The sequence below is a fragment of the Mytilus edulis genome, chromosome 4 (assembly GCF_963676685.1).
Source record: "Mytilus edulis chromosome 4, xbMytEdul2.2, whole genome shotgun sequence".
In the NCBI taxonomy this organism is placed as follows: domain Eukaryota; kingdom Metazoa; phylum Mollusca; class Bivalvia; order Mytilida; family Mytilidae; genus Mytilus; species Mytilus edulis.
In genome coordinates, this window is record NC_092347.1 from 1,915,708 (window position 1) to 1,987,796 (window position 72,089).

The following is a 72,089-nucleotide window of genomic DNA, read 5'->3' on the forward strand; positions in this document are numbered from 1 at the left end:
ATAATGTCATTATTATTGTGTTGTAACTTATTGTGATACAATGTTGTTTTGTACACACATTTGTAAAGTCTATGAGCTGTATTGCATACACATAATGTCATTATTATTGTGTTGTAACTTATTGTGATACAATGTTGTTTTGTACACACATTTGTAAAGTCTATGAGCTGTATTGCATACACATAATGTCATTATTATTGTGTTGTAACTTATTGTGATACAATGTTGTTTTGTACACACATTTGTAAAGTCTATGAGCTGTATTGCATACACATAATGTCATTATTATTGTGTTGTAACTTATTGTGATACAATGTTGTTTTGTACACACATTTGTAAAGTCTATGAGCTGTATTGCATACACATAATGTCATTATTATTGTGTTGTAACTTATTGTGATAAGACTACTAGTAGTTTTTCCTAGTTGTGCTTTTACTAGTGTTCAGAAGAATTTCTCATGGTGTTCAAAATTGAACCAATTCTTCAACTTACAGCATTTTAAAGTCCTGTGCCATTCCAAATTTTTGAAATTCCTTGCTTATCTACCTGCTGCAAAACTCATTGCATAAATAACACATAGCTGAGAGGGTGATAGCCCCTTTTTTTTGGCCGATCAATGCATTTGAATGGGGACCTGAAGTTGGAACCCCCCCTTTGTCCTGGGCTAGGAACCCCCCCTTTTTTAAATGGCATTTTAAGGTGAAGTATAATAATTTAATTTATTGTTTATTTGTTTGATTTCTGAATATGTATAAAAATTAGCAAATGGGAATTTAAATCAAAAATCTTATAATATTGAGGAAATAAGAACACCTACAGAAAACCCAGTGAACTTAAATGAGTGACATTACATTAATAATAATTTGATAGGATAACCATCACCATATCAGTAAAGAACAATAAAAAATTAAAACCCTTTAAAATAAGTAGATGTTTATCAGCTTTCAATTAATAACCACCTACCATTACATTGTTGTTTTTTGTTTTTCAACAGATAACATTCTTTTGCTAATCATTTCAAAGTTATTAAATTATTTTCCAAATATCTATCTTTATAAGTTTTAAGAAAATGTTGTTTATTTTCCAGTATTAATTAAGTAAATACCAAGTAAGATAACTGTTGTATAGAGTAGATAATATTGATTAATAGGATATTATGCATTTGTCAAACATCAATGGGGCAAAGTCCTTCTGAATCATATAATAATGTAGTGACTATTGTACTTGTCATACACACAACTTCTACTTATAGGATGCAAGAAAATTGTGAAATCACCGATCATAGATTATTTCTGTAAATCCATTTTCATTTTAGCCAAATTATAAGTAATATTTATACTAAGTGTAAACAATATAAAATTGAAAGATGCATTGGCGGATCCAGAGGAGGGGGGTTGGAACCCCTTGTTTTTGGCCGCTCAATGCATTTGAATGGGGACATATAGTTGGAACCCCCCCCCCCCCCAACTTTGGACAGCCACAGAATTATAGGCTCCTAACTTTGGACTGGCACATAAAGAAAATAAAGGTTTTTTTTAACAAAAGTGGTAAATAAACAAATAGGTTTCTTCTGTTATAAATGAAATAATGAAAAAAAAGTTTTGATCTATTTACTTACTAAATTTTAAAAGCATTTTCTCCACTATGATAGCAATCCTCCTTTAAATTACATGGAAAATTTAAAAAAATTTTTTTATTGATTATTGTTAGCCTCGTGTAGCAATTATATATCATGCATATTCATGATAAGATTTAAAAAAACAAAATAAATAAAAAGTTAAATGAGAAACAATGGTGTAATGAAAAGAACTGAAATAAATATGAAGTTACCTTTTGAAATGGGAAAATTCAATGAAATTGTTGACAAATTTTGTTGAAAGGGTCAAATGACATATATATAAACTATACACAGTATTTGACCTATATAATCACATATAATATTTATCATGACAGGCAGGCCGCATGTGGACATTACAATGGATTGACAGATCAAATAAAGTTTATCTGGTATGTACTACTCTGACTGACCTTACCCTCAAAACTCAACTAAAAATAATTTATATATGAGAATGAGGTCACAGTCATTTTTTGGAAGTTGTACTTTGGCATAATGATACAACATGAAACCTTGTCCTCATCAATAGCAACTAGAAACTTTGGCCTTTTGAATCAAGTAGAATATGTTTATCTACATTTTTAAAAAATAATTCAAAGAAGATTCATATATTTAATTTTGATTCCTGACAGAGTCATAAGCTAGCATGAATGTTCCATATTCTTACTAATAAGAATAACACTGATCAAAATATCTGAGAAATTGAAAATTGCAATAAACTTCTTTTTAAAAATCTCAATATAGATTCCATGTACTAGAAACCAAACGACACAGAAATAAACAACTGTAGAATATTAAAGGGCCTTCAACAATAAGCAAAGCCCATACCACATAGTCAGCTATAAAGCACCCAAAATGACAAAAGTAGAACAAATGAAACAAGAAATCTAACTGCCTAATTAATGTACAAAATAATGAAGAAAAACAAATATGTAACAAACAAACACACAACAACCACTGAATTACAGGCTCACAACTTTGGACAGGCACATACAGAATGTGGCAAGGTTAAACTAGGATGAAGGCGCCAACCCTTCTCCTAACTTGGGAAACTTGTGTAACAGTACAGCATAAGAAGAAACTATAAATAGCAGATGAAAAAAGGCTTAACTCATCAGATGGATACAAATAGAAATATATATTAAAAAAGCACAGAGTGGACCTGGATGGGTACTTATATGTTTTTTTAATATTTGTTAAATATCTTTTTTTTGGGGGTGGGGTATTCTTATATCAGAAACAATTATTTTTTGATATTCCATTTGTTTCCTTTTTGAACACATTTTTAAAAAATGTTGACCGTTTGCATTTCATACTTGAGTGTCTTTGTTAAAGCTGTTAGATTAAGTCAATTTCTATGAAAGTTTAGATAATTTAAACAGAAAAGATCTTGTCTTACGGATCATGATTAATAAAGATAGCAGTTTTTTATCTATCTTATGTGCATACCTCGATAAAGGCCTGCAATTTCATGGAAATCGGGCAATATTTGTACATATGAGAGTGCTTAATAGACTGGACAGACAGACAATGAAAGGAAAGGACAGACAGACAGACAGACTGATGAACAGACAGACTCTCATTTTTATGTCTTCTGCAACATGTTGTGCCTCCAACATCGTTAATCCCCTCAGGTAAAAATTGAAGAAAGAAAAAAATAACAAATAGATTGTAACAATTTATTCCATGTAAAATATAACAACAAAATATATATATAACAACCTGTATAAAAGAAACAAGAGGCTCCTAGAAGCATGTATCACTCACTACAGACATAAACAACTTTTGTTATTTCAAATATTTTTTTGAAAATTGGGTAAAAAAATTACAGCATGATCTAATTATTTACTAATAATAGCTTCATACCAAAGATGAAAAGGTATTGTTGAAAATACTGAAATATTATAATGAATGATGTTATCCATGTATAATTATCTATCAATTTGATAATTGTTATTGATGTAAGGAACACCAATGGATGCCAAGCATCTGCAGCTGCCTATTTTGTTTTTCAACCAAAAATCCAATTCTACAACAGCCCATTTGGCCTTTCCACCAAAAATCTATTTCTACTGGTTTTAAAATATAAACATATAAATACTAATATGTTGATAAAGTAAAACTTCCTGTTTATGACTATAATGAAACTACTGATTATTAGATTATCACCAAAAGTTGGATAACTTATGGAGTGTCTTTATGCAAACTAAACCTCCAGGATATTGAGTGTAAATAATTTACTTGAGTGCTTAAAGACAACAGTTGTCTTACATATATAGTGTTGCCAAAGTAAATCAAACTTATAATGATAGACCATTTTTTATGAAAATAAACACATTGTATCTATTGATAATTGGTATAATCTTATGGAGACACCTTACTACACAATGTATCAAACTAGTTTTCCTATGTTACATTTAGGACAGTTATCCAAATTTTGATTTACTGCATTTTACTGCAAGTTAACTTTACCAAATAATAAAAGAAATGATGACTGAAAAATATGTTAAACTTGGGCTATTTCAGGGCTAGGTGTCCCAACTCCTATGTCATAATTATAACAAACAGGAAAAACATTTTTACTAACTGTACAAAAGTTTGCATATCAATTACTACAGTAAACTGCACATTCTGATTTTAAAATGGAAAGATGAAATTTTTTTAATTTACAACCTTAAAATTATTTGTTGAAGCTGAGAAAAATACACAAACACATATTGGATATATCATTGCATTATGACACTGAACAATGTTTTCACTTAAGATGAGTCAATACTATATATGCTATCCTTCTATTTACTAAAATTATATTCTCAGACTAATACAGTTTTTATCAATAAATGTAAGCATTATACAGACAGTGCTAGCAAATCTCAACATTGAGGACACAAAAAAATGTCTTCCTTATTGAAAAGCTATGTGTGAATAATATATTTAGTCTTTCATTTTAAAATATATTAACAACACGTGCATCTTGTCATTAAGAAAGAGACCAACAATATTTGACATATACAACCTTTGTAAAAATAATAATCAGAACTGAATGTGAATCACTTTATATTATTTTGTGAATACTGAAGGCAGGTATATAAAACTATTTATATTATTTTGTGAATACTGAAGGCAGGTATATAAAACTTTTTATATTATTTATTTTGGTAGAATGATAAAAACAGATAAGACTGCTGCACTTACATATACCATACAATAAACACAGGAGAACTTGGGTTAAACTGTTGAAAAACTGTCATTATCAACAAGCAATAGAGATTTCTCTTTAAAAGAAATATGACATATAGTCAATAATGGCCGGCATGTCCCTACATAATCTATCTGCTACTTAAAATATGGATCCTTTTACCTTCTAAGATATAAAGCTGGTATAAACTGTTAATAAGCAGAAATACCTATGTCTTGCATTTAACAACAGTCTTCACATTCAACAAAACAGCAGGTTCAAAGCCCAATAAATACTCGTTACACCTTCCAAATAACTTCTTTGAGACATGCACTAATCTAACTAATACATACATGTCCCCGGATGTATTTCCTACATAAATACTAGAAAAAATATATATATCTTGTTTACTCAATGCTGATTAAGACTGGTATCAGAATATATAATGTATATGTTTTTCAATGCTATTGTTTGTTCACATCTATTTTTTTTTCACAATATGAGTATCTAGTTTCCAGTGTTAGCATACATACTCTTTAAAGTATTCTGCATAGTATTCAAATTCTTATAAGTGAACTAAGCTACTATCATGAAATGTTACTTGTATTTTGCAACAATTCTTTACAGACTTTACACTGATTCAACAAATTGCACTAAAATAAAACATCTGTCATTTGCAGAGAAAACAAAAGTCAATAGCATCATGCAGCTTCAGTTTAATCTTATATCAAATTGTCTTTTTATTCTTTTTTTTATTCTAAAGACAAAAAGGGTGCAGAAATGTGACTTTTTGATTTGTACCTATTAAACACTTTTTTACAGTAATAAAGTTGAAAATTTTAAAGATTTCAAAAGACAAATTCTTGATAAAATTTTTGTCTATTTCAAATTTTATATTATAGAAAATCATGTTTTCCCAAGATCTTTTTTTTAACATCTTTTTCCATTAAGAGGTATTAAACTTAATTGAGTAAAGCAAAATATAACAAATACCCTTGTTCTAAATTTTCTATCATCTCTAAAGAGTATCAAAACTCATTATTTCTAAAACAAATCACCAAAGTAAAAAAATTCAATTTGCTTATAACAGTCAATACTATTACAGTGGTAAGGGGTGTTTAAAGATCATGATAACCCACAAAGGTCTCACTAAATATGTGTATGGTCAATGATTTGTGGAAGTTTTCTTATAATTCGATAAAACAGGTACTACAATCAACATTTTGAAAATTAAAGATGAATGGACAGAAAAAGACAGATCTCTACATAACCATCAGATGTTAGATGCTGATTAAGATATGACACATTGTTTAAGACAGGTTCTAATGCATGATTGTGAAATTATTGCATCACAGATTCCAAGAAAGACAACTCTTGGCACTTATCAGTTATCTCCACTTGGGCCATGCTGCCTCCCATAATTTTGATATCTCCTGTTTTGGTTTCTCTGAAGAATTGTGACGGGATTCTGTCTGGGTGGTGACATCATATATCCAGGGTATGTAGGAAAGGTATTCATACTGCCATACAATCTAGCTGCATTGAACATTTCAGCATTGCCAGAAGCGCCCTCTGGAGGATAGTATTGATTTCCACTTTGATATTGATTAAACGGTTGATATCTTTGTTCATTAGAGTCATAGTGTTGATATGACTGATTGTCTCTCCAGCCTCTCTCTAAAGGTTCCTTTCTGTCCCATAGTTTGGTTAATGCTTCTCCAACAGATGGTTCTACCTCCTATAAAGAAACGGGTTTTGACATGTTATCTCTGCCCTTGTATTAACTTTCTGTGATGTATTTTGTGATACACTTTAACATGACAGGAAATATTTGTGTCTGATAAAAATGAAAAAACAAGTTAGTCAACAAGTTTTCGCTTTTTTTTTATTCAGGTAGCAATATGCAGTTAGGAAATAAAATGAAAATTGACCCTAAAAAGTTGTAACTATTTTTTTTTTTTTTACTTTCTGATAAATGAAGCTTGTGTTAATTTAATTGTATGTTATCAGTATCTACCACTGATTTGATTTCCAATGTTTAATATACTGAAATAAAGCATCTTTATGCGTATCCTTTGCAACATTCCACATCTATATTGCAAAAAGCCACATAAAAAGTTAAAAAGTTTCTAAAATTTGATTTTATACTGCAACTAGTTGTGTTTATTTCCTAAATATAGTAACACAGCTATATTTTGTGCAATGTCAATTTCATCATGGAACACTTTTTCCACAGTCAGGGGTTCATTGAGAGATGAAAATAGGGTTGAAATTTGTGTTACGATTTAAATAGCTATGAATTTTTTTATTTAAGTTGCAATAAAACAATATTAGGTCCATGTCAGAAAAATATCAACTTTTTTGTACTCGGCAACAAACTTGGGAAGGGCTTGGTAGAATCTCGCCCTTCCCCAGTTTCTCAGCCTCATAAAACAAGAGGCTCTCAAGAGCCTGAATCGCTCACCTGAATTTTTTTGGTTTAATCTCTCATCAATGATTATTTTGGCTTTTCAATTTATTTAAATGTTCTTTGAATCGTCCTATTTTCTTCAAAAGCAAAAAAAAATCATTTTCTCCTATGTTCTATTTTAGCCATAGGAGCTATGTTTCTTGACATACAAGGAAATGAAATATAAAATTTATACTAGATACTCTGAAACTCTGAAACTCATTTAGCCTAAGTTTGGCTGAAATTGATACAGCAGTTTCATAAGAGAAGATTTTTTAAAGTAAGTCAACATGATGAAGAAATTGTGAAAAAAAGTCTTTAAAGGGCAATAACTCCTAAAGAGGTCAATTGACAATTTTGGTCAAATTGACTTATTTGTAGATCTTACTTTGCTGATCATATTTGCTGTTTACAGTTTATCTTTATCTATAATAATATTCAAGATAATGATCAAAAACTGCAAAATTTCCTTAAAATTACCAATTAAGTGGCAGCAACCCAACAATTGGATGTTTGATTCATCTGAAAATTTCAGGGCTGATAGATATTGACCTAATGAACATTTTTACTCCATGTCAGATTTGCTCTTAATGCTTTCGTTTTTGAGATATAAGCCAAAAACTGCATTTGACCCCTATGTTCTATTTTAAGTAACGGCGGCCATGTTTTTTGCTGGATCAAAAATCAAAGCACACACTTTGTGCAGGATAATCTAAGGAACAACCATGCTAATTTTTAACCAAATCCATTCAGTAGTTTCAGAGGAGAAGATTTTTTAAAGTTAGCAAATATGATGAACAAATTGTGAAAAATTGTCATTAAAGGACAATAACCCCTTAAGGGGTCAATTGACAATTTTGGTCATATTAACTTATTTGTAGATCTTACTTTGCTGATCTTTTTTGCTGTTTACAGTTTATCTTTATCTATAATAATATTCAAGATAATGACCAAAAACTGCAAAATTTCCTTAAAATTACCAATTAAGTGGCAGCAACCCAACAATGGTTTGTTTGATTCATCTGAAAATTTCAGGGCTGATAGATCTTGACCTAATGAACATTTTTACTCCATGTCAGATTTGCTCTAAATGCTTTCGTTTTTGAGATATAAGCCAAAAACTGCATTTGACCCCTATGTTCTATTTTAAGTAATGGCGGCCATGTTTTTTGACGGATCAAAAATCAAAGCACACACTTTGTGCAGGATAATCTAAGGAACAATCATGCTAAGTTTTAACCAAATCCATTCAGTAGTTTCAGAGGAGAAGATTTTTTAAAGTTAGCAAATATGATGAACAAATTGTGAAAAATTGTCATTAAAGGACAATAACCCCTTAAGGGGTCAATTGACAATTTTGGTCATATTAACTTATTTGTAGATCTTACTTTGCTGATCTTTTTTGCTGTTTACAGTTTATCTTTATCTATAATAATATTCAAGATAATGACAAAAAACTGCAAAATTTCCTTAAAATTACCAATTAAGTGGCAGCAACCCAACAATGGTTTGTTTGATTCATCTGAAAATTTCAGGGCTGATAGATCTTGACCTAATGAACATTTTTACCCCGTGTCAGATTTGCTCTAAATGCTTTCGTTTTTGAGATATAAGCCAAAAACTGCATTTGACCCCTATGTTCTATTTTAAGTAACGGCGGCCATGTTTTTTGACGGATCAAAAATCGAAGCGCACATTTTGTGCAGGATATACTAAGGAACAATCATGTTAAGTTTCATTAAAATCCATTCAGTAGTTTCAGAGGAGAAGATGTTTGAAAAATTGTTAACGACGACAGACGACGACGACGACGACGACGACGACGACGACGGACGCCAAGTGATGAGAAAAGCTCACATGGCCTTTTAGGCCAGGTGAGCTAAAAAAGGTTGATATTTTTCTGACATTGACCCCCTGTATATGTATGCAGATTTCATTTTTTTTTTATTGAAATCTTTTCCTAAACATTGACATTTATTTTGCCACTGGTTATAGACTATTTCTATCTTGATAATAAATTATATCTCTTTAAGAAGATATAACTTAGGAAGGTTAAAGGGACAAAAGAGGTTAATATAAAAAAGAAGATGTGGTATGATTGCCAATGAGACAACTATCCACAAAAGACCAAAATGACACAGACATTAACAACTATAGGTCACCGTACGGCCTTCAACAATGAGCAAAGCCCATACCGCATAGTCAGCTATAAAAGGCCCCGATAAGACAATGTAAAACAATTCAATTGAGAAAACTAACGGCCTTATTTATGTAAAAAAAAGAGAAAGAAAAACAAATATGTAACACATGAACAAACGACAACCACTTAATTACAGGCTCCTGACTTGGGACAGGCACATACATAAATTATGTGGCGGGGTTAAACATGTTAGCGGGATCCCAACCCTCCCCTTAACCTGGGACAGTGGTATAACAGTACAACATAAGAATGAACTATAAAAATCAGTTGAAAAAGGCTTAACTCATCAAATCTGACTAGATGATTGAACAAGAGTTTAAAACCATGCAAAAACATAGACATATACATACCTGTCCATCCCTACTAATTTGTACTCTCTTGTTCTCATTCAGTGGATTAAGCAGATGATGAGTCAATTGAAATGGAAGATTATTTCTGAAAAAAAAACCGAAAGAAATGCTATGATAATATCATTTATAATTTATATAAAATATTAATTCTTTAAAAAAATAAATTATAAGACTTATAATAAAAAGTTCGGAATATATATATATATATTTCTAGCGGGACGGCTACGGTGCAGGCGATTTGGTGTTACGATATCTCAGTAGCATGGGTTTCGAATCCCGGTGAGGGAAGAACAAAAAATTTGCGAAAGCAAATTTACAGATCTAACATTGTTGGGTTGATGTTTAGACGAGTTGTTTATATATATATATATAATTTTCAGGTTACATCAAATTAAAATCAATAAATGTTTAAAAATAAATCCTTCATCCCATATTTTTGTATAAAAACCCATTAAACTATACCTTTTTATCCATTCTATAGAGCATATATAATTGAAGTTAGAATTCTGTACACCTGACATTTTATCTTTTGCAGCTAAGGAAGTCATCTTGGCGTATCCTTGGAAATGTCCACTGGCATTGATAGAAAATACCATCAACACAGTTTTACCATCCTAAAAGGATAATAAAATTCAGAACTGATTAATAACATTAAATATATATATATATATGAAGAGACTATCTTTCCTTTCTTACAAAATGTTTGTCTAAAACATCTGGCTAAACTGTGAACATTTAAGTTGAAGGAATTCTGTGTCTATTTTTATTCCAAAGAGATTACCATAATTTTTAAAGATATAAAAACAAATTCTGATCCCAGTATACCTCTTTTTTTACCACATTGGCAATACTAAATATCAAATGACCAGCATTCAAAACTTGTTGAATCAATGGATTTTAAACTGAGTTAATTAATGATCGAGTTACATTCTCAATAAAAAAAACAAAAAACATGAATGTGTCCATAGTACAAGGATGCCCCAATCGCACTATCACTTCTATGTTCAGTGGACTGTGAAACAGTGGTTTAAACTCTAATTTGGCATTAAAGTTATTAAGATCACATCATAAGGAACATGTGTACTAAGTTTCAACTTCATCAAAAACTACTTTGACCAAAAAAAATTGAACCAAAATCTTTAACCTGAAGTGGGATGGAAGGACAAACGAAGGAATGGACAAATGGAAGAACGAATGGATGCAGTCCAGAAAAAAACATAATGCCCATAAATAGGGCATAAAAATGGGGTATAAAAAAACCCAATAAATACTCAACAATTACATTGGCTATAAAAGTTATTTACGCACCTGGAAAGCTTTATTGATTTTCTTTGCACTAGTAGCTGTGACAAACCAGGTTCCGTTACTGACTGACGTGTCTAATGTCTTCTGATGTGTACACTTCATCACATAATACCTACATGGATGACCTTGACCTTGTTTAGGTTGAGGACTACCTGATGGAGTACTGGCTTCACTACCTCTTGGACTGTTAGAGGAGGAGGTATTACTACTGAAAGATTCTCTATCTCCTTTGGGTGTCCCTGTAGATAAAACAAGTCAAATTATTACTATATAGCTGACATACATTTATCAAGTTTTATATATGCACTTTTCTTGATCGAATGGAAGTAACTAGAGAACATGATAATCTCAGGTTAAACTGATCAATGTCTGGTCACGCTTTAGGACATCTGTGATAAGTCTGGTATCCTACTAATAAACTGATCAATGTCTGGTCACGCTATAGGACATATGTGATAAGTCTGGTATCCTACTAATAAACTGATCAATGTCTGGTCACGCTTTAGGACATCTGTGATAAGTCTGGTATCCTACTAATAAACTGATCAATGTCTGGTCACGCTATAGGACATATGTGATAAGTCTGGTATCCTACTAATAAACTGATCAATGTCTGGTCACGCTTTAGGACATCTGTGATAAGTCTGGTATCCTACTAATAAACTGATCAATGTCTGGTCACGCTTTAGGACATCTGTGATAAGTCTGGTATCCTACTAATAAACTGATCAATGTCTGGTCACGCTATAGGACATATGTGATAAGTCTGGTATCCTACTAATAAACTGATCAATGTCTGGTCACGCTATAGGACATATGTGATAAGTCTGGTATCCTACTAATAAACTGATCAATGTCTGGTCACGCTTTAGGACATATGTGATAAGTCTGGTATCCTACTAATAAACTGATCAATGTCTGGTCACGCTTTAGGACATATGTGATAAGTCTGGTATTCTACTAATAAACTGATCAATGTCTGGTCACGCTTTAGGACATCTGTGATAAGTCTGGTATCCTACTAATAAACTGATCAATGTCTGGTCATGCTTTAGGACATATGTGATAAGTCTGGTATCCTACTAATAAACTGATCAATGTCTGGTCCCGCTTTAGGACATATGTGATAAGTCTGGTATCCTACTAATAAACTGATCAATGTCTGGTCACGCTTTAGGACATCTGTGATAAGTCTGGTATCCTACTAATAAACTGATCAATGTCTGGTCACGCTTTAGGACATCTGTCATAAGTCTGGTATCCTACTAATAAACTGATCAATGTCTGGTCACGCTTTAGGACATATGTGATAAGTAGGTATCCTACTAATAAACTTTTTTGAATTTGCTGAACATGAACTGATAGAAATCTAAAGTTGTTTTCAGTATGTCACAGTAGAAATAAAACTTTTTATTGAGTATCTAATTATAATGTGGTTACAAAATCATTGGAAGGATACCAATTTTTGTGGATTTTATGGTTACAAAGTTTGTATAAGAATGTATACAGACCTTGGCATAATCAAGACTGATATATCCAGGAAAATGCAAGTTTTTCTCAATGAATGAAAATTGGTACACATGAAAATAATAAAATCCACAGTATTGTTTTTATATCTCTTTTTCCACTCTTTCAAAAAGATTTCCTCATCACTGGCCCAAATTTAGTCAGTAGTTTACATAAAGTTGTTTGTCAAAAGATGGTTAGAGCGGTTTTAGTCCCAATGGAATAAACATAAATAGAACATAGAAAATAATTTTTGAAACATGAACAATTTAAAATTTAAAATTAATAAAATTAACACTGTTATATCATCAGATTTGTTTTCTCTTTATACAAAATCCAAATATATAACCATAAAATATTTGTAAGCCTGATATTTACTTGACAGAAGCTGAATCTGTTTGGCTGGTGGTGTTGTTAGACCCTTTCTCACATTCCTACCATTGCCATATTCTTCATTTTCATTACCAGAGTAGCTACCTGACATCAAAGATTCTGAGGCTGTAATTCAAATATTAACACATTCATATTGTTGGTATTTAAAGCAATTAAAAGTCATACACTAAACATTTGATTCCCTTATATTCTTGTTAAGGATAAGGAACTAATCTTAAGGACCATTGTTGAAACAATAAGTTTTATGTATAGTTGTGATATAAAGCATACTCCAAAAATTGAAAGTATCAGAAAACAGGAAATAGGTGTCTGACAGATTCAAAAAGTATTTTCACGTAACCAGTCATCCCTGTCAAGCAGCAGGCAAGATATGAAGTGATTCTGCATAGAAGTACTGAGGAAAGTTGTGATGAAAATAATAAATTCATTTTACATATTTGAAAAATTCAAAGTAACCACAAATAGGTTCTGCTCTCATATTACAACTCATCACTGTCAAATATATATTTTGAACCTTATTTGGCTACAGGTAATAGGAATCTGAGAATTCAGATGAGAAAATGCAGAATTAGTAATCATGATCAAGAAATAGAGAGAGGTAGATACAGGGGACTTCAGGCAATGGATAGAATTTGTAATATTTGTAAAAAAGAAGTGGAAGATGAACTCCATTTTTTACTTAAATGTTCATCTTTGGAAAGTGAGAGAGTTTCCATTATTTCCAACATAGTTCAAAGTTACAAAAACTTTCACAATTTAGATTATCAATCACAATTTATTTGGCTAATGTCCAATGAAGATAGTCACATTTTTAATCGAGCGAGCAATTTAATTAATAATTTAAATGTTGTGCAAAAACAACTATTAGGAACTTAGTAAATTTATATATTTTACTGTCAAAAAGACAGAGGCATAATTAAGATATTTGTAACTTTAGCTTCTTATTGTATGATCCTAAAAGCACCAGGGGAAAAACCAGGATATTTAAATTCAGTTTCCTATATTTTTTAGGATCACCGTATTTGTCAAAGTTAAACATGATACATTGTTTTATAAATATACATTAGTGTGTCTTTCTTTTCTCTTCATTGTAATCTTTGATTTAATTGTATTCAAATAATTGTAATCATTTTGTAATCATTTGCACCAAATTTAACTTGTGATTATTCTGCCTGTAATGGGCGTCTTTAATTGTCAGACAATAAAATATATTGGATTTTGATTTTATATCAAACTTAAATAGTTAGGTAATGGTACAGTAGTGCTTACTTATAATATAGGTAATGGTACAGTAGTGCTTACTTGTAATTTAGGTAATGGTACAGTAGTGCTTACTTGTAATATAGGTAATGGTACAGTAGTGCTTAATACTTGTAATATAGGTAATGGTACAGTAGTGCTTACTTGTAATATAGGTAATGGTACAGTAGTGCTTACTTGTAATATAGGTAATGGTACAGTAGTGCTTACATGTAATATAGGTAACGGTACAGTAGTGCTTACATGTAATATAGGTAATGGTACAGTAGTGCTTGCATGTAATATAGGTAATGGTACAGTAGTGCTTACTTGTAATATAGGTAATGGTACAGTAGTGCTTACATGTAATATAGGTAATGGTACAGTAGTGCTTACTTGTAATATAGGTAACGGTACAGTAGTGCTTACATGTAAGGCCACAATTAAAAATATTTCAGTTTGCCCAAACCCGACCCATGATGACTGGGTGTGGGTAGGTAGGTAGGCAAATTCTTTTTTTTTTTTTTTTTTTTTTATCCGAATTTGCATGAAAATATTAAAAGATCTTAAAACAGTATATCTTTTTTTTTCTCTGTCAAACCTTTGTAGAGACAACCAAAAGCCATGAATTTAAAACCCCTATAAATAAATTAGTCTACTATATGATTTGTATCCTCAGATGTTTATAACCCTGACAATTGCTAACTGTGTGAAAGGGCTGTTGGATTTGTGAAGTGATTTTCAACAGTTCCATCAACACGATGTTTGTGTAAAAAAAATATCAGCTGATTATGTTATGATTAAATTTGTTTGCAGTTTTTAAATCCTATTTCTATTAAAATAGATTAAATGTCCTAAAATATTTATATGAATTATTATCTACCATCCTTAGTTTGTGTCTTTTTCAAGTTTTGAAAACAAATTTATATTTTACATTATCACACAGGTAAACTAATTTGGCTATAAATAGATCAAAGCATGTTCTGTAGAATCTCCAAACTAAAAACGTATTTGTTATAATTTTATTTCTTTAAATAATCAAGTTTAAATTTTTGAAAATAATCATTATTGATAAAATATAATTGCATAAAGTTAACGTTTTCTGAAGACTTTTTTTTTAGGTCATGGTTCTAGAGGCTTCCTCACAAATTATATAAAAATCCAATATGGCATCCATAACATGTTTTTACTTTTGCACATGTGAAAAAATATTTCTGAAAAAAGTCAGATTCTCTTGCCAAAAGGGATTTATATTTATATTGCAATAAATTATTCAGAAGGAGTTACATTCAGTTAAGATTATATTTCTGATTCTTTGAGCAATTATAGTTTTATCAAATTCTCCCAAACAGCAACGTATTGACTGTCTAATGAGACTTGTAAATTTGAACTATTTGAATAAAAGGGCATCTAATTTACATGATAAAGGAAGATTATAATTAAAAACAACAATTTATCAAGAAATAATTCCTTTTTATTCAGTAAAAACAAAATCTTCTTGCAAGATTGTAAATTCGCAACTTCCGGATCCATTTCCTGTCAGAATAACATTGAAAATATTCGATTGCACATGGTTTTTGAACAAATCTACCTGAATATTCTTATCAGATATTCGATAACACGATGAAATTAACATTGAGCATATAGGTAAGGGTTTGGTAGTACAAACAACTACAGCGTAAAAAAACTGTGCCACTTCACATGTTTTACTTCTTTACGTTCGTTAAATCAGAAGATAAAAACAGAGAACATCGAATATCGATTAACTGCGTCTCTCATACGCTTTCTTTTAATCTTATTCACAGTTACTTTCAAACGCAAAGACGACAAACATTAAGTTTTATACGATGACGGAGCGGACCCAAAATAAATCCGAAAAAAAAAAATTCTTCCAAAAAACGTCAAAAAAAGAATTTGAGTCGGCGGGTTTATTTTGGGTCGGTCGCGTTTGGGCAAACATACAATCTTTTTATTTTGGCCTAATATAGGTAACAGTACAGTAGTGCTTACATGTAATATAGGTAATGGTACAGTAGTGCTTACTTGTAATATAGGTAATGGTACAGTAGTGCTTACTTGTAATACGGAATAGTTTTATAAATGCATTACATTGCTTTAAAGATCAACATATTGTTTATTACTTTTGATAACATATAATGAGTCAATAAGGACCTTACCCATACATACTTCATTGAATTTAAAGCTCAACAGTTTTATCTAATATTTTATAATACTAACTCATGGGTCTTGGTCTTTGTCCTATCCCAGCTGGCTGCTGTAGTCCTAAAGCTTGTTCTTCATTGGTTAAAACATTAATAACTGCTCTAATCACTGCCTGAAGAACAGAATATTCAAGGTTTGAAAATGTTATGGTATTATCCAGAAACAAGATTCAAATATTCTTTAATCTATACAGATACTGATGGCTGGTTCAAGCATTTAACATACTCCACATAAAGTAAAGACGTAAAAAATAACTTGTGTTAAGAATCTATAGATATCTAAGAATATTATAAGTTTTTTATATAAGCTTTTCCATAGACATAAAATCAACAATATATGGAAAGCACCAGTGTGTTACTTAATGAAATGAATGGACATAAAAATCCTCAAAACAACATATGGCCATTATTGGATTAATATACATTGTGGGTTGTTGGTCATGATTGAATGCTGTATGGTGAACAGAAGTTGTTATGGTGGATAGTTATCTCATTGACATTCATACTATGTCTCCTTAATATTTGTATAAAAACTAGATATATTTCTTCCTTTTTAACTGCAAAAGCTATAATGTGTTGTTTGTTTCTGAACTCTGACCTATGATGTATTTACTCCTGAGTTTACCTCATCCACTTGAGACCAAGGTTTTGATGGATTTCTCATCCTCCTCAAGAAAAGACTGTGCCATTTAGTCCTTAATTGCATAATACAGGTTGCTGTCTACAACATAAATAAACAAACAAATTAAATAGTGATAAATTAAAAGTGAATCAATCTGAAATATGTATATGTAAATGAAGTACAAATATATGGTCTGTACAAGGAAGTTAAAATATTATTACACTAAACAAGACCTAGCAGTGTCAATATGGAGATGAGAGAAAACTATAGAAACCACTATTATAGACATATGAATACATTGCATATCCTCATCCCAAACTGGTTTATAAGTTTAAAAACTACATAATATGTTTTTTCTTACACCAATGGTTTATTTCTTTGGTTTTCTAACAGCTAAAGACTTCTTTTAGAACTAAGATCACATTTTTGATTATTTGTAATCATTACTTATCATGTAAACCAATATAATATTAGCACTTTTGTTTGACCACTAAGCAATAAATGCCAGCCTTAGGAAGCTAAAGCATTAACTGTACATGATTTCAAGACTGTCTAAATGATTTACCTCTGGATCAATTTTAAATGTGAGCCAGTCATCCAGATGTAATGATGTCTTTGATACTTCTCCGTCTACTTCTTCTTCACTGTCACTGGCAGCATCAACATAGTCATCATAATGACGGTACTCTGTAAAATATGGTAAGGTATGTACTAATAAACTGTTCCAAACATTGCTGATTGTTGAAAGCCGTACAGTGACCTATATATATGTAAATTCTGTGTCATTTGGCCTCTTGTTGAGAGTTGTCTCATTGGGAAATATACAACATCTTCTTTTTCATATTTATCATACATTATGTTACATTGCTATCAAACTGCTTCTGATTTTACTAACAATACATAATAATGGCAAAAAAAATCAAAAAAACTTATATGGAAAATCAGTCAACTAGTCATGAATATCTCTTTTCAGTTGTCTTAAATGAACCATATACAAAGGACTACTAAAAGTTAAGCATGAAAAACAATAAAAATCAAATAATTTAGAGTGAAATTAACAAATCTTTATCACTATTTACTGCATTGACTTTGGCATGAAGTTGTACATCTAATAATTACATCTTTTTACGCTGGTTCAAAAATTCTTAAAAAATAAATAAATAGAAATATAAGATGTTTACTTCTTTCATTTTTTAACTGTCTAAGTATTACATACCTGTATCAGCATCCTTGATTGCATCAGGAGAGAGTTTACTAGGACCAGCAAACAGGGCTACAGTAGCTGAAGACACCAGTGTAGAACATCTGACAAATGCCAGTCTTTCATAGCGAGACATCTCATCATACATTAAATAGTCTGATGGAAGGTTTCTGACAATGTTCTTATGTGTGGCATTCTTATTGAGACAGCCAGAGTTTGGTAAAGTGTTTAATACTGATGACATGTGGAACTTCACTTTACCTTCTTTACTGTAAACAAAGATAGGATAGTAACAATCGTTACACTGATAAAACATCAAAACCAGAGATATAACACACCTAGGGCACACCTACATTATAAGTAAAGTTATGTTTTATATGTGAAAATGAAAAGTGTAAAACAATTTACTGAATAAATTTTCAAGCAAACCATATAACTGTCCAAAATAGTCTTTGCTTGTCATTTGTAAATGTAGTTCATAAGTGTTTTTTGTTTTTTTAATTTAGATAAGACCCTTGGTTTTCCTGTTTGAATGGTTTAACACTTGTCATTTTTGGGGCCCTTTGTAGCTTTCTGTTCAGTGTGCGTCAATGCTCCCTGCTGCAGATCATACTTTGACCTATAATGGTTTACTTTTACAAATTGTGACTTGGATGGAGAGATGTCTCATTGGCACTTATACCACATCTTCTTATTTCTTTTTTTAATGTTGAAATAAGTTTATCCTAGTCTGTTTTCTATTTTTTTTTATTGATATCATATCTTACTATGATAGAAGTTGTGACTTTTGTCTATCCACTCTGATGATATTAGGGTACATCCCTGCACACAATGATGCCTTGACCACTGCCCAGTTCTCAGAATTAGTATTCAGATCTCGTATATCTCCTCCTCCTCTGGCTCTCACAAATCCTGAGGCTCTTAGTTGACCCAACAGTTGTGCCCTACACAAAAAATATTATTTCTTTATAAGTGTTGGAAATAGAAATTCTTTTACTCAAAGTTTGTGTTATGGTAATATTTATAGCGAACCCTATGATAGTTTTCCATAGATTCACCTGCAACTTACCTGTCGATTTAAACTTTTGTAAGTTCTATTGTCCCATCTAACAAATACAACAGGTATTGTTCTCTGTAAAGTTTATTCACCAGGACCTTTAAATTTCTTCTAGGAGAAATATATCACTCATTGATTAATATACCTAAACAAAAAATTGAACTGTCAATGATGAAAAAATACTTATACCAATACTAAGAAAGGACTCACAAAACTGCATGTGGTGTTGTATTTATTCAATACCAAAAACTCGTTTTTAATGTGTTCAATATTGATTTAATATGATTTAAAAATAAAATTTGATTTCTGATCAAAAATTCAATAAATATTTTTGTGTGTTTGATAAATAAAAATTTGAATATTATTATTTTTAAATTAAGGTCTTCATAAACATAGTCTATAAATTAACAACAACAAAAACATGCAAATTCATTGGAAAATACTAAAAAATGTGTCTAAAATAAACTTTTTATTATTAAATCAGATTTTATATTGAACAGATTGAAAATATATTAATGATATATTGAATAAATACAATATTGCATACAGTTTATGTGAGTTTATAGAAGTATTTCAATAAAAAAACAGATAATTTTTTGGTCAGGTAAATTAATCAATGAGTGATATATTTCTCCTTGAAGAAATTTAAAGGTCCTGGTGAATGAACTATACAGAGAACAATACCTGTTGTATTTGTTAGATGGGACAATAGAACTTACAAAAGTTTAAATCGACAGGTAACTTGCAGGTGAATCTATGGAAAACTATCATAGGGTTCGCAATAAAACAATTGCATAATTTCTGTTATGGGTGTTATATTTTATATCTTAACATTCTCCGGCAAAACTTTTAATGTTCTTTAATGACAGCATAATCATTATTTGTTCTTAAAAATGCTAATCGTGTAGATTTTTTTTAACTCAGTAAAGTTTTAGATATAGTGGAATTGTGAAACTGGTGCATTATAAGAAATATACATGTAATTGTGTATACTGTGCAATATGACAAACAGAAAATAATTGGATATGTTACATGCATTTTAAGTGAATTGAATGGGCTATAGGAATTTTTCTGCTTTGTAACTATTTAAATTGCTTGGATCATCAGTGAGTAGATAACCTTTAACATTATATTCAAAATCTGATTATGAAAGTTCTTCAACATGATAGACTATCTTCTCTGATTACAAATCTATACCTCATCCCAACAATCATTTCCATGACAGCAGATGACAGGTAATTCTTATGACAGAAACTTCTATCCCACCCATCAGTCTTAGCTTTCTGCCATGCCTAAAATGTCAAAATACATTAAATATTGTATTTCTATACGATTTTTCAATCTTTAAAGAAGATCCTTTATTTTGATATTGTTAGGTATTATTACTACGACGGTTATTCAGTGTGCACCACATTTTTTATATTATTTCTTCATAGACAGAAAAAAATACTACAATCATTTCTTATAATTTAATTCTAAATTCAATTTATACTGAAGTAAACCATGAAAAAACATTGATGACGTCACGGACACATGACAGTTATGTCTAGGAGCTGAAAAACAAAACAACGTCAGCCAATCAGAAGACGTGTTAAATCCAAAATTAAATTATTATTAGGTATTATTTAAAAAAAAACTCTTATAACAACAACCCTCCATAGAATGTTTAGTAATTTTGATTGGATTAACATGTTTTGGTAGTCAGAGTCATCAGAAACAATACAAGGACTCAATATTTTACTATAAACCAATGAAGTGATATTACACATAACAATGTTACCTTGGCATAGAAATAGAAGACATTAATAGAAAGTTAGTATGACATTCTTGTAATTATATTGGAACCTCTAAATACATGTAACTCAGATCATAAATCTAAATTGATTTATTATCGTGAAATAATTACCATGTAAACAAAAGTTCAATTTACAATTTCATGTCTTGTAGAAGAATCTGTGAAAGTAATGGTTGAATTATATCAAACTGTTTTCAAGGAGTTGCAGAAATAGAACTAGAGGCTCTAAAGAGCCTGTGTTGCTCACCTTGGTATATGTGAATATTAAACAAAGGACGCAGATAGATTCATGAAAAATTGTGTTTTGGTGATGGTGAAGTGTTTGTACATCTTACTTTACTGAACATTCTTGCTGCTTACAATTATCTTTATCTATAATGAACTTGGCCAAGTAGTTTCAGTGGAAAATGTTAGTAAATATTTACAAATTTTATGAAAATTTAAAAAAATTGACTATAAAGGACAATAACTCCTTAGGGGGTCAATTGACCATTTCAGTCACGTTGACTTATTTGTAATTCTTACTTTTCTGAACATTATTGCTGTTTACAGATTATCTCTATCTATAATAGTATTCAAGATAATAACAAAAAACAGCAAAATTTCCTTAAAATTACCAATTCAGGGGCAGCAACCTAACAACCAGTTGTCCAATTCATCTGAAAATTTTAGAGCAGATAGATCTCGACTTGATTAACAATTTCTTCCACTGTCAGATTTGCTCTAAATGCTTTAGTTTTTAAGTTATAAGCCCAAAACTGCATTTTACCCCTATGTTCTATTTTTAGCCATGGCGGCCATCTTGGTTGGTTGGTTGGGTCTCTGGACACAATTTTTAAACTAGATACCCCAATGATGATTGTGGCCAAGTTTGATTTTATTTGGCCCAGTAGTTTCAGAGGAGAAGATTTTTGTAAAAGATAACTAAGATTTACGAAAAAAATGGTTAAAAATTGACTATAAAGGACAATAACTCCTAAAGGGGTCAACTGACCATTTTGGACCTGTTGACTTATTTGTAAATCTTACTTTGCTAAACATTTTTTCTATCTACAGTTTATCTCTATCTATAATAATATTCAAGAAAATAACCAAAAATAGCAAAAATTTCCTTAAAATTACCAATTCAGGGGCAGCAACCTAACAAAGGGTTTTCCGATTCATCTGAAAATTTAAGGACAGTTAGATCTTGACCTAATAAACAACTTTAATCCTTGTCAAATTTGCTCTAATTGCTTTGGTTTTTGAGTTATAAGCCAAAAACTGCATTTTACCCCTATGTTCTATTTTTAGCCATGGCGGCCATCTTGGTTGGTTGTGCGGGTCACCGGACACAATTTTTAAACTAGATACCCTAATTATGATTTTGGCCATATTTGGTTAAATTTGGCCCAGTAGTTTCAGAGGAGAAGATTTTTGTAAAAGATAACTAAGATTTACGAAAAATGGTTAAAAATTGACTATAAAGGGCAATAACTCCTAAAGGGGTTAACTGACCATTTTAGACCTGTTGACCTATTTGTAAATCTTACTTTGTTTAACATTTTTTCTATTTACAGTTTATCTCTATCTATAATAATATTCAAGATAATAACCAAAAACAGCAAAAATTTTCTTAAAATTACCAATTCAGGGGCAGCAACCTAACAACGGGTTGTCCGATTCATCTGAAAATTTCAGGGCAGTTAGATCTTGACCTGATAAACAATTTTACCCCATGTCAGATTTGCTCTAAATGCTTTGGTTTTTGAGTTATAAGCCAAAAACTGCATTTTACCCCCATGTTCTATTTTTAGCCATGGCGGCCATCTTGGTTGGTTGGCGGGGTCACCGAACACAATTTTTAAATAAGATACCCCAATGATGATTGTAACCAAGTTTGGTTGAAATTAGCCCAGTAGTTTCAGAGGAGAAGATTTTTGTAAAAGTTAACGACGGACGACGACGACGACGGACGACGGACGCCAAGTGATGAGAAAAGCTCACTTGGCCCTTCCGGCCAGGTGAGCTAAAAAGGACTGCTGTGATCCCTACATATTGCTACAGCTTTATTATCGGTGAAACAATTACCATGTAAACGAAAGTTCAATTTACAATTTGTGCTGTTAATGCTTTTTGTAACTCTTATTTGCACTCATAACAACCCTGCACATCTATGATATCCAATTCAGGGATTCTATCAAATAGTGTTTTACCAAATATTGGTTCACTCCTTTTTCACATCAATTGTTGAATACAGGAATAATATTCAGTCAATGGTATAATTTTCAACCATATTTACCTGAAAAGCTCTAAGTAACGACATATGATCACTGTAAGTAGAGGCTGAAAATTTATGTCTAGACATGGTAGCTGCTCTTTTCTGTGATGGCTGTGCTGGTAACATAACTAAAATATTAGAAATATCAAATAAATCAAATGCTTTCAACTGGGCTAGGTCACTGTTTACTACATAATTGAAATTAAAACTAGAGGCTCTAAAGAGCCTGTGTCGCTCACCTTGGTCTATGTGCATATTTAACAAAGGACACAAATGGATTCATGACAAAATTGTATTTTGGTGATGGTGATGTGTTTGAAGTTCTTACTTTACTGAACATTCTTGCTTCTTACAATTATATCTATAATGAACTTTGCCCATTAGTAACAGAGAAAAATATTTGGTAAAAATTTACATAAATTTACCAAATTAATGAAAATTGTTAAAAATTGACTATAAAGGGCAATAACTCCTTAAGGGGTCAATTGACCATTTAGGTCATGTGGACTTATTTGTAGATCTTACTTTGATGAACATTATCGCTGTTTACAGTTTATCGCTATCTATAATAGTATTCAAGATAATAACCAAAAACAGCAAAATTTCTTTAAAAATTACCAATTGGAGGGCAGCAACCCAACAACAGGTTGTCCAATTCATTTGAATATTTCAGGGCAGATATATATTGACTTGATTAACAATTAAACTCCTTGTCAGATTTCCTCTAAATGATTTGGTTTCAGAGTTGTAAGCAAAAAACTACATTTTACCCCTGTTCTATTTTTAGCCATGGTGGCCATCTTGGTTGGATGGCCAGGTCATCGACACATTTTTCAAACAAGGTACCTCAAAGATGATTGTGGCCAAGTTTGAATTAATTTGGCCCAGTAGTTTCAGAGGAGAAGATTTTTGTAAAAGATAACTAAGATTTACGAAAAATGGTTAAAAATTGACTATAAAGGGCAATAACTCCTAAAGGGGTCAACTGACCATTTCCGTCATGTTGACTTATTTGTAAATCTTACTTTGCTGAACATTATTGCTGTTTACAGTTTATCTCTATCTATAATAATATTCAAGATAATAACCAAAAACGGCAAAATTTCCTCAAAATTACCAATTCAGGGGCAGCAACCCAACAACAGGTTGACCGATTCATCTGAAAATTTCAGGGCAGATAGATCTTGACCTGATAAACATTTTTACCCCACATCAGATTTGCTCTAAATGCTTTGGTTTTTGAGTTATAAGCCAAAAACTGCATTTTACCCCTATGTTCTATTTTTAGCCGTGGCGGCCATCTTGGTTGGTTGACCGGGTCACGCCACACAGTTTTTAAACTAGATACCCCAAAGATGATTGTGGCCAAGTTTGGATTAATTTGGCCCAGTAGTTTCAGAGGAGAAGATTTTTGTAAAAGATTACTTAGATTTATGAAAAATGGTTAAAAATTGACTATAAAGGGCAATAACTCCTAAAGGGGTCAACTGACCATTTCGGTCATGTTGACTTACTTGTAAATCTAACTTTGCCAAACATTATTGCTGTTTACAGCTTATCTCTATCTATAATAATATTCAAGATAATAACCAAAAACAGCAAAATTTCCTCAAAATGACCAATTCAGGGGCAGCAACCCAACAACGGGTTGACCGATTCATCTGAAAATTTCAGGGCAGATAGATCTTGACCTGATAAACATATTTACCCCATGTCAGATTTGCTCTAAATGCTTTGGTTTTTGAGTTATAAGCCAAAAACTGCATTTTACCCCTATGTTCTATTTTTAGCCGTGGCGGCCATCTTGGTTGGTTGACCGGGTCACGCCACACATTTTTTAAACTAGATACCCCAATGATGATTTTGGTCAAGTTTGGTTAAATTTGGCCCAGTAGTTTCAGAGGAGAAGATTTTTGTAAAAGTTAACGACGCCGGACGACGGAGGACGACGGACGACGACGCCGGACGCCGGACGCAAAGTGATGGGAATAGCTCACTTGGCCCTTCGGGCCAGGTGAGCTAAAAAATAGGGAGAGTTTTTGGCTTCAAGTCAATAGTTCAATGCTGTCATATTTTACATGTCCCTGTCCCTAGTCAGCAGCCAGTATGTTTTCACTGTAAATATATTTTGGAATGCTTATTTTGTAAGACTTGCAAAACAACAAAAGGTGTAAACAATGATCAGATAAACACACCAAACAAATTGAGCAATGACCAATGAATTCGAAAATAAGGTGAATGATCCTTGCCAGATGGACATGTATCTATCTTCTCATTAGCCATAAAAGTGTTGACCTACTGCTTATTGTGTCGGTGAACCAAACATAATCATGAAAATTTAATGCTGAACAATGAACCATGAAAATGACAAGGTCAGACAGATCTGTGCATCCAAAGACTGCACTTTTTGATTAACAAGCCTCTAACTTACATGGATCTTTATAAGCCAATGAACACACAATGGTGAGTATAGGGTCTAAACACTTCAATACAACAGCATATAATACCATCTTCCCAAGTCTTGGCTCTATTGGCATGTCTGCTAGGTGATGTCCTAATTCTGTTAAATCTTCAAAACTGTCTAATGCATCCATTTGCTATTTTTGTAATACAAAAGTTATCATGTATGACTTTATGATAATTTCTTACACATTTTAAGACTAGCACAAATTAAAAAAATAATTGTTAAAAATTACAATTTGCTGTATAATGACTTGAAACACCTGACAATCCACATAACAAAAAACTAAAGTCAATAATTATGAATATTTTATCAAAAATTCTGAAAATTTAGCATACTGAGCTTTCTGAGTATCAAATAAAACAAGTTCCTTTCAAATTTCACAAGCAATGTTTATAAGAATTGGAAGATAGATTAAAAAAACCCAACACAAACATTAAAATAAAATTCTTTTTGAAATACCAAGCAGACTAGATAGGACTACAGGACCAGCCTAAACTCTTAGTATTCAAGTAGACTGTACTATGTATAAAGAAATGCCAATTCTAAACAAATCATTGAACAATAATTCAACAGACTGCAAGTCAGAGTATAATTTGAGATATTTAATTGATATTTACCTTTAAGATATGCACAGCATTCCTGGTGACTAGAAATGGTGGTGGTTCTGGTGCTTTCCCTAAGAAATCGGCTATACTTATATTAGCTGGAGCTAATAACTTTGTGTGTAGACATAACTCCTAAAATATAACTTAGGAATCACATTTTGTTTTTTGTCTTCTCCAAATATGACCTGGATTCACAAGTATAAATAGTATTGGGTGAGGTTTGTATGATGCAATCATAGTTCTCTTCTTAGTTTTGGTGGACAGTTGTTTCTGTTTTCTTTTTTTACTTTGGACAGAAGTTGTTGTTCATGTAATTTGTTAAATTATGGTTTTGATTGTACCCTCAATATTTTCTCCCCCTATTTTGTAAAAGGTAGGGGGAGAAAATAAGTTTTTTTTGCATTTCCAAAATAATGTTTTGAGCACAACTCATATTGTGAATCAAAGCACCTTTAGCATTTTGTAGTTCGGTAGTAAAACGAACACATGCACAATTCTAATGGCAATAATGGTAGGTGCTTGTTTTGTTATTATTACTATTTATACACAAGATATTTTCTCATGTACATATATATTCCAAATAGTTTTCAATAAACCTACACACTTTTAATATTAGTTGCCATAAAATGAGTAAATATTTGTTTATATGGTAACTACTGTGGATTCATTATTAATCGGTGGATACTAATTTTTGTGGATTTCGTGGATACAGATGAACAACGAAATTAACTATTCTACGTAATACAAATTTTCTATAAAGTTATATGCAGATTTTTGCAAAACAAAAATCAAATATCCACAAACATGCAAGTTTTCAATCCACGAAAATTGGTACCCACGAAAATAAATGAATGCACAGTATCCTTATATTTACCTGTAAAGGATATCTGAGTATTTCTGGTGCAGGATAATCTATAAGGGAATTAAACCTGACAGTACTCATTAGATGATAACAGGATCCTGGACGACATCTACCAGCTCTGAAATTAAATAAGTATTTCTATGATATGTCATTGTTTCGAGCTAACTGTGCAACCATCATGGGGAAGTTGAGGTTGTCAAAAAAAAAAATTGTTGATGTTACATATGCAAATTATTATTCAATGATATTTATTACATCACAAACAAAGTAATTAGAAAAAGATATATATTGTTTTTATGTTATTAGGTTACATTCTGCTTTAAAAAAAGTAGTGAATCTGCAAAAATATCCTGCACATCTTGTCTGACTTTTTCTGTTCTAAAAATATTAATTGACTAATAATCATAAAATGTAAAATGAAACTGTTGCAATACTCAAATGGATATGTTCAGGTCATCAAACTACTACATTATCTATTTCTAAAAGAACACTTAAACTGTTTGTACATTTAAAGCATAATTCCTGAATGTTAAGATACACACATAAGTTATACAACATACCTTCCCCTCCTCTGTATAGAACTGGCCTTAGAAATCCAGTTACTCTTCAACATACTCACATTCAACAGAGCATCAAATGTTAAACTACACACATTAGTTATACAACATACCTTCCCCTCCTCTGTATAGAACTGGCCTTAGAAATCCAGTTACTCTTCAACATACTCACATTCAATAGGGCATCAAATGTTAAACTACACACATAAGTTATACAACATACCTCCCCCTCCTCTGTATAGACATAAGTTATACAACATACCTCCCCCTCCCCTGTATAGAACTGGCCTTAGAAATCCAGTTACTCTTCAACATACTCACATTCAACAGGGCATCAAATGTTAAACTACACACATAAGTTATACAACATACCTTCCCCTCCCCTGTATAGAACTGGCCTTAGAAATCCAGTTACTCTTCAACATACTCACATTCAATAGGGCATCAAATGTTAAACTACACACATAAGTTATACAACATACCTCCCCCTCCTCTGTATAGAACTGGCCTTAGAAATCCAGTTACTCTTCAACATACTCACATTCAACAGAGCATCAAATGTTAAACTACACACATAAGTTATACAACATACCTCCCCCTCCTCTGTATAGAACTGGCCTTAGAAATCCAGTTACTCTTCAACATACTCACATTCAATAGGGCATCAAATGTTAAACTACACACATAAGTTATACAACATACCTTCCCCTCCCCTGTATAGAACTGGCCTTAGAAATCCAGTTACTCTTCAACATACTCACATTCAATAGGGCATCAAATGTTAAACTACACACATAAGTTATACAACATACCTTCCCCTCCCCTGTATAGAACTGGCCTTAGAAATCCAGTTACTCTTCAACATACTCACATTCAACAGGGCATCAAATGTTAAACTACACACATAAGTTATACAACATACCTCCCCCTCCTCTGTATAGAACTGGCCTTAGAAATCCAATTACTCTTCAACATACTAACATTCAATAGGGCATCAAATGTTTTCTGCATTAGAAAAAACAATTTAATTTTGACATGATTTACATATGTTACAGGTAAGTTGTTGGTTAGATTTATTTACCTTGGTTTAAACTTTGATAGAAAATGGTTTTGAGATTTAAAATAATAAGAATTGTGCAAAAATATCTCACTAGTTAAATCACAATTGAATTTGTATCTATTAGTGTTATATGGTCTCATACAAACACATCAAAGATATATATTAGACTTATAATTCTGTATGCCAGACATGCTTTTCATGTACAGAAGACTCATCAGCAACATTTGAATAAAAAACAAGAATGTGTCCATAGTTAGGTGCTAAATAAAATTATTAAATCTTATCAAATAAATCATCATTAGAACTTTGGAACTATAAATATTTCGATAAGAATTGAGATTTTATTTACCTCTTTGACTTTTCCTGAATCAATAACAAATACCACATCATTGATAGTAATGCTGGTTTCTGCTATGTTAGTAGCTAAAATCTGAAAACATATCATTTTTGTTAATCATGTTACATCTTTAATATGAAACCTTACAACTGATTTATTACGTTATTGAAACATATAAATGGAGTCAAGCCAAGGGCAACTGAAATGTAAGACGGAAACTTCAGACGTAAGCCAAACTGTTCTACTTTTTAAAAATAATAATCTTTACAGAACTAGTTCACCCCTAACTGCCATCAGATTGAAATACATATCACATTGAGCAAAATTTGTTGCAGACAAGATTAAAATCTTTTAAACAATCTCATTACCTAAATTTTGATATATTCAACTACACTTGGTGCAATGATAAATAAATATGAATGCGATGAGATTTAAATCAAAGGGAAACAGTAAAAGTTACAATTTCTGAAAAGAGTTTCTATTGGTACTGATGATATAGTTGTATGAATTACAATTTTTTATAGGTATTAGTAACAGACTCACAATTTTCCTAACACCAGTTGGTGGTGTGTTAAAAACTTTCTTCTGGTCTGTAGATTGCATGGCTGAGTGTAAAACATACATCACATATCTATATAATAATTAAAACATAACGTTATTGTACATGTTCCCTTATAAAACAACAAAACACTGAGTATCATACATGCAATATAATTTGTATTTAGGTTATCCCAATAATGTCATGACAAAAACCTTACAGTGATTACTAAGTACCACATGTTACCATCAACCACTCAAGTCTGTAAATTTAAAGACTGGAAAACTTTTTAAAATTCCTAGAACACAGGTTCAACATTATATTTTTACCAATTACAATTCATGTCCCTGGATGTTTCAAATTAGTATTGATGATGCAAAATAATGAATGCAATCTCTTCTCTAAATCGTGCATTATAAATTAACAAATAACTCACTTATAATTTTCGAAGAATCTGTCTTCATAAATCAAGTCCCTTATTTTTACAATGTCATCATAGCCAGGCAAAAATATCAATACAGCACCTTAAATGAAATAAATGTTTCAATAATAACTAAACTACATAATATTTTGACAGCAAACATAAATATATTATCTTAATGAAAGTACAACAAGCATTCTTAAATATCTCAAGGTATATACCTAAAGAAAAAGAATATCTGAATACAATATTGGTATTTTGGTTCAACCTTGTTCAATATCGTTTGACTAATTGAAAGATTGAGAATATTAACATTTGAACTAATTTTGGTACACCCCTACATTTACAACAACACTTAAGTAAACTGCATCTTTTATTGTTATGTTTCCCTGATTAGATCGGCGTCATCAGGACCAATTTTGGAACAGTACAAAATCTGGTCCTTCAATTTCTCTTTTCCTTTGTTTCTTTTAAGAACTAGAAACTTTTCTTAAAATCCAAAAACATAAAACTAGTCATTTGAGGGCAAGCACTCTTTTAAAGAGTAGATTCACTAGATTTCAGATCAACAGAAATAATTGTAAAAAAAAAATGTAATCCATTGTGTTTCTAATTATCAAGAGGCTTTTATTCCCTAGCTGTTATATCTTTTAAGATATAGGATGTTGTTTGGTTGGTTGTTGGTGTTTGAAGCCATTTAACTTTTAGCTATATCATTGCTGGTAGTTTCCATTGGTGGAGGAAGCCCTAGTTTTACCTGTTAGAACTGTACACATTATTTCTATATAGTTTTAACTTGTACACATTATATTAATTGTTTGACTATTTGAATATAATATGTTTTGGCTTGAACTCTAAATATTTTTACCTGTTTGACTTGTACATAGTATTTTGATGAGGAGACCAAGTATTAGATCAGCATCCACTAATTCATCGTCAAAGCTATGATGATATCTACTAAGTAAATCTTTGTCCTCAGGTGACATGACATTAGAATCTAAATTGTTATCTCCCCCTGGACCCATTACAGGAACATCCCTAAAATTAGAAATATGTCACTGTAACAACTGTAGTAAGAATACATATTTTCATTTGCTATATTACCATAGATGATGGTTTTGCAAAAGATTTCACAGCTTGTGGCAAAATCAGGTCAGTTAATTCTTTTGATTTACCAGTATGTATTCTACGCATATATATATTTATAGCATGGTCAATGAAATAATATATTTAAAAACTAATTATGAATATCCATACAGTTAGGGTTTTACTCATTGTTGAAGGCTGTACATTGACCTATAGTTATTAATTTCTGTGTCATTCGATCTTGAGTTGTCTCATTGGAAATTGTACCTTCTTAATTTTATATACTGTCAAATCATAACTTTTTGTTAGATATCATTTTTTGTGAATTTTGTAGTAACCTGTTAACCCACGAATTCCAATGTCCAAGGAATTACAATTTTTTTATAAAATGTATGTAGACTTTGGCAAAACCACAAAATCAAATATCCACAAAAATTGCTATCCTCTAAAAAACTGAATCTACGGTATACTCACATATTTGCCTCTAGTAATTCACATATGTCTTCATGTTTGAACTTCTGTGCTAGATAAAGAGCAGTCCAATCATTGGAAGCTTTCACGTTTATATTAGCTCCCAAATTCAGCAGCTGTTCCACTACAGATGTAAAGCCCCGACCAGCAGCTATCATTAATGGTGTTATACTGGTATGGCTGTGTTGGTAATCAACTGAAAACAAATATAACAATGTTACAAATATGTGTCTACGGTAGCAAAACAACAACCAAAGATCAGTAAGTGGTGTAGATTAGTAAGTGGTGTTATGCTAGTAAAGCTGTGTTGGTATTTAACTGAAAACAGATATAACACTGTAACAATTATGTTTTTCTGGTTGTAAAAAAACAACCAATGGTAAGTTATCAAGTGGAGCAATACTGGTAAAGCTATGTTGATAAAGACCTCAACATGATGCAAATAAAACTGTATTAATATCATTCAGGTACTTGATCATGCTTTTTTATGTGTTGGAAAAATGAATAGTTCCTACTTACGGCTGACATTTTCACTGAGAATTAAATGAAATATTTGTGAGAAGACATCTTCTTTGCCAGTTAACCATGCTTCACTCAGCAACTGATCCAATTCATTTATTACTCCGGGTTCTAAGTTCTCTTTCTCTTCACCTAACTGTAAAACACACAATTCATTTATTACTCCAGGTTCTAAGTTCTCTTTCTCTTCACCTAACTGTAAAACAGACAATTCATTTATTACTCCAGGTTCTAAGTTCTCTTTCTCTTCACCTAACTGTAAAACACACAATTCATTTATTACTCCGGGTTCTAAGTTCTCTTTCTCTTCACCTAACTGTTAAACACACAATTCATTTATTACTCCAGGTTCTAAGTTCTCTTTCTCTTCGCCTAACTGTAAAACAGACAATTCATTTATTACTCCGGGTTCTAAGTTCTCTTTCTCTTCGCCTAACTGTAAAACAGACAATTCATTTATTACTCCGGGTTCTAAGTTCTCTTTCTCTTCGCCTAACTGTAAAACAGACAATTCATTTATTACTCCGGGTTCTAAGTTCTCTTTCTCTTCGCCTAACTGTAAAACACACAACAAATACTTCTGCTTTAATACAACAAAGCATCACCATTATTTAAATAAAGAATTTTTTACTGACTGCATTTAAAACAAAAATGCTTCTTGGACAAATGGATAGCCTGACTGATGTCTCAAGTAAGATCAAAGCGCTGTAAGCGCTGAGGGCAGTTAACCAAAAACCAAGGCAACCGTAATTATGAAAACTGTGGCAATGTTGCCTCAACATTAAACATTCATATAGTACATTCATGTTTATCTAATGATTTATTTATTAAGGCAAATAATTTATATGTTATCAAGGTTTCAAAAGCAATGCATATATCAATATATATTTTTTATGGTGAGTCTGCAGTGGTACAAGTTCCCAATGATTGCAGTTGTTCTACTTGGTAGTTAACCTTGGTTTTATTTGACTGCTAAAAGTTCAATTTGACGTAGTATGAACATGTAAAAGTATGAATGGACTGGTTTCCCTGGAAAGAAAACTGAGTTTGTGTTCTATAGTACAAAAATTATGAGACACGAATCAGACAAATGTTCACTACAACAGGGATCAAAGATGAGGTCTGACTGACTTGCCCATAGTAAATGTAAATGATTTGTTATTTTGTCCCATACATATGAATATATATAATTAAGGGGTGGGGATCTCAAAGGTTTTCAAGTTCTCAAAAAGGTAGGGGTAGGCAGAGGATTTGGGAAAAAATTTGGTTGCTTATATAGGGAATCACTGAAGCGTGACTGGAGCGGGCCCCTCTTAGGTCAGTCAATGGGCCCCACTTATGAAAATTTCTGGATCCGCCACTGTGGGTAGGGTGACCCTAGGGACTTCCCCTACATTTCATTTTATTTGTTATATTGTCCCATACATGAATATATATGGTTTAGGGGTGGGGATCTCATTGGTTTCCAAGTTCTCAAACAGGAAGGGTAGGGACTCCCCCTATATTTCATTTAATTAGTTATATTGATCCATACATGAAAATATATTGTTTTGGTGTGGGGATCTCGACCGTTTCCAAGTTCTCAAACAGGAGGGTTGGGATGACCACAGGGACTTCCCTTATATTTCATTTGATTTGTTATTGTCCCATACATGAGTATATATGGTTTAGGGGTAAGGATCTTGACCATTTCCAAGTTCTCAAACAGGAGGGTGAACAGTGACCTCAGGGACTCCCGCTATCTTTCATCTGATTTGATATATTGTCCCATACATGAATATATATGGTTTAGGGATGGGGATCTCGACCATTTTTAAATTCTAAAACAGGAGGGGTGGGGTGACCCCTAGCGACTCTTCCTATATTTCATTTGATTTTTCATATTGTCACAAACATGAATATATATGGTTAAGGGGTGTGGATCTCGACCGTTTCCAAGTTCTCAAACAGGAGGGGTGGGGTAACTCCAGGGACTCCCCCTATATTTCATTTTTTATTTATTATATTGTCCTATACTTGAATATATGCAGGGGCGGATTCAGACTGGGGAGGGTTGCGGGCTTGCACCCCCCTTAAATTTGCAAAGCATGGGTTGTTCTCAGCTTAATAAAGAAAATTTCGATAATTTTACCTCAATTTTTTTTTAGCCTCGCTCTGCTCGGCGAAAATTTAAGTTTGCGCCCCTCCTAACCTAAAATCAACCAGGAGGGGGTAGAGTGGCCCAAAGAATGCCACCTATATATCATATGATTTACTTACATTAAGGTATATATAATAAAGTTGCATTATTTGTGAAAATAAAGAATGAAACTTTCAGCTACTTTAATTGACCCTTCAAAATTGAGAAAAAACAAATAACCCCTCGAAATTGCAGTAATATGTTTACACTTTAAAAGCATCTCACATGCATTATCATCATTTATCATTTATAAAGAAAATTTAGACTGTGACCATGAACATGTATATTGTTAGATATACTGTTCGTAGCTGTCACGTTGTATTGGATTTTTAAATTAAAATTTATCAAAAAGTAATTTTTAGTTTCTGAATAAAATATTTTTCTGCTTTTTCTTTCTTTTACATATATCTTTTGGTTTACAATATAAGTGTTTATATTCATTTACCATGCATAGATGTATTTTTTCACCTGCTTGGATTTATTTTGTAAATGATCGTCAAACCTGGAATTACCCTTATTCGCTTCCAGAAATCGGATCCGATTCTGTAAAATTTTGTCTTCACGGCCGCCATTGTTATGTGTTTACAATGTTGTTTTTGTCAATCAGATACGATTTTACTCGAATTTATACAATATTTGTCGTTGATTTTCTGTATAAAGCTAGCGGTTGAACAAAATGAACATCGCCGTCATGAATAATAATGATAAAAATAAGTTTTTAGCTCGTTTTATTGGAGACTTTGGTGAACATGGTGAAAAGGTTTGCAAAGTAATTTCTTATTTTCTTTCAAATTTAAGGCGACTACGTCGGGCGTAACTAGTAACCAACTATCCTTGTCGAAATTCCCCTTGCAAAAGTGGAAGGTCTCGGACCACCGCTAATTTGCACACCTGCCTCCAAATTGAAAAGCTATGAAAATTTCTTTTTCTAATTTGAAATTGCCGCCAACAGCATGAACAGTTGAATTATACAATAGACTACTGACGTAGCTGTACTACGTATTGATGACAAACAATATTCCTACGACTTTTGTCATTTTGGAAATCTAAACTGCTTGTCTTAAGAGATTTTCGGCGATTAAATATTTCATACAATTGTTCTTGGACATCTTAGCTAAAAGCACAAGTCATAATGAACTACACAAGGATTTTTAATAAGCACTACTTCCTATGTGTAACTTTAAAACTTTTGGATAAATCGACGATCATTTAAGGTTTTTCTGGTCATTTTTTTTGTAATCCAGAATAAAAAGTATTAACAAATTGTTCAATTAGTTATATATAACATAGTAACAAGCTAGATAATAACAATGGCAAGTATTTCAGGATTTATTTAGTAGAACACAAATCTAGGGTGCTCGCATAATGCAGCTTAACTGCATAAAAATGATGTTAGGTGCTCTTTTCTCAACAAATGCCTGTCCTATTGCCAAGTGGTGGTTAAAGTAATTCATACTAAATACTAATAGTAGTTTTACAGCTATTGAAGACTATTACTATTACCTCATACACTAGTGCATACCTCTGTAATGTTGTCAGTATTACTGTGTATAACACTGTCATCATTATCATCCTCTAAATCTTCTTCATCAGCACATATCTGTGAACACCATTGTTTTAGTTCTTCATTCTGTTTTTCAACTTGATCTTTTTCTTTCTTCAGTTTATTCATCACTTTGTTTGTATAACCAGACCTTAAATTCAATTTTAGTAGTAAACCAATTGCTTGAAAATATTTGTTTAATACTAAATAATAGGCAAACCACAGTTTATCACTAAAAAAAGTTTCAAAAATATCTCTTATCTCTCATTTAGAAGTTGTGTATACAAAAGAAAAAATAATGAAAATTCAAAAATAATGAAAATGAATTTTCATTGGGCAGAGGGGTAGATGATGTTAAGAAATTTTCCCTTTTTTTTAGTTAATTATTTAAATTTGATAATGCCAATGAATACTGTTGAGTCAATATCTTACCATTTTAACACATCTTCTAGATAATATTCCTTTACTTCAAACAGACTTCCTGGAACTGAAAGAGGAAAAGTCACAATTAACATATTGTGCAGGTAATGGGATATAGATGGTTTTGTTTGCTAAGTTGATTGCCTTTTTAATTATATGGTTGCAATGTATGTAGAAAAGGTGTAAAATAATGGGAGATAACTCAAGAATTCAACAACATTTAAATAAGATGGAAACTTGATAATTTAACGACACTCTAATAGAAATTTTTAAATTGATTTTTCATTTGAAAACTATTTGTACATACACTTATAAACATGCATGCCTTTTAAAATTTTATAAACAGGTCTAACCTGACACTACAGGACAACCATTCATATATTTAACAAACAAATCAATGTTTAATGCTGCACTCATCAAAACAACTTTCAGACCAGGATATTTCTCAAGTAAGTCTCTGACCGCTATTAACAGAAAGTCACTGAATCTGTCTCGTTCATGTATCTCATCCTGAAAATGAAAGCAGCAGACAAAAGATTCTGAATTAGATCATTATACATTATGATAAAACAGTCTGTTTTTTTCTGTGCATTTATTAATGTTCAAAGGTGACTAACATTACAACTATGAAGGAACTCTTGAAGTGGAATCTAAATCTTACTTTTACATGAAATGAATGTACCAAAATAACGTGCGCAACCTTTGACATCAAATCAATTTTCCACAAATACGATATTTAATATCTGATATCAAATAAACTTATAAAAAAATATGTAACCACTGGCAACAAATAAACTTACCAAAATAATGTGTGTAACCTCTGCCATTGATTCTGTTGATCCCATCAGGGTTCTTAACAATACACCGTTAGTACAGAATGTCAGTAGTGTCTTGGGTGATACTCTGAAACATATGACAACATATTTTTTTAACTAATGGTTCATTAAAATTTTGCAAAATCTTCCCAATAAAGAATTGGTATATTTCTAATATTTGAAGAAATTCCTTGCGACTGGAGATCTTGTTTTCACCTTTTCATTTATCTATAAATATTTCACCAAACTTAAAAAGTGATTTCCCCCTCCCCTTTTTACAGAAAATACAACAGTATGCAAAACAAAACTAATATATATTAGACTAACTTGCTTTCCAATCTGATCTGATATCCAACAGTTTGTCCTATTTTTTCTCCCCTCTCAGCAGCAACTCTCTCAGCAATACTTAGAGCAGCTATTCTTCTGGGTTGTGTACAGAATATTCTACACACTTTATTTTCCTCCTGGCAATAGTCTAAAATCATCTGAGGAACCTAAAACAAAAGTGAAATTCAATTAGTCCAAAACACATAATTTTGAAAAAATTTACTAGAACAGAACCAAACGTTAACTCGATATATAACTCATCATAGAAGACTAACAAGAATGTGTTCCCAGTACAGGGATGCCCCATCCACACTACCATGAAAATTGGGAAAACATCTAATTTGGCATTAAAATTAGAAAGATCATATCATAGGGAACATGTGTACTAAGTTTCAAGTTGATTGGACTTTTACTTCATCAAGAACTACCTCGACCAAAAACTTTAACCTGAAGCGGGACAGACAGACGGAAGAACTGACGCACAGACCAGAAAACATAATGCCCATAAATTGGGCATAAAAATAAGCTAAAAATGTGAAAGTGTTTAGAAAAAAAAGTCGGTTTAACTGTTTGCTGCCATCTCTTGACCATCAAATAGTTTTTTTTTATAGTGTTTGATTATATCTAGTAAGTGAAATAAGATTACCTGTGTAGTTTTCCCAGACCCAGTTTCACCAGAAACTAAGATGGCCTGGTTACTGTTCATAGCCTCCATGATTTCTGTTTTAAATTTAAATACTGGTAAAGTTTCTCTGAAGGTATCAAGATCAGAACTGCCACGCTCTGGTGGTATTTGAGCTACTCCATTATTTAATTTACCAATTGTTGTCTTGTTCAGTTCCTTTGTTACTGAAAAATCAATTTAAATTTTTCTTTAATTTACAATCAACTTATTCTAACTACAAAGAAGGCAGTTCAAAATATCTATGCAGCTATTAATGTGTAGCAGAGTGATTTTTATGATCATTTTATATATTGTAAAAATCATCTATTTAATTACTATATTTATGATAAAAGCTCAATTATATATTTTGAATATTGTATTAAATTATTACTTGCAAACCTTACTTATATGTATAGTAATATTCACGTTATTTTCTATGAATATTCATTAGGGATTTACTTAAATCATTGTATCTGATTGGTTGTTAATATTTCGCGGTCAAGTTTAATTTCCTTTGTTTTGTACCTGTATATTTCCACGGACGATAGCCATGACAGTCCATTGAATTTATGTCTGTTTATATTGACCACATAGTTTACCTGTAAACCTTATATATTTTGGACAACATTATTATAGAATACTGTAAGTTACTTCTTTATTAACATTATTTAAATTTTAACGTAAATGATATTCTAGTAAAGTTTCTATTTGTCTTATAATGTTCTCCTCATATCGCATACATAAAACACAAGTACACAAGATGTACGTGAAAGTATTTTATTAAGCTATAAGTATATGATTTTATAATCTACAGTATATTTGCCACGGTAGAATTGTATTGTTAATTTGCGTAATTACTATTTGATTATTGTCATGAATAGTCTATATTTTATAAATGACGGCTTATTAAGTAAAAGACAGAAAAGTGTTTCCATTTATATAAAGTAATAGTTTTGTAGTAAATAGCTTTTATCAAGTACAAGTATGAATGAGTAAAGAATATTTGTTACATTGTATATTTTTATAATTAGAGTCCGAGTATTTATGTTCTTATTTTGGTTTCAGGACTCCATGTAATGTGTAATTATATAGGACACATGATTGCGTGATGTTTATATGATGTGCCGTTAACCTTACTAGTACAACTCTCTCCACAAGTGGTAAGAGTATATTTATTTATAGTTTGACATTGTTTATATTGTATTGTAAACATGAGTTACCTCCTGTTAATTTGGAGCTTTTAACGAATCAATAATATTGACATCATTAGTCTTTATGATTATTATATTTGCAACTTTATGATTGTTGTATGATATTATGTATTTGATTATTATACGTATATGGACCATAATTTGCTATTGGGCTCCGTTTCCTATAACTATAGAAAAGTGATAAAATTTGAATTACTGTAAGAAAAGTTGTAACTACATCTAAAGATGCCATTATTTTTATTAACATACAAGTGTATGCTACTCTTCCCTAGAAAAAAATTGAAATATACGAATTTCAAAGATTCTACAACCGTATTTTTGTGTCGTTTCTCGCGTTACTTTTTGCTTCCGAAGAGCATAACGCTGACTGATTTATAGATAATCTTCACCGGCAAATTCGTAACTTTTGCTTTCAAATAACAAAGAACATCGACCAATAAGAATAGTGAGAAGAAAATGCAGAGAACTATAAGTATTTATGTAGCAGATGTAAGAACAGTGGCGTGATTTTTGTGTCCGATTTCGTAACGCAAATTTTAGATGATGTAATCTGCTTTGTTGTAATAGAATTCTTAAAAACAATATGCAAATATGAACTCTCGCGAGATGTTAAAACAGGTAAATCAGAGATGATTTACATTCTTGTTTTGATCTTCGTAATAATTAAGTAAGAAAATGACGTTATCGTTATGCGTTACATTTCACACGAAACAGAAGTCCAGTTATTTATTAAAATTGTTTTTGTCCTTAAGTTCTAATCATTTCCGGTCATACGTGAAACATGTGACTAACATGTGATCACGCCCTTACAGCCGGACATACGATATACTAGTTCTAAACATTGTTTTTGTTTCCAACGGGATGTTAGCAAACATAATCTGTAGACTTGTTTCGACTTGTTTAAAAAAGGAAAATACAATTTTCAAAGAGATTGCGCCGGGGGTCTATTATTATTCCTATGTGCATAATGTTACATACGATCTTGTGTGAAAATAAATGCCCAATGACTTGACAAAATCGATTTCAAATTTGACCGACGTTTAAACACACTACGTTTCCCAATAACGATGTAAAGGGTCCTTGGAAAATTCAATCGAAATTACGTCTCTTATCATGGTGCCGATGTTCGTTGGATTGATTTTGCTTCAGCAGTAAATATTACTGGATATTTTAGGTGAATAAAGATAATTAAATGAAAAATGAATGTTAATATACCGTTACACTAGGAATGTACAAAGTTGGTAACTTTGTCACAATTTTTAATTATTTTTTTTTATTCATGTTCTGCAAACACTTTTCAGAAACGCAATAAACTTGTCAAAGGAAAAGTAAACTTTTACCAGGCATGACTTGAAAGGAAGTACTTTATTGATTTTATCCCACTAAAGTAGGTTAAAATGTGGAAACCATGTAGATGGTGTACAGGTCACAAATATCACATGGTGCCTATTTTAAAGATTATAATTCCAAGTTAAAAGTTTTTTTCTTTACTGGATTTAAAGAATTTTACATTGCCAATGATTTGGAATAAATTTTATATAACTGGAATTTCAAAACCAAATATAAATATATTTTTTTGGCCAAAACATCAAGATACAACGATTATGGTATCCTGTATCAATGAAGAAAATATGGAAAATTCTGAATAAATTGTACTAATTGTTTTCAAAACAAGCACATATTTAGGAGTTTTATAATACTGTTACATTTAAGATGGATTTTAAGAAAAAGTATACTGTTCAGATTATTTTAAGCAGATTTTGCAATAAAATAAAACTAAAAAAATGCTTTCGGTTTCTTATGGTTTCCTGTCACGTTTAAAAAAAACTTTAATATAACATTGAAAATAGATTTTAAATATTAACATGAAGCAAGTAACACTAGTAATGGTGTTTATTTATGCCTTTTGAATTATATTCTGCAAAATAAAGAAAATAAAGATTGGTTTCCTGTTTGGTTTCCTGTCATGTAAACGGTGAATCAAAATGTATTAATTTTTTCTCGAAAAACTCAATTGTTCCATTCATACTATTCTAAAACCAACACAACCCACAAAATAAAAGTTAAAATTTTAGAATTTATAAAAAAGGATACAAAAAGAAACCAAAGGCCGAATACCAAATTATGGTCCATATTATATATTTTAATGAAGTTATTATAAATAAATGTAGATATAACGTTTGTAAGGTAAACCCGTAGTGAATACACATAATTTTTAAACAGTGCATTCCAATGTAGTGTATATAATTATCTTATTGTAACAGTACATGTGACACCCGATGTCAATTTCATTGAATGTAAACATTTAACATTTTCTACTTGCAATACATTTAACTCTCCACACATTGTTAATTACTAGTATATGTAATATTCATGATATTTGTCATTATAATTCCGTATTATATTATAATCTGTGATATTCCATAAAAGTATATATTTATGTTATATGAAATAGCTTGTTATTTATATATGTTGTATTGCTATTTCATACTTGTTTTTATCTACTGGTACAATAAAGCATCAGAACCCTTAGCTCTCGTTAGTTGTTATTCCAAGCATAGAAAACAACCTACTAAAAATGTACATTATGAAACTGTTCAACAAAACTGATTTAATAGGTATTGACCAAGTATTGGTCATAAAATTCCTGTTTTTACCTTTTACTGAAATTCATGACTAATAAAATAAATGAAATTCCATCACAAGCTGTTTTCCTATAGCTAGTTACTAGAATATTTGGAGAAATGTAGAATTAATTTTTTTTCTCAAAAAATCAAAAGATACAATGACCCTATAATATAATATTTTTAAAGCGCCACCTTCAATATCTAAGTACAAAGGAGAAACTACATTAGTGATAATTATTTTACAAGAGAGAAAAATTCACAAGAGAGATTACTCTGTCATCACGACAAAGATTGAAGATTGAAGATTTTTTTTTTTTTTTTTAAATATGGATTTGCCTACAGTTTTGTTTCTTTTTGTTTTAAAGTGGCCATACTCTCTTTTCACAGTAAGGGTCGTTGTATCTTCTGATTCTGATCCTTGTTTTCAATGTTGTTTGATCAAACATAACCGCCTTGATACTGAGGCCATGCAAATATTGCATGATAACCAATTTAATAAACATCTACATCAAAAATCAAGATTGTGAAAAACAAGAATGAGATATCTTATGAATCTCTTACCTTCATTGACAGAAATTCTTTCAGTTTTTGGTAACAAGTCTTGTCTTTCTTTACTTGTGAGAGGAAATCTTTGAAGAAGGCTATGTATTTGTTGTCTTGAATTTCTGACCATGTGAAGACTAGCTGCTGACTGAGTGGCCAAACTCCCTTCTTTCTTATAAACAGTTAGGTACCTGCTCGACCTCTTCCTATAGAATACTCATAATGATCAATTTCTTCAAACAACACAATATTCTAAGATATATCAATACTTTAAGGAAATAGATTTGTTGTTATTATAAAAAAGAAGATGTGGTATGATAGCCAATGAAAGCCTGTAATTTAGTGGTTGTCATTTGTTGATGTGCTACATATTTGTTTTTGTTCATTTTTTTGAAAATAAATTAGGCCATTATTTTTCTCGTTTGAATTGTTTTACATTGTTATTTCGGGGCCTTTTATAGCTGACTATGCGATATGGGCTTTGCTCATTGTTATAGACGGCACAGTGACCTATAGTTGTTAATTTTTGTGTCATTTGGTCTCTCCTGGAGAGTTGTCTCGTTGGCAATCACACCATATCTTCTTTTTTATATTCACTACTAGATGTTCTTTGTAAATTTGTGATCTTAAGTTACTACCACATCGATTATAAACCACATCATCTTTTATTCATACAAATATCCTGATGTGTATATAACCCAACAACAGATCACATGACTTACCCACTACTTTTTGTATGAAATCCCATTCCCTGACACAGCCTATGAACATAGGCTCTTTCTGTGGCTGTTAATGAAGATGGAAATTCCAGTACTACAAAGAAAATATTAACATGTATACTATAGTATAGTAACAAGAGTTAGTATTAAGAAATGACTCAATCAGTATTATTTATTTTTTTATAAAATTCATTTGATATGAAACTGTATAATTCTGTCTGAAAAACACATTTAATACCTTTCAATACCTGCTTGTGTATCATTTGGTTTGTAACTTTAAATACCTCTTTGAGTGTCATGTATCTTGAACCTTCAATATATTTAATACCATTTTTTGCATCATTTAGCTTAAACATTAAATTACCTTTTGTGAATGATTTATCTTACAACTTTTCAATACCCTCTTGTGCATTATTTAGCTTTAACCATTCAAAACCCATTTGTACATCATTTAGCATGTACCTTTCAATATCCTTTTGTGTATCATTTAGAGCTTGTACCTTTCAATATCCTTTTGTGTATCATTTAGATTTTATCTTTTAATATCTTTTAGTGTGCATCATTTAGCTTGAACCATCAATACCCTTTTGTACATCATTTAGCTTTTAGCATTCAAAACTTTTCAATACTTTTTGCAGATCATTTAGCCTGAACCATCAATACCCTTTTGTACATCATTTAGCTTTTAGCATTCAAAACTTTTCAATACTTTTTGCAGATCATTTAGCCTGAACCTTCAATACCTTTTTGTGTTTCATTTAGTGTAAACCAATCCATACCCTTTTGTGCATCATTTAACTTGAATTATTCGTGCGACATCTTATGTTTGTATGTGTGTATGTTTGTGTATGTCTTATTTGTTACAATTGTATATTTGTACTTATGAACTTGCTTATATGTTTTATAAATCATTACTTCAGATATAATCATGGATAATAATGTAACGATATTATCAATGAATGTGAGGGGTCTTTTTTCAAACTCCAAAAAGAGGGCAGATGTTTTTGATTGGGCTAGGAGTAAAAATACTTCCATAGTGTGTTTTCAGGAAACTCATAGCAATAAAGACATTGAAAAATACTGGGAGGATGAATGGGGAAATAAGTGCTTTTTCAGTCATAAAGACAGTAAAAGTGCAGGTGTCTCGGTTATGTTTAAAAAGGGTCTGGATTTTGTTGTGCATAATTCTATTATTGATGATAATGGTCGTTACATTATTTTTGATATAACAATTTTTTCACAAAGATTAAGTTTTGCATGTTTGTATGGTTATAATACAGATGAACCTTCATTCTTTGACACAATAATGCAGAATATTTTAATCTTTAAAAACACCAGTGTTTTACTATGTGGTGACTGGAATGTTGTATTAGATAAATTTATGGATACATATAATATCAAACATAATAGAAACCCTAACTCCCGTAAAAAAATTGATGAAATCATTGATGTTTTTGAACTACTTGATCCTTGGCGTACATGCTATCCAGAAGATAGGAAATATACCTGGCGTCAGTCCTCACCAATAAAACAAAGTCGCCTTGATTATTTTTTAATTTCAGAAGACCTTTTTTCACTTATGAAGAATACCATTATCATTCCTGGTTATAGAACAGACCATTCAGCAATTCTTTTCACCTTCTCAGCTTGTTTAGAGAAACGGGGCAAAAGTTATTGGAAATTTAACTCTCAGTTACTTAGAGATGCAGATTATACAAAAATGGTTAAATCATGTATTAATGATACTATTTTGGAATACCATCTGTCAGGTGATATGGAAAATCTTCTTTCTGTTGAGTTGTCATGTAATGATCAAACATTTTTTGAAATATTAAAAATGAAGATTAGATCCTTGTCAATAAATTACAGCATTAATAAATCCAGAGAGGAAAAAAATGTCACTATCAAACTTGAAAATGATATTTTATATTTTGAAAGTATTATGAATCTTTCTCCAAATGATGAGGTTCAAAAATCTTTATTTGAAAAAAAACTTGAACTAGAAAATTGTAGACAAAAGAAAGTTGAAGGCTTGCTGCTAAGATCTCGAGCTAACTGGCATGAGAATGGTGAAAAGTGTACAAATTATTTTTGTAAATTAGAAAAGAAAAATTTTATTAAGAAAACCATAACAGAACTTATTGATGATAAAGGTCAGCATATTTCAGAGCAATCAAAAATTCTGATGGAACAACAAAATTTTTATAAAAATTTGTACAAGCAAAAAATTAGATTGCAATGATACATCATTTTTTAATCATAACATTAAGCTTACAGAAGAACAAAGTGATCTTTGTGAAGGAAATTTAACTTTTAAAGAATGTGCTGAATCTTTAAAATTTATGACAAATGGTAAAAGTCCTGGTTCTGACGGGTATTCTGTAGATTTTTATAAATTTTTTTGGAAAGATATTGGCCCTTTTGTCTTTAGATCTCTTCACTTTGGATATGCGGGGGGTAAATTTTCTGATTTTCAGTATCAAAGTATAATAACTTGCATTCCTAAAGAGGGAAAAGACAGACAGTATATTAGTAACTGGCGTCCTATTAGTCTTTTGAATACTGATATGAAAATAGCTTCTGCTGTTATAGCTAATAGACTTAAACCCGTTTTACCATTTATCATAAGTGACACACAAAAAGGTTTCATTAAAGACAGATTTATGGGTGAGAACACACGCCTTTTATATGATTTGATGCACTATCTTGAGGAAAATAATAAGACAGGTCTTTTACTACTTGTTGATTTTGAAAAGGCATTTGATTCCTTGGAATGGTTATTTTTAAAAAATACTTTGAAAAGCTTTAATTTTGGGCATTCTTTATGTAGATGGTTTGAAACTTTATACTCAGGGGCATCAAGTTGTGTTATAAATAATGGACACATGTCTAAGTTTTTTCATTTAGAAAGAGGTTGCAGACAAGGAGATCCTCTTTCTCCCTATTTATTTATAATTGGGGTTGAATTATTATCTTTGAAATTAAAAGGTAATCCTGACATAAGGGGAATTACTATCAATGATGATGAATCACTTTTAAGCATGTACGCAGATGACACATTCCTTATGTTAGATGGAAGGGAAATATCGTTGAGGGAAACACTTTCATGTTTTGAATCTTTTTATAAAATTTCAGGTTTGAAAATAAATGCTTCAAAGACAAAAGCACTATGGGTTGGAAGTAAAAAATATTCTGATCTTATTTTATGTCCAGACTTAAAACTTCATTGGTCACATTCAAATTTTAAACTTTTGGGGATTGAGTTTTCTTTAGATTTAAGCTGTATCACAGAAATTAATTTTGCTAAGAAAATTAAAGAGGTCTCTGCAATTCTGAAGAGCTGGCAACATCGAAAACTCACATTATTAGGAAAAATTACAGTAATTAAATCACTTGCTCTTTCAAAGTTGGTCCATTTATTGACTGCATTACCAAACCTATCACACTCCAGGTTAACAGAGCTCACTTCATTATTTTATGATTTCATATGGAATGGAAAACCAGACAGAATTAAGCGAAACACACTTGTTGGTAATATTTCACAAGGTGGACTTAATATGGTACATCTTCATTCATTTAATATCTATTTGAAAATTAGTTGGATAAAAAGACTGCTGGCAAACCCTAGCGGTGGCTGGCAGCAGTTGTTACTGGCAGACCTTATGCAGTATGGGGGTGAAAGGGTTTTAAATCTTCAGAAAGAAAAGCTGATTGAGATTGCTAAAAGATGTAAAAATTCTTTCTGGAAGGATGTTTTACTATGCTTTTCCGCTGCAAAACCTATTACTGAGATTTCTGTCAGTGACATTTTATCCTTAGATATTTTGAACTTTTCTTCTTTGGATGATTTCCCATATTACATTCAATGGGAAAAGGGGTGTGTGCAGTCAGTAGGTGACCTTATTAATCGTGAAAATAGATTTTTTATAAATTTGAGCAATTTCAAGAAAAAGTACAAACCAACAATTTTATTAAATATTATGGTTTGATATCAAAAATTCCTAACGCTATGAAAAAATGCCTTAAAGATAACTGTCAAAATCAAGATTTAGATAAGTCTAACACTGGTGATACTTTCTTAAAAAAAATCAGGTGTAATGTGAAAGCCAAATTTATATATAAAAACTTAGTAGATGAAGTTATTCAACTACCAACAATTAAATTTTTGAAATGGGCAGAGCTGTTAGTTATTGATACTACAGAATGGTCAGAGTATTTCATGATAACAAAAACGTCTTGTAGAGATGCTTATTTAAGAACCTTTCAATATAAATTTTTGCATAGAATTATAGCAACTAATACCTTTTTGTACAAAATCAAATTAAAAGATACCAAGTTATGTACTTTTTGTAAACTTGGAGAAGAAACCATTGAACACCTGTTTTTTGAATGCCCAATAACTTTTCAATTGTGGCAGTCTTTTTCCAATATTGTGAAACTATTTTTTGTAAATTTTAATCTCAACAAAGAGAATGTATTTCTTGGTTGCAAACATGAAAGTTTATTATTGAATCTGCTAATCATAATTACAAAGAATTATATATACAAATGTAAATTGAATGAAACAAAACCCAATATGATCGAGTTAAAGAATAAAATAAAGAAATACCAATTTCTTGAAAATCATATTGCAAAGAAAAATGATAAAGTCCAAGTTTGTGAAAAATTTTGGTCTCCTTTACATGTAATATTTAACTAAGTATTGTTTTCATATTATCTATGTTTAGTTCAGAGAAAAGAAATAATTTATAAATTATGAGCAAATTTGTTTCTTTAAAAAAACTTGTATTAAAAAGTAAGTCATGATACATATTGTAGCAAAACAGATGAGTGAAAGTATTAGTGTTGTATGTGAGTAAGTCAGAGAGAGAGAGAGGAGAGATAAATCAAATACAATTTATATGTAACCTAAATTATTTTTATTGTTAAAAATTAATTAGTCAGAGATTCTTTTTGTATATATTGCTATATTTTTTTTCTTATATATTCTGTATTTACCCCTTGACACCATTGTCAGGTGGTAGCTATATATATAGTGTAATGGGGTGTGTAAAATCCTGACTATTGAAAAACAAATAAAAGATAAAAAAAAACTTGAATTATTTGTTACCTTTTGTACATCATTTAGCTTTAACAATTAAAAACTTTTCAATACTTTTTCTGGATCAATTAGCCTGAACCTTCAATACCTCTTGTGTATCACTTAGTTTGAAACTTTTTGTGCATCATAATGACATTTAGTAAATGATGATTTAGTTTGAACTTTTCAATAACATTTTGTGAATCATTCAGTTTGAACCTTGCAAAACATTTTTGTGTATCATTTATCTCAAGTCCTTATTGTGAATCACTTGACTTTAACTTTCAATACCATTCTGTGTATCATTAACTTTAAGCTTAAACATTTTGATACCTTTTTAGCATATGATTTAGCTTTAAAATTTCAATACCTCTGTTATATCATCTAGCTTCAAAACCCTTCTGTGTATCATTTAGATTGTACCTTTCAATACCATTTTGTGTGCTATTAATCTTAAATCTTTCAATACCTTTTTGTGTGTTATTAATCTTAAATCTTTCAATACCATTTTGTGTGTTATTAATCTTAAATCTTTCAATACCTTTTTGTGTGTTATTAATCTTAAATCTTTCAATACCATTTTGTGTGTTATTAATCTTAAATCTTTCAATACCATTTTGTGTGTTATTAATCTTAAATCTTTCAATACCATTTTGTGTGTTATTAATCTTAAATCTTTCAATACCATTTTGTGTGTTATTAATCTTAAATCTTTCAATACCATTTTGTGTGTTATTAATCTTAAATCTTTCAATACCATTTTGTGCGTTGTTAATCTTAAACCTTTCAATACCATTTTGTGTGTTATTAATCTTAAACCTTTCAATACCTTTTTGAGTATCATTTAGCTTGAACCTTTCCACTGCCAAATGAACAGAAATCTTGACTTCTTCTCCTATACATATTTCTTGCTTTAGTTTTGGACCTCTAAAACTGTCACCACTACTACAACTTGATGGTCTTGGTGATGAACTGTTTTGTCTTTGCATTATTCTAAAATGAAAGTTACAATATCTAGCCCAAAAACAGTGTAGCATTTTAAAAGCAAACACAACAGTTGTATAGTTTGAAACCAAAATTGACCCTTCAATCATTTTACAACTAAACTTGGGTTTTAATACGGTAATCGGGCTTGTATAGTTCTCACTGGTTCATAGTCCACACACCCTTCTCCCCACGTTTTTCAGGTAACAAAACTTTTTGTAACTGTTAGAAAAGGTCTAATGAAACTCGAGTAATTTCAAATAGTACATGGTCATTTGCAGTATTTTCTTGGAAAAACCTGTTTTCCATCACCAAACAGATGCTGAAACTGTAAATATTCTAGAACACTTCAAGATTGTTAAAATAAGTCTGAATCACACAAAAAACAATTTAGAAACTTGTGTATGTTGAAACCAGAAGTTTGAAAAGCATGTGTAAAATGGTGAGAATTGAAATCTGTACATCATAGATATCACTATTATGCGACTTTGAAAGTAAAACAGTTCCATCTTTGTGTATCACATTTAATGTTTGAAGGGTTTTAAGCTAATATAAAACATATTTGTCAGTATGGAACACAGAAACAGAACAAATAATAACCGATTACAAAACAAGTTGAATCTTCACAAAATCTATATTAGAACGACAGTAGCAAGTTTGTAAGTGGATGGATTGGTTGTTTTAGGGCACATGTACATGTTGCTTTCAATACACCTTATCGCTAATCCCGGCTGACCCGGCGGCTTGAACTTTTGACACATACAACAATCACTTTTTCATTGTTGCGTCAGATATTTGGTTTTATGACGTCAAAATTTTACGGGAACCTATGTGATATCCAGTAATGGTGGACAAATAGCGATAAGGTGTATTGGGAGTCAACTATCCATATATATATATATATATATATATATATATATATATATATAACTCGTCTAAACATCAACCCAACAATGTTAGATCTGTAAATTTGCTTTCGCAAATTTTTGGTTATATATATATATATATCATATAACATAATATATATATCCCGTAACTTAAACAGCAATGATCAGCAATGGTTGCCAACTATTAAACATTTGTTAAAGGTAAAACAGAAGTGAGGAAAGAATCGATTATTCAGTCAAAGAACAATAATTTAAGGGACTTGAACACAATTTATTGAATCTTGATCTTGATTTTGATCTTGATAATATGCAAGCATCGCCTGAAACCCACATCAAACATATCTTCAAAACCAACTGGAAAATGTACAAAAAAGAGCGGCTAGGTTCATAACATCAAATTACAATTTACTTAATTTTTTTATTTGTTTATAGCATACACAGTAATACATGTAACTAATATGCGAACAGCCTTTAAATATTTCTGATGTTACTGAGGTAGTCTTGAGCGGTTTAAGACTCACATACCCTATATGTCATTTAAACCACGATCCAGGATTTGTTTACCCCCACTGCTATTGTATGCGCATCCAAATGTGGCAAATATATCAGTATATTGATGGTGGCGGCAAAAAAAATGGTAGTTAAATAGAAATATGGATAGTTAGCCTTAAATAAATTATTCCCATTCTTCTTAAGGTATAGAAAACCATCAACATTTGGAAAATAACATTCTGGCGAATGATTGAGTGAGGTAGATTAAAAGTTTATTACAATTTTTCTTAGATTTTAAAATTTATAAACTTAACAATTTTTATTGATACTGATAGTGAAACAGGTGTCTGTGAACACAACGTGTGAGATCAACTAGTAAATTTAGAGCCTTATTTGGACGGTAATTTATTGGTCTACCTTCCTGCAATATACCTTTGCAAATAGGGTCCCGTGCCTTTAGACGAATCCATTATATTGTTTCACACACAAATGTTGTCTGCTACACGGCATCCATTTTATTTTCTTCGGAATCGATGTGAATTTTTACCAATTTCAAATATATAGATAGTAATGTTATGATTGTTAATTTTAAGATTTAACCACACACATTTTGTGTAAAAGTAAAATTTTATATATTCAACTTTTAATAGTCATTTAATATTAGAAAAACCCTTATTTTAGAAGCATTTGATTTTCTATCCCATACGGTCTTGATTAATGTGAAAGTAGAAACTTCCGGTCAAAGCACCAAGTTTTGGTTTTGGTTTCTAGTTGGTAAAAACAAAGAAACAATTTTATTCATTAATGAAGTAAATAAATAATTAAGGTAACTTTAAATTTAGAACTTACCTTTAAGTTATCGTTTTCTTAAATGCATCATGAACATTTTTACTTGCTACAATCATAGCTCCAGAATGCTGATAATATTTGTGTGACTGCAAACCTCTGAAACCTTCAAAGAAGGAGATCTTCCCCTGTCATAGCTGAGGGGAAGACTTAACACAAATAAAATCTCCAAATTTAAGATAATGACCAGTGTTAAATTCATCTACAGAACCACAGGCACTTGTTTTCTATCCATGGCAAGATCTACTATCCCTATATAATTTACGATTGCCTCTAACATTTTGGCATATGAAATTTGGCATCAATCATAAAAAGGTTCGGACTTGTAAGACATGTCATTTCCGACTTTGGACCCATTTCTTAGATAGGTCGAAAACACAAGACGCTTGTTTTTGTCAACAAAGGTGCCATCAATCTAATTAACTCAAATTTAAAAAAAAAATAAAGATCGAAATATATTTCAGATACAAATATGTTATGAACAAGTATACTAGTGACTCTCAAAATATTAGGGATGTCTATTTTCAAACATTTAAAAGGGAAATTCGGAAAAATATTTTAGTAGGTTGAAAATACAATACACGAGGATACTTTATTTCTTTAATTTGTTAACCAGAGAGCATGAATTTCATTACAAAATTGCATGTCTCCACCAGGACTAGAACCAGGGACCTCTGTATAACAAGGCAGCATGTATGACAATAGAGGGGGGATAGGAGGGGTCTTGATCCCGAAATCCCGGACTTGAAAAAACGAAATCCCGAGGTCCCGAATTTAAATAGAGCAAATCCCGACATCCCGAAATCGGAAAAAAAGGATTCCCAGATCCCGAAAGGGTCAATCCCGAAATCCCGAGCTTAAAAACACCCGACCCCGGAGTCCCAATAAAGGTCCTATCCCCCCTCACAATTGATCTAAAGAAAAACTTCCTTAGCTAAACAGCTAACAACGGACTAAGTATCTACCAAATTTTCTAAGAGGAGCAATCCCATCACCTTAGTCAATATATATACGATCATGACTCTCACACACATACCTAGCTAGAATTGGTATCTAACTACCAATTTTTTTTTTCTCGTTTGGTCCAAATGTAACTGAAGTGCCAGAGGTGGATTTAGGGGGGGGGGGGTCCCTTTTTGGGAAATATTTGCTTGTATGGTAGCAATACACAGTTAGGAAAAAAACTTAAAATTGACACTCATAATTTTTAAACACCCTCTTTCCCCTCCTGTCTAACAAAGAAGGCTTTATATGTGTGTTATGCATGTATATACTTATAGAAAGAGAATCTTCCATAGATTTGATTTCTAATGGTCATAAGGGTGAAATATAATCCCTCTTGGGTGTAACCATGGCAACAATCTGCATTTCTTAGATACAAAATATAGCAAAAAAGGGGGGTAAACATGTCACAAAAGTCTCCAAAATTTGGTCTAAAGGAAAATTTCAATCAATTACAGTAATACCTTTCCTGAATCCATAGGTTTATATCTATCAAGTGGTCCCAAAAAAATCATATGCTTATCTGCTCGTTTTTCCATAAAATTGAATTGAAAAGATCGAGTGCAAAATCTTTGTTGATAAACACTACAATAATGTATGGACCTATGAACGGTACGGATAGGAAAATACGGACTGTCAATCATATAAATGGCCTATAAAACATGTAAATAACAATCTTAATGTTCATATAAACCCACTAAGAAGGCTATATTATTCTTCAATTATCTAAAAATCAATTTTATTGTACAAAAACTTTCATATTTAAAAAATTCACAGGGGCCATAATGCGAAACTAAACTTCTAACTGTGTATTGCTACCTATAGGGAATCACTGAAGCATGACTGGAGCGGGCTACCTTTTAGGCAGTCAGTGGGCCCCCACTTATGAAAATTTCTGGATCCACCAGTGAGTGCATTCAGGATTTTGGGTTTTTAATGCTCTTAAAGTTTGTAATAGATTTGGCCTTCCAATTGTTTTGATGAGAGCATCATTGACGAGTCTTATGAAGATGAACATACATTATAAATCTTGTTGTATTTATAAAAGTAACAATATTACATTGTTCAGTATTGTAAAGTCATCATTATTAAAACCATGAGATATTAATGGATAACTTTTTTATATTCTGTTTGTGATTTTAAAGCCTTTTATATCTTTTAAATAAAATTAACTTTATTAATTTTATTACAGGTACTGACATTTGAAAACACTGGATGAAACAAAATGCAAAATAATCACCAAGGACCACCTATGCCTCCTAACTCTTCATCTAATGGTCCAAGTCCACAACAGATGCCAGGGAAGGTCTATCCCATGAACCAGCCAATGGTTTTTAATCCGTCCAACCCCAACGCACCACCAATTTATCCATGTGGAGTTTGTCATAAAGAAGTACATGATAATGAACAAGCTATATTATGTGAAAGTGGATGTAACTTTTGGTTTCATAGGACTTGTTCAAGACTTACAGAACCAGCTTATCTCATGTTAACACAAGAAGTGTATGCAGAATGGGTGTGTGACAAATGTGTATCAACAAAAAACATACCACCCATTAAAACTAAATCATAGCTTTCATATTACATTCATCTGTAAATTGTTTCATAGATTTCAACATTTTTTAGCTTATAAATCATGACATATCAAATTTGATCTGAACTTTATTTTCTATTTTTGTTCACATATCATCATGTTCACTCATAATCATAATTACATCTACTTAATGTTAAAATAACGGTAATTTAATTCTATCATATTCATAAATTTGCAGCTTTATAGGTTGAAAGTAAGTTTTCTCAGTTGGTATAAAGTCACTCTATCGAAACTTTAGATGATAAAAGTCAACTTTGACTCTAAACTAAATTTTAAAATGGAAACTGATGATTTTTGGGAATTATAATTTGTTTTATGGTAATTTTGAAACTACAACCAGCAAACATCCCTTTTATAGTTAAGCCGACATGCATTTTTTAAGTACCATAACACAATTTGTACTGCATTGAATATACAAATGTACTTTAGGCCAGGATTTTTTATTTTATTGGTTTACGGATCCGCCGACCCGATTTTGCTGATTTCCAGAATAAATATAAAATTCACTTTTCACGCTTTTTTATTCCCGCCGACCTTAACAAATGCATTATCCCTGAAAAATAATTAAAATATTTTTTTTCCTGAAATGAAATGCATTAATCACTAACAAAATTGACAACACTTTCTGGTGTGAAAAAAAACCCTTCCAGTTTACGTTTCTAAATATAGACAAATCAATTATAACGGGTTACACTAATGTCCTGACAATGTCCTGACAATGTCCTGACAAAGTCCTGACAGAAATGTAAATGCCTAATACTTTTTTGTTATTGGAAGGATTTATTTGAAATTTGGAATCAAGCAAGATGAGAACTTATATTTAATAAATATAATTAACAAAATTAAAAAAAAATAATTAAAGACTTAGAAAACTTGACCTGACCAACTTGACCTCGAAAATACTATTGTCCTGACAATGTCCTGACAGAAATGTAAATGCCTAATACTTTTTTGTTATTGGAAGGATTTACTTGAAATTTGGAATCAAGCAAGATGAGAACTTATATTTAATAAATAAAATAAAAAAAAATAATTTAAGACTTAGAAAACTTGACCTGACCAACTTGACCTCGAAAATACTATTGTCCTGACAATGTCCTGACAGAAATGTAAATGCCTAATACTTTTTTGTTATTGGAAGGATTTACTTGAAATTTGGAATCAAGCAAGATGAGAACTTATATTTAATAAATAAAATAAAAAAAAATAATTTAAGACTTAGAAAACTTGACCTGACCAACTTGACCTCGAAAATACTATTGTCCTGACAAAGTCCTGACAGAAATGTAAATGCCTAATACTTTTTTATTATTGGAAGGATTTACTTGAAATTTGGAATCAAGCAAGATGAGAACTTATATTTAATAAATAAAATTAAAAAAAATAAAAAAAAAATAATTTAAGACTTAGAAAACTTGACCTGACCAACTTGACCTCGAAAATGCTATTGTCCTGACAATGTCCTGACAGAAATGTAAATGCCTAATACTTTTTTGTTATTGAAAGGATTTATTTGAAATTTGGAATCAAGCAAGATGAGAACTTATATTTAATAAATATAATTAACAAAATTAAAAAAAAATAATTAAAGACTTAGAAAACTTGACCTGACCAACTTGACCTCGAAAATACTATTGTCCTGACAATGTCCTGACAGAAATGTAAATGCCTAATACTTTTTTGTTATTGGAAGGATTTACTTGAAATTTGGAATCAAGCAAGATGAGAACTTATATTTAATAAATAAAATAAAAAAAAATAATTTAAGACTTAGAAAACTTGACCTGACCAACTTGACCTCGAAAATGCTATTGTCCTGACAATGTCCTGACAGAAATGTAAATGCCTAATACTTTTTTGTTATTGAAAGGATTTATTTGAAATTTGGAATCAAGCAAGATGAGAACTTATATTTAATAAATATAATTAACAAAATTAAAAAAAAATAATTAAAGACTTAGAAAACTTGACCTGACCAACTTGACCTCGAAAATACTATTGTCCTGACAATGTCCTGACAGAAATGTAAATGCCTAATACTTTTTTGTTATTGGAAGGATTTACTTGAAATTTGGAATCAAGCAAGATGAGAACTTATATTTAATAAATAAAATAAAAAAAAATAATTTAAGACTTAGAAAACTTGACCTGACCAACTTGACCTCGAAAATGCTATTGTCCTGACAATGTCCTGACAGAAATGTAAATGCCTAATACTTTTTTGTTATTGAAAGGATTTATTTGAAATTTGGAATCAAGCAAGATGAGAACTTATATTTAATAAATATAATTAACAAAATTAAAAAAAAATAATTAAAGACTTAGAAAACTTGACCTGACCAACTTGACCTCGAAAATACTATTGTCCTGACAATGTCCTGACAGAAATGTAAATGCCTAATACTTTTTTGTTATTGGAAGGATTTACTTGAAATTTGGAATCAAGCAAGATGAGAACTTATATTTAATAAATAAAATAAAAAAAAATAAAAAAAAATAATTTAAGACTTAGAAAACTTGACCTTACCAACTTGACCTCGAAAATACTATTGTCCTGACAATGTCCTGACAGAAATGTAAATGCCTAATACTTTTTTGTTATTGAAAGGATTTATTTGAAATTTGGAATCAAGCAAGATGAGAACTTATATTTAATAAATAAAATTAAAAGAATAAAACAAAAATAATTTAAGACTTAGAAAACTTGACCTGACCAACTTGACCTCGAAAATACTATTGTCCTGACCGATATGAAACGGCTAAAAAATAATTTATTATTGACAGGATAGACTTCAAATTCGATACAAAGGAAGATTAAATCATTTATTACAAAAATATAAAAAAAAAAAAAAAAATATTTTAAGAGTTAGAAAACTTGACCTGACCAACTACGTCCAACCGTGACAAATGTTCTGACCGATATAAAACTGGTAATTTATTTCTCAAATTCGGTCGGATTGACTTCAAATTTGACACAAGACAAGAAAGTAACATTGAGTAAATACTCATTTGAAAAAAAATAGGGGGGAAATACTTTAAGGGTAAAAAAAACTTGACCTGACGAACATCGACTTTGTTATGAGTAAATGACCGATATAAAAGTGCTAATACTTGCAACAGTGTTGGTATGATTGAGTTCTTAATTGAAACCAAGTCAAATTGTAACGTTTTTATTTTTATACTTGCTGCAATAAATTGGAAACAAAATATTTCAAAGGAAATAAATACTTGACTTAACCCCTTAAACTTAATACACAAACAACAACATTTTTAGTTCTTACCTTATATTGTAATTGAATTTATATAATTCCTATCCATAAAATACAACATCCAAAGCAAATAAATTTTGTTAAATGAAAAGATAGGGGAAATATGAGTTGCTGAGTGACTGTGAGTATTGTTTACCCCTTTGTAACACAAATCTACTTAATTTGATTAATAATTCAGATTGACTAATGAAACTTATTATTGAATTATTAACCTCTGTCAATTAAAAACTATAATTTTCTGTCCAACACTGTTTATCTTCATCGAAAAGAGGCGCTAAACCTGTTGGTTGTAATCAAGATATAAGTGGGAATTGTTTCGCTATTATATTCATGCTCACATTTATAATTTCGGAACATAGCCATGAATTATTTTCCAACATAAGTTTGTGTTCTGAATTTAAACTGGCTACCCAAGGTGTACAATGTATGGTTTGAACTCTTAGCGTTTGTTGCTAATTTTCGCCTTTTCATCGGAAGTCGGCAGGTTTATACTCTTCGGTGACACAGACGGTGATATTAGCTGTATTTCATCGTCATCCTCTGAAAATCGCAATTTATTTCACAAGTGTTCGTATCCTGTTCCTTACATTTCAATTTATTTTTTTTCTTCGATTTAGGTGTTTCCGTTGTGGACGATTGTTTTCCTGGTGTTTCTGGCATATCTATATTTTCCACTATTTCCGAATTTTGCGCTGGTATAACTTCGGTGTTATAATCAGTCTTAATGATAGCCGGGTTCATAATTTAATTAATTGGATTAACAAATAGGTCATTAATCTAATCATCACACGCCCCTAATCAGATTAACTAATTCAATTCAATTCAATTACTAATAGAGCAATAAGAGAATGTTAACATGAATAAACAATATTCACATTCAGCAACTGGGACTGGGCCTAACACTTTTCTTTCCTTCATTTCAACTGTATCTCTCGTGTTCAATGTCGTTTTTAATATTATTGTGATCGGATATTTTAATTGCACTAATTTAAGGTAAGAGGTTAACAAGTTAGAAAACTTATCAAGTCCTACAGTGGTCAGGTCAATATTATTTACCCTTGCAATAATTGTTCACTTTTTTTCTTTTAGTCATTTAAAAATTTAATAAGATAATGATAGTTTTCAAACTTAAAGACATTTATTTAAGTAATTAACATAGTCATTCTATTTTTTAAAGATACGTACATGCCTTTTTTCGGTGAATAGCCTATAATGGCCAGGTCAAGTTTTTTGGTCTTTTCAACATTTTTTTTCTTTTTATTTCTTTTAATTTCTTTGTTAAATGTTGCAAACTTCTTTAATACTCAATTTGAATTCATTCATTACAATAACAAAATAGATAGAATCATTTTTATATCGATCCGGACATGAGTCGCGGCAAATGTGTAGTTGGTCAGGTCAAGTTTTCTAACTCTTAAAATTATTTTTTTAATTTTTTTTTCTTATATTTTTGTAATAAATGTTTTAATCTTCCTTGGTATCGAATTTAAAGTCTATCCTGTCAATAATAAATTATTTTTTAGCCGTTTCATATCGGTCAGGACAATAGTATTTTCGAGGTCAAGTTGGTCAGGTCAAGTTTTTTAAGTCTTAAATTATTTTTTTTTTATTTTTTTTATTTTATTTATTAAATATAAGTTCTCATCTTGCTTGATTCCAAATTTCAAGTAAATCCTTCCAATAACAAAAAAGAATTAGGCATTTACATTTCTGTCAGGACTTTGTCAGGACATTGTCAGGACATTGGCAGGACATTAGTGTAACCCAATTATAACTGACCTTGAAATGTCGTTTGCGCAAATAATTTTGCGGAACGAAACTTGTGTTTAAAACCAATTACACAATAAGTTCGTTTACCTTATTTGTCATCAGTCCGTAAGATGCATCATCTCATAGAAATAGACTTGTCCAAATGTGGACAGGGTGAAGGCATCAAATTAAAGAACTGAATATTAACAAATCATTAGGAATTTTCTTGTTTTTATAGGTAATAAAAAAAATGTCGTTCATTTGGATAAAAAAACGTGAATGCAAGACAACAGATTAACCCGATATCGTTTTTCCAGTGGACGATTCTATTAGGTTTTTGACACGTGTGTTGAAACTTATTTTCGTACGACGTTTATGCATTTTTCTTTATCAGTTTTCGTGCTTGAAGATCATTATTTACCAAGTTTTCTGGAATTGATCAAGAGCTACGCGAATCTATTTTTCTTGTTTCTGAAATGATGATTTAATTTCGTCTTTGTCCGTGCATCCCCCCTTTTTTTTACTGTAAATTAGGCAGCAACCATTTGATTTTCTGGGGGGGGGCTATGGTTTTTTTTTCTGTGCAAACTTTTTTTTTCGCCTTCGGCGAAGAACAATCTATTTTTTTTAGCGACAAACCGAAGACAATTTTTTTCTTTCAATTTTAGCATTACATGTAGTGGCAGCTGAGGGTGAAACAAACAATTTTTTTTACTCAGGGTCCAAAACAAATTATTTTTTTCACCAAAACCTGGAAACAAACTTTTTTTTCCAAAAAAAACCATAGCCCCCCCCCCCCAGAAAATCAAATGGTTGCTGCCTTACTAGACAATGTCATGCGTAGTTTATAACAGCTGAGCAATAATATTTCATCGAACTAAAATTTTAGAAATGATGATAAAATAGCATAACAAACATATTGCTAGAAAGGTGAAATATATATTGATTTTGCATATTTTTTTGTCTTCAAAGATGTTTTTTTTCCCCGACCGACCGACCCGACTTTTTCATGGGGAAAATCCGTAAACCAACAAATTAAAAAACCGTGGCCTTATTTCAAATCTATTGTTGTGTAACAATAATTCATGATTTTTCACAATACTTAAATGTGAATAAGAAAAAGCATATCAGTAAATAAACATTTCTTTTTATTTTGAATATTTATTTCCTTTTATTTTAGCTCCATTGTGCCATGTTGGTCATTGGCATCCATCAACTGATGTCTGCCGTTGTTAGCTATTTCTGTTTCTGTTTCTGTTTCTGTCGGGTAATAGCCTCCTTCAACAAACTGAAGATTCTGCTATATATGTTTCTGACGAGTTCCGTTTGCAGGAGAAGACATCCAAGTAAATAAATTGTTGAGGTAAAATCGTGGAACTAACTATATACAGTGAATTTGAGTTAAACTTTAAAAACTGGCTAAAAACAGTAGGAGCCTCCAAGGCTCTAGAGGTTTGACACTAGGGCCTTGAAGGCACCTAGTGTCTCTGCCTGTGGGATGTCTGGTGGTAAGGCGTTCCAGTCCCTTATAGTCTGTGGTAAGTATGATGTCTTGTGTGCATCAATACGTGAGTGCGGTACTTGGTATGCCTTAGGATGTATATTTCTCCCTTTTCTTACTGATGGTGTGAGTCGTCCTTCTTTCTCTATTGCTACCATATTATTCTCTATTTTATAGAACATCACTAGTCTGGTTTCCTTTCTTCGTTGTTGCAGTGGTTTCCATTTTAGGTGGTCTATCATTTCTGTGACACTTGCAGTTGGTTTGTACTTATTTGTCACGTATCTTGCAGCTCTTCTTTGTATCTGTTCTATTTTGTAGATTGATTCTTTTGTTGCTGGGTCCCAGACAGATGCTGCATATTCTAATTGTGGTCTTACTAGTCCAATATAAGCTTGGCTCTTTACTTTTGTTGATGATATTCTGATGTTTCTCCTCAGGAATCCCAGTGTTTTATTTGCTTTATCAGTTATCTGTTGTATATGTTGGTCCCATTTTAGGTTGTTTTGAATGGTGAGACCTAAATATTTGGCTGCCTGCACTTCTTCCAGATTGTGACCATGGAGATTGTATGAAGTTTGAATTGGTGTTTTCTTGTTTGTTACCCTCAGTATGTTGCATTTGTCGGGGTGGAATTTCATGCACCATAATTGTTCCCATTCAGCTAACTTATCAAGGTCTTCTTGTAGTATTTTTCCACTGTCTTTTGATGTTATTGTCAGGTAGGCGATGGTATCATCTGCAAACAGGCGAACTGTAGCATTTAAATCTTCTTGCAGATCGTTGATGTAGTATAGAAACAGGCTTGGCCCAAGGACTGAGCCCTGTGGTACTCCTGAGTCAACAGGGACTGATGTTGAATTGCATCCTTCTAGTACAACAGTTTGTGTTCTTCCACTCAGCCAGTTTTTTATCCACCTATTTGTGTTGCCTTTTATTCCGTAAGTATGTAGTTTGTTTACTAGTAAGCTGTGGTTGACCTTATCAAAGGCCTTAGCAAAGTCCATTATCAGCACATCTGTTTGTTGTCCCATGTTCATGTTATTAGCTAGGTCGTCAATAAATTCGATGAGCTGAGTTTCACAGGACCTGCCTTTCCTGAAACCATGTTGTAATTTGTACAGAATTTTGTTGTTTTCACCATGGGTCATAATTGATGATACAATTATATGTTCCATTACCTTACAGCAAATTGACGTCAGTGAGATTGGTCTATAGTTTGAAGCAGTATACTTTTGGCCCTTCTTGTAGACCGGAGACACGTTAGCTGAGCGCCAGTCATTTGGAACCACTCCAGTATCTAAGGATTTTGAAAACAGTAACTGTAGGAGAGGTGCTGTCTCACTGTGTAGTTCTTTGAGGATTCTAGGTGATATTCCATCCGGACCTGGTGATTTGTTTGGGTTCAGGTTTTTCAGTAGTTTGTCTATGCCCTCTGTTGTTATGGTTATGTTTTTCATAGTTGGTGATGTATTCTTAGTTTTCATTCGCTTAGATGATATAAATTGATCTTTTGTGAATGTGCTTTTTTCAGAGAATGCAGATTGAAATTGTGCATTTAGGATGTTCGCTTTATCCGCTGGTTCAGTAAACAGTTTTCCTTCTTTCATAAGTGATGTTATGCCAATCTTTTCTTTCCTTTTATGTTTAACAAAAGACCAGAATTTCTTCGATCCCTCAAATGGTTTCTCATCGTTTTGAGGAGTGATAATATCTTCGATGTATTGCCAATACGCATTTCGTTGTTTTCTTTGTACATCTTTCTTTAGGGCTTTATATTCTTCTTTTACTTTCGGATCTTGTGATTTCTTCATTCTTTTGTAGAGTCGTTGTTGTCTTTTTGTCAGCTTTTTCAGATTACCATTTATCCATGGGTGTTTATTTTTCTTCTTGGATTTTTTGTGTGGTATATGATCTTTTATTCCTTTGAGCAGAGCATTCTTTATTCTTACCCACATATCATTTGCATTTATGATTTTAGATCTATACATTTGACTCAGTTGTTTATGTAGTGCTGTTAGGTCTTCTTTGAAACCTTCCCAATTTGCTTTCTTATATTGTGGTATGAGTCTTTCTTGTTCCTTAAATGTGATGGTATTCATGTCAAACTCTGTGAAGACCATATCATGGTCTGATATACCCGGGAGGACATCTACCCTCTGGACTAGAGATGGTGAATTAGTGAGAATGAGATCTAGTGTGTTTTCTTTCCTTGTATTTTCTTCAACTAGTTGTATAAGATGATGGTTGTCAATTAGATCTTTAAAGGATTGGTGGAGTGTTGCATATTGGGTTCCCTCTTTTATTGTGTTATTTTTCCAATCCCATCCTGGGAAATTCATATCACCACCAATAATGATGTTTGAATTTGGAATGTTACTTACTTTTGAGATTGATAACTCAAAGTATTTTAAGCTTTCTTCGTCAGATACATGCCTTCTGTAGTATGCGCATATGTAAAGACTTTTCTTATTTGCAGTTTCTAATTTAACCCAGATTAATTCACATTCTGTGTCAAGTACTGATGCATGGTCGCATTTTAAAGATGATTTTACAATTATCATGACACCTCCTCCAACACCTTTTTTGCGGTCTTTCCGATAAATGGTGTAGTTTTCTGGGCAAATCTCTGAGCTTTTAACATTCGTGTCTAGCCATGTTTCTGTGCAGATTATGATGTCTGGTTTTATGCTCTCAATTGCATTTTCTAATCTACATAGTTTGAGTTTAATAGACTGACAGTTTATATTTAGAATACGTAAAGGACTGTTTGCTTTCCTTTGTGCTTGTTTTCTAATTGGTGTAGATGTGTGAAGTGGTTTCCTCTTAGAAGTTGTATCCGCTTCTGAGCAGTTAGATAAGTCACTTAAACTATGTATTGAGTCACTGTTTGTTACAATGTTACTGTGGAGATCATGGACTGTGTCACTATAGTTAGGTGCATTACAAATTAAGCAGTGCCAACTTAGATTTGTTTCATTTAGGTCATGATAAGAGGCAGTATGTACGCCTTGGCAGTTTGCATGATACCATTGGTCGCATGTTTCACAAATGATGCCCTTTTGAGACCAATTGACTGATTCATCACAGGTTCCACATAAGTATTGTCTATCTTTATTTGTGGTGGTATTCATAGGGGGACCTGGATTTATTTCGATGTCATTTGCATTTATTAACAAAATAAGCGCAAGATATTGCAGAAGACCTTTACTGTGTCGTTCATATTTAGCTTGAATGCAGTTTGTTGAATTTACAAGCTTGAATAGGAGATGTTCAGGAACTGGTTCAGGATAGGGGTTGTAATTAAATTCAAAGTTTGTTATACACTGTGGTTCATTGAGGATGATCTTTGGTGGTCTCAGTATCCTTATGTAGGTGGTTATGAACAATAATGTCAATAATCTAAGCATTTTCAGACATTCAAATGTGACTATAATTTAGGCCGCCATTTTTGTTGTTGATTTCTTGAACAAAAAGTTTCTTTGACATAAGTTTCTATGCAACTACTGTGAGGATTTAAGCCAGGAATATCTTGTATTTACACTTTGTTACCAGATGAGTTTAGTACTATGCTGTCAAAATAGTAAGTAAGGTATAAATTTGATAGGAAAATCAAGAATTTGATGAGTGAATTTTCAAAAACGTCTTCTCCGGCACTCGGAACTCCTCCGGATTATATTAACTTTAATTACACCTCATATAAGAATGCTGGATTTTGATTGGTTGGTTGCCAGTGTATTTTTCGCATAATTTTAACATTTTTCCGCAATTCAAGAGAATTGCCTGTTTTTCACCACGGCTCGTGAATATGCCTTAAATTTCCCTCTATGTCGTGGTATATGCCAATTTGGATATTCGGTTTTTGCCCTTGAAAGGCTCTTCCCACCAAAATTATTCAAAAATTATGTTACATGTAGACAGCAGGGCAACAGAAGATTTTTAAGTTTTAATCTTTAGCAATATATGCAAAATATACACAGAAAAAAGGTCCATAAATTCTTACTTCAGGAATACTAAAAAAATCATGATTTGCACTGAAAAGGAAGATAACTCTGCAAAAAAGGCAGAAATATCAATAAAAATTTATACAAACTTATAACTTTACCGTTTCTATACAACAGCATGTATTGATTCTTGATATTTTAGCCATCTTTAGGGTATAACAAACGACTCTAAAGATGTTTTCATATCTTTTATCAAGCTACAATCTAGATTTCGAAATTCATTAGTTGACCATTCATTGAATTTTTCAACATGTCAAGGTAAAAATTCTCAAATTTAATAATAATAAAAAATAATTAAGCATATATATTCTTCTTTTTGTAGTTTAAAGTTTCTTTAGATAAAGTAGATGCTGAACAAATGTTTAATATACAGCTATAAACAATACCAAATTTTCACATTATTTTTTCAAAATGGTCACAAAGCCACAAATTTGCAATTTCTTTAATGAAAAATGCACACAGAAAAAATAAAATACCAATTATCATTCGGATTTGTACATTTCATGAGCCGAAGATTATATAATATATGAACTTATAACCCCATCAAAGTATCATACTTTACATAAATTTTAAGAAAATTAACCAAAAACCAACATTTTTGGAAAATGACGCAGTCATTGTTCCATAACTGCCGACCTGATTTCTCTGCCTACCGCGCTTGGTTTCGTATTTACTAATTTCAATACAAACTGGAATGTGCTTGTGTTCCTTATCATTATGCATGAGCATTGTGTAGTAATCAGCCAGGAACCAGTTTACAAACTAACTGGTTTCTGTTTGTATTCCACTACAGTCGAACAAAGTGTTGTAGTTTGACAGGAACCAGTCCAGAATTTTGTAAACTACAAAACGTAATCGGTTATTATCATTCCGTTTTGGTGTTTCATACCGACTTATATGGTTTGAATAAGCTTAAGACCCTTCAAACATTAATGTGATAGGTATATTAAAGACTGTTTTACAAAAGGATGAAACTGTTTTGCTTTAAAAGTCGTACTATAGTGATATATGTTATGTACGGATTTCCACTCTCACCGGTTAATTTCTTCTTTTACACGTGCTTTTGAAACTTCCTGTTTAAACAGAATACAGAATAGACCAGTTTCACATAAGCTACTAATCAACGCTGATCTCGAAATCTTCTGCGCGTTTGAGTTTAAATCTCGCGATAATTAACGATATCATACGTGACAGGGGGCTACTGATATTTAGCAACACAATAATAAATCAACCGCTTATAATTACTGCGTTATGTACATTGCTGTATGTCAGTTTGATTTTTCGTGAAAAGAGAAAAATATTTTGATAAAGAGAAAACAGCCAAAACATCAGAAATTCATTTAATTTCAGTTCTGTTCCAGTTTTTCTTAAATATTTTTTACATCTTCTTCACATGCATGTAAAGGGTTTTTACGGTCTACATATAGGTTTAGTATCATAGACTCGAACTTTTAATTTTCTTTTAAAAAAAATACAGGTTACTGTTATGGTGACTTTTGCATGAAATTGTATGGGTACAAGGACATGATACCGGCACTACTAAATAATCGAAATTTCCAATAATGGTAGTACAATGTAGGGGAGTATAATATATAATGTTCAACGAAAATTGATAGAATTTTTCCTTACATACTCTTGTCAAAGATGTAGTACATAATTATTGTGATATGCTAACAATATGAAAAACACAATGATAGGTCACCATGTGTTTTCAAGCTATACGCTGTGAAAATATGAAGCATTTTGTATGGATTAAACAGAGGCATTTTTAAGGTAAAAGTATCATTATATGAATATTTGAAGGTAAAACAAATGATAGAATTCCAAAGTAAAATGTGAGAAAATAGCTCTTATAAAATGCGTTCAGAAAACAACAGAAAAAATGGAGTCACCATGCGTTTTATCCTGTTTAGCGTACATGGCATATAACATTAATAGAACACTTTCCTATTGATTGTAATAGACACGTAGTAGACAGGGCCCTGGTACCGTGTTGAAGACCGTACATTGACCTATAGTTGTTAAACTTTTGATACATTGTGACATGGACTGATCGACAGTTGAATCATTGGCACTCATACCACATCTGCTTATTTGTATGTACATTTGTTTCAATTATTTCTGTGTCAATGATGTTTTATACGGCCATGATATAAATGAAGTGAGATATAAGGCAGTTTTAAAATACGTATCAGAAATATATATATACAGGTTCATCTTCAATTTTCAAAGATCGGACTATAATACAATGCATTAAATATCATTTTAATTTCTAAGCTATGTTCATGATCGATTTCGTCTAAGCAGAGGTTCAGTGCCAGCGGGGCGAGTAATTTTCTACATATTGTCAACTTTATCATTTTTCGCGCCATTAAAAGTAATTGAATATCCTGTATTTACAACAAGCGATGTATGCCTTAAATTAAGATCAAATGCTGAATGACCCCCTCCTAAATTATTAAAATATTCCCAGTGGCATTAACCACACTGGCCATGATATCTCAGTGTTAATAAGGTACCAGGGTTAACATTTTAAACATCTGTACTAGGGGATGACCATTTGATTTATTAGGAGGGGGGGGGGTAGAAAAATAATATTCTTAGACTAATTTCCGATCATTTCCTAATAAATAATTATGACCAAGGCAGGATGGAAAAGAATGATCTGCAACACAAACTACAGGAAATAATTGTGTACAAAAGTTAAATGAATTATCAAACGGTCGCCCTTTTTCAGTAACTGTATATACAGAAAAGGGTACGTTTTATCAATTTTCACCTGGTGAGATTATACAAGGTGAAACGAGGATTCCACATGGCCAAGGTGTTAATTGCCTTCTTAATTTATGACCTTATACTATGTATATGAAGTGAGCCCCGCTTATTTATCTAATTTATTCTTCCCGTTAGGTGAACGATCTCAGCGTGAATTCGTGACATTTAAAGGTACAATTAATATAAAGCCAGGCGGCATATCAGATCGTATATAATACTGCAATCAACAACACAGCAGTAGTCTGTTTTAAAATCTTTTATTGTGTCAATTGTTAATAATTAAAGTTGTCTGGTCAATATAAATTTTATATTTTGATTCAAATGATGCTCATGTTGTTAGAAATGACCCAAATGTAAACGCAAACACTCAATCAGATGCTTGTTTTTCCAAGTCTTAATGGTCACTGCTTACAACCGTTAGCCCCCAGTTGATAAACTCTCGAGAATTATCGCGTGATTTCATAGTTTTGCTAATTAGATTAGACATGCGCAGTTAAATGTGAAACTGGTGTATTAAACATCCCAAGTTTTAAAATTGTTTTTTGAGTGAATTAAACTTATTTTAACAATCACGAAGCGTTCGGGAATCATTTCAAGCAGTTTCTTCTTCTCTTTGATGATGGAAAATAGGTTTTCTCAAGAAAATACCGCAAACGATCGCAGAGGAATTGAAACGTACAAGTCAAGTCGGCACCTGGTTAAATTGGCTTCAAGTCAAATCGGCACCTATTTGACGTCAATTCGGCTTCCAATAATATTTATTATAATATTTTCTATTCAATTAATTAATAACTGTTACCAAGTACATAGTGAATATTAGGTAAACAACGAAACCAAAGTGAATATGTTGTTGTGTATAAAAGTAAACAACGAAGCTATTGTTTTAACCATTAGACAATTATTAAAATTAAATGGAAAACTATGAGTCCCTTTCAATAAATCAAACTTTCATGCCAAATAATTAGCAAATTTAAGGTGTTTTTTTTTCAGTAATGTTTAAACAGCATTAAACAAACAATCCTGTAAAAGACTCAACTGGTTAAATAATGCATAAAAATATCCAATATCTCATGTATTAGTCCAAATAATAATGACGTCTGACAAGGCTATTTTATTTTTTTCTGGGACGCCTTCCTTAGACGTTCGTAGGAAGGCTTCCTAAGAAGGCGTCCCAGAAAAAAATTAACATAGCCTTGTGGTCATAGGAAGGTGTCCCAGAATAAAATTTAAAAAGCCTTGCCAGACGTAATAATTATTTTGACTACTCATATATATCATTAAAAATACACCAAAAAATTCATGTAGTTGAGAAAAATAAATACATACAAAATGTACATGAACATCCAAAAAAGTGAAAGTTAGTATTAACTCTTTTTGCTTTAAAAATTTACAACTGCATTTAAGTATTGAATGCTTTTTTTTTGTAAATTCATTGAGGTGTAAAAGCGTTGACAAAAGTACTTTTTGTATGAAGCGCGTAAGCGTAAGCGCTACATTCTAAAAATGTGCAAGCGGTTAATGCTTTTGCAACCCTATGAGGTTACAAAAAGAAACATTCAATACTTATAATTACTTTTTTTAGCTAGGATCATGAAAACACGAATTTTATAACTTTTTTATTCAATTCATCTGTGCACTTTATTGTGGGACCACGTGTTATCATGAATGAAAAGTTTTATTGAGTGATGCAATTGCTTGAGGAATAACATGTGATGTGCAGTTAGTATTATAATGAAACATATATCAAATGTAATTATAACAAAATACATTACGTTGTAAGAGTTATCTCCCCAAACACTGTTTTTCTTGTGGCCACCTCTCCTTCGTAACCGTAAAAGATTTTATTTTACCAAATTGCTCGTTACATATTAAGGATAAGAATATTCGTTTGAACCATAGCTCTATGGGGACTCCATATGAGAGTTATTCCCCCTTTTTCATTTGATTCAAGCGATATGCATTTTCAACTGGTAAACCATAACTGATAGAGACCTAGGGTCTTCATGAGGTCATTGGTACTTAAAATGAAAATGAGGTCAATGTCAAAGGTCAAGGTCATATTATAAATTTTGATTTTGGCTTATTTTCACTTCTTTTCAAATACCGTATGACATTTTGACAAATAATTTTACATGTCCTTACTTGTATATTTTGGTTGAAAGGCTGCGCATACAATAAAAGGGAGTTTTTGTCCATCTTACATTTAAAATTACGCGTCAAGTGGTAGTACTCATTAACCAAACATATTAAAGACCTAGGATATTTTGATTCAAGGTCCATGGTTTGTGGCCTTGAAATTGAGGTCAAGGTCATAGGTTAATAGGACGTCATAAAGCCATAAGAAACTAACATTTTAAACTGATTTTTCATATTTCAATATAAAAATAGATCTTTTCTAGTGGAAAGACTTCAATTGTTCTCTGAACAATTTGTTTTTAATTTACTTCATATTTTGTGGGAGAAGGGGGTTCAGACTATGTGGTATCAGGTCTGTTTGCGCCCAATACACTTTCGCACCTCGCACGTTCACACCCAAGGTCCGTTTGCACTCTACTCATTCGCGCCCAATTTTAATTCAAATTCAAGTTGAATAATTGGAAAATCATGATTGTTGTTTTAAATTGCTTTGGTGTAAATACTGAATGTATTTATAGCTTGGTATGAGTAAAACATTGAAGATTTTAAAGGAAAACACAAAAGATAATTGTTTTTAAGCCCTTTGATCTGAAACAATAAAATATAGGAACCAAAATATAGCAATCCACTATTATAACCAAAACATGATAAAATTAAACACACAGAAAAAAAATTAGTCAGAATCTCACTTCATTATGAAAGAGGTCAATGAAACAAAGTATAGCAATACACTGACCAAAACATGATTAAGAGTTATTCAACGCTAAATAAAACGTTGACAAAATACCACTTTATTTAGAAAGGATTATTATTATCTTTAACAATACGCTATCCAAAACATGATTAAGATTTATTCAACACAAAAAAAAAAATGCTGTCTCACTTTATTTTGAGACAATGACAACAATTATACTTATAAGAAAACACTTGCTTACAGAGTTATTAAACACAAAACCAATTAAGATTAGTTACGAACATGTAGGGTGTGAAAGTGAAAGGGGGCGAACATGAGTTGGCGCAAACGTGAATGGGCGCGAACGGACCCGGATTCAGCCTATGTACCAGTGAGAAATATAGAAGCCTTTCTACGGTATTTATTTGTACAATTCAGGTAGTCTTGACCTATTCATTTGTCTTAAAAAAAAAACCAGCCAGTTGGCACCTTCACTTCACACACACACATATACGAATATCAATTATATGCTTACGAGACATGTTGCATTGTTAAACTAATTACGGTATGTGAAAATCAAGACTTGCATAAAAACTATCCCAATATTAGAGACAGTGGCGTCATTTTTCTTCAGAGCTTTCAGCTCTTTGATTAAAATTGAGAATGGAAATGGGGAATGTGTCAAAGAGACAACAACCCGACCAAATAAAAAACAACAGCAGAGGGTCACCAACAGGTCTTCAATGTAGCGAGAAATTCCCGCACCCGGAGGCGTCCTTCAGCTGGCCCCTAAACAAATATATACTAGTCCAGTGATAATGAACGCCATACTAATTTCCAAATTGTACACAAGAAACTAAAATTAAAATAATACAAGACTAACAAAGGCCAGAGGCTCCTGACTTGGGACAGGCGCAAAAATGCGGCGGGGTTAAACATGTTTGTGAGATCTCAACCCTCCCCCTATACCTCTAACCAATGTAGTAAAGTAAACGCATAACAATACGCACATTAAAATTCAGTTCAAGAGAAATCCGAGTCTGATGTCAGAAGATGTAACCAAAGAAAATAAAACAAAATGACAATAATACATAAATAACAATAGACTACTAGCAGTTAACTGACATGCCAGCTCCAGACTTCAATTAAACTGACTGAAAGATTATGATTTCATCATATGAACATCAGGCACAATCCTTCCTGTTAGGGGTTTAGTATCATACCATCATAACATATATGAGAAGAACATAACCCGTGTCAGAGTTGCAGAGTTATCTCCCCTTCCAATGTTAATTTCCATAGGAAATTGAAAATGCAGATTTTGTGTTTTCCTCAAGTTAGATTTTATGGGACTTTTTTCTGTGTATATTTAGGGCTTAATGGTATAGATTAGAACTAAAACATTTTCTGTTGCAATTAGTTTGAGGTTAAAACTTAGGTTAACTGGACTAAATGTGTATACATTTAAGTACATGTACAAAAATGTATAATTCCCACAGTATTTGATAGTTATCCTCAAAATAATGCATTAACATGTTTATGGATTAAAGTATACAACTAAGACTTCCCTTCAATTGTGTAGAGAGTTTCAATCAAATTCTATTTGGTGTAATTAAACAGATATACCAATCTTGGGACGAAATTTATCTCCCCAGACTGGTGTTTTTCACAAATACGTTTCCATAACATGATATATCTGTTCAGACAAGACCGCACACATTTAAATGTCTCGCCTT

The 72,089-nt window shown here is 31.6% G+C and overlaps 1 protein-coding gene and 1 long non-coding RNA gene across 2 annotated transcripts; one reads left to right on the forward strand and one right to left on the reverse strand.

Moving 5' to 3' along the window:
* Positions 1–3,281: 3,281 nt before the first annotated feature.
* On the reverse strand, positions 3,282–51,336 carry LOC139518713 (3'-5' RNA helicase YTHDC2-like). The gene is made up of 33 exons (XM_071310190.1): positions 51,237–51,336; positions 49,271–49,434; positions 43,365–43,455; positions 42,661–42,848; positions 38,244–38,446; positions 37,598–37,764; positions 37,256–37,358; positions 36,809–36,965; positions 36,468–36,522; positions 36,015–36,186; positions 32,314–32,449; positions 31,798–31,990; positions 31,106–31,275; positions 30,253–30,340; positions 29,822–29,909; positions 29,291–29,371; positions 28,804–28,886; positions 27,337–27,442; positions 26,475–26,594; positions 25,825–25,990; positions 23,415–23,521; positions 20,536–20,630; positions 19,049–19,225; positions 18,297–18,550; positions 17,646–17,767; positions 17,084–17,179; positions 16,475–16,571; positions 12,983–13,102; positions 11,102–11,337; positions 10,256–10,407; positions 9,794–9,878; positions 5,930–6,532; positions 3,282–5,828 (listed from the first exon to the last, which is right to left on the reverse strand). The coding sequence occupies exons 1-32, from the start codon at positions 51,272–51,274 to the stop codon at positions 6,179–6,181; spliced, it is 4,464 nt and encodes a 1,487-aa protein (XP_071166291.1). The 5' UTR covers positions 51,275–51,336; the 3' UTR covers positions 3,282–5,828; positions 5,930–6,178.
* A 171-nt stretch (positions 51,337–51,507) lies between these two features.
* Positions 51,508–54,301, forward strand: LOC139518728 (uncharacterized). Its single transcript, XR_011663439.1, has 2 exons — positions 51,508–51,630; positions 53,845–54,301. It is a non-coding gene; the product is annotated as an uncharacterized lncRNA (long non-coding RNA).
* The last annotated feature ends 17,788 nt before the right edge of the window (positions 54,302–72,089 follow it).

Coding starts and splice junctions, on each gene's coding strand:
- LOC139518713 (XM_071310190.1), bottom strand. CDS start 51,274: ATGGATTCGTCTAAAGGCACGGGACCCTATTTGCAAAG. Junction 43,456..49,270: donor GCTAAATGATACTCAAAAAG/GTATTGAAAGGT, acceptor TTTTCTTTGTAG/TACTGGAATTTCCATCTTCA. Junction 17,180..17,645: donor CATTTAAAATTGATCCAGAG/GTAAATCATTTA, acceptor TTTATGTTGTAG/ACAGCAACCTGTATTATGCA.